Here is a 71,568-nt window from a genome sequence, read left to right as displayed (position 1 = left end):
GTGCCCTTAAAGTAATCCTATAATGATGGAAATATTCCCTTTTGTTCAATTTATAAACAAAGTAGGCTCTGTAGATATCACTTATCTGTATTGTAATACGTAGTGAAGCCTGTTTTATAATTTATAGCTCATGAATCTCTGTATATTTACTGCTTAGTCTCCTGATGACATTAAGCTACAGCTTGAATTATGATGAAGGCAGTAACTATTTATACAATGATGCTTTAGTAATTTATTTATTCAAAAATTATTTATTGAAAGCCTTCAACACGTGAGGCACTCTGTCAGTCATTTGGAATAAGAGAATTGCATGAATTAGACATGTCAGCTACTCATAGACTGTTTACTCTTTTCTCATACCAAAAACAACAGTAACAACAACAAAACATCATGATGGCTGTAAGTTCAAATGAGAACCAATAGTCAATGCCTCTTGATCACCATCTTTCAGCACCAAGATCATAGAGATCTACTTATCAATCAGTTTGGGTTTCCACACAAAGAGAGAGTCTGAAAGCCAGATAAAAGTCCAACAGCCCCACACCCAGGAACTAGACTAAACATATCAAATGCCAACTTTGCACAATCCATGTTCAAGATAACACAAAACATCTGATTCCCAGCTCTTGGTTTCTAAATACCATTCCCAACACGAAGACTACTTGGGAAATAGTTGATTTCCAGGCTGGGGCTGGGAAGTAAGCATGGACATCATGTTGGGCCAGAAAGCACAAAAATGTTCAAAGACTAAGGGGGACATGGCCACAAGACACAGGAGCCAGGCTGAAAGGGCTCCCCGTGGCCAAATGGGGACAATTTAATAAGAAGAAGAAGGACTGAAATTGATTGTAACACACTGAGTAATACTTTTTTAAAGATGTGAGTCCACAGTGATAAAGTGGAAGGAGATAAAAAGATCTTTACCGGAGAATGCCAGAAAATAAATGCAGACGAAATGATAGAACTGGAAAAGAACTCTCTTGCAATCCCCAGTGATCAATTCAGGCAAAAGTCATTAATGGACACTAAAACCATTAGAACAAAAGGTTGTTGGAGAGTAAGAAATTAGCATGATGCTAAAGAATCATGCCATAAATTACAAAGTAACTCCAGAGAGAAAAATGTACCTTTACAATAAAAAAGATCTGACAGTCACCACCCTAACCAAATGATCAAACTTAGCATCATCTTGGCATTAAGTGCCTCCTGGAACACAGTATGAAACATAATAACAACACCATGAAGTGTTTTGTTTTTGTTTTTGTTGTTGTTGTTTTAAGTAAACTCCACACCATACATGGGGCTCAAGAGTCACATGCTGAACGCAGGTGCCCAACCATGAAATGTTTTTGCCAGAAATGTTACCAGAACCTGATCAAACCTCTAGACAAACTTCCAGGATACAGGAAATACAGAGAAGGAAGGAAAAGGTTAATACCCTGGGGAAGTAACCATGCAAATCAAGACTGGGGGACATTTTACAAGACAACGTTTTTGGGAAAGGGGGATTAACTACCCTTTTCTTAGTGTAAAACAACATCATTTCACAATGTATATAAAGTCATCATGCTGTATGCCTTAAACTTATAAAGTGATATATGTCAATTTTTTCTCAAAACTGGAAAAAATTAAGAAAAAAACAAAACACTAACACAGCACCCCAGAGCCCTAGAATAAATTAAGGCACACTGCAGGCAAGGGGTGATTTTCCCAGGCCCAGGTAGCGAGTCTGGGACCTATGTGCCCCAAATTCCCTGAGCAAACCCCCAAGGGAGCTGGACATAGATGGTTCTGGAGGGGTTTTCCCTTGGGATGAAAGATATGGAGTGTGACATGTGTCCTAGGAGGGACTCCTGCAGGCACAAGCATAGGCCACGCTGTTTGAAGATGTTAATTGTAAACCACGAAGAAAATAATTCCAAAAAATATAGTTTAAAAAAACAAAGAAATGTAAACAGTACACTAAAAAATATTTATATGACATAAAAGAAGACAGTAATGAGGGAACACAGGAACAAAAAACACATATGACATATGGGAAACAAATGACAAAGTTGCAATTGTAAATCCTACCCATATCAGTAATTACACTGAATGTAAACAAACACTCTAATCATAAGGCAGAGATTAGCAGAATGGATTTTTTTTTGAGGGAGAGAGAGCACTGTGCACAAGCGGGGAGGGGCAGAGGGAGAGACAGAATCTTAAGTAGCCCTCAGGCCAGGGCTCAGTCTCACAATTGTGAGATTTTGACTTAAGCCAAAATCAAGAGTCACTTAGCTGGTTGACTGACCCACCCAGACGCCCCAACTAAATGGATTTTTTAAATGACCAAACTATGTGCTGTTTAAAAAGCACAATTTAGATTCAATGACACAAAGGGACTGAAAGCAAAATGATTGTAAGAAGATATGCCATGCAAAAAGTAACCACACAGAGTTGAAGTAGCTCTCGAATGTCAGACAGAACAGACTTCTAGACAAAAAAAAAAAGTTACTTGTGACAAAAAGATATTTTATCATGATAAAAAGCTTAATTCAGCAGAGACATAACAATTATAAATATATATGTACCTAATAACAGAGTCCCAAAACTAAAACTGACAGAACTGAAAGAAAAAGATACAATTCAACCATAACCACTGGAAACTTCAATATTCCAGTCTCAATAATTGACAAAAAAACACACAAAAAATCAGCAAAGACATACAAGAACTGAACAACACTATGAACCAACTTGATCTAAAGATGTCTATCCAACAGTCCACTCAACAAAAGCATAAATCACACTTGTTTAAACATTCTCCATGATGGACCATATGGTTGGTCACAAAATAAGTCTTAATGGATTTAATGTCACTTAAATCATACCGAGTTTGTTCCCCAACCACAGTGGAGTTAAATTAGAAATCAACAATAAGACGGAATTTTGGAAAAGCAAAAATATCTTAAAATTAATGAACACTTTTCTAAATAACCCATGGGTTAAAGAAGAAATTAGGAAGTCTTTTGATCTGAATGAAAATAAAAACACAACATATGAAAATGTATGGGATGCAGTGAAAGTGGTGCTTAAAATGAAATAGTTTTACATGCCTATATTAGAAAAGAAAAAAGAGAATATCATTTTTTGAGGGGGCCAAGATGGCAAAACAGCATGGAAGTTCTCTGCCCCTCTTGTCCCTGAAATGCAGCTAGATCAGCACCAAACCATTTTGCACAGCTAGAAAATTGATCTGAGGACTAACACAACAATCTGTATAACTTGAGCCACAGAACTCAGCAGGTTTGCAGCACGGAGAGGTGAACTGGGGGAGAGAGAAACCACGGAGGGCAGGGAGCTATTTTTGTTTTCGGAGATAGGACAGAGACAGGGGGACAATACAGGACAAGTGCTCCCTGCGAAAGCAGCTGGAGAGAGAGAGAAAGAGTGGAAACACCTATAAGGGACTGAACAAGAAAGGGAGAAAGGAGAAAGGAGAAGGTTTTAATACCATTACGACTCTATCAACAAGAGAGCGTAGAGTCCGAAACACCACAGCCCAATACCTGGTGGAGCTCTGGTGGGAAGGGCGAATCCTCAGGAGTAGACGGCAAGGTCCCAGAGGTCCTCAGGCCACAAAGGGAGAGGCCGCTCCCCTGCCAGGAGGACATTTGGTAGAGGTGTGCAGCCGCCCCACAGGCAAAGGTCCCAGTGGACCCTGGAGAACAGCCATGTTTGCCGGTGTTGGAACAAGGACGCTGGAGTGCGGTGAAGCCTGGCACCAGGTGTGTGTTGCAATTTACCACAGTCCCTGAACCGCTGCTGCTACACAATTGCACGAAATTTTTCTGGGGTGGGCTGGCACCCGGCCACAGTCTCTGGGCCTCTGCAGCAGCATCGTGGCGTGAGGGTTCCTGGGGCAGGCTGGCACCTGGCTTTTGCTGGGCAAGACCCTCCCCCAGAAGGTCAGAACAGGTTCAAGCCGCAGGCCCCACAGAAGTGAGCGGTTTGGAAACACAGCCCCGTCTGAGATAAAATTCAGGAGGGAGGTGCTGCCCGGCAGGCTGAAGGCTGGCTCACAGACAGTGCAGAAGCAGGGAGCGAACGAGGCTGGAGACAAAGGAGGGGTGCTTAATTGCCGGTTGATGAGAGCACAGAGAATGATGCCAGAGACTCGGAAGCTGGTTGATGCCATTTTCATCTCTCCTGCTCCTGTGCATACACGTGTACCCGAGCCACAAGGATGGACCCCAGTAAGCTAAGCAATGCCACCTAGTGGAAAACAGAGCCATTACACCAAGCCCTGTCCAACTGTGCCAACCAAGCCCCAGAGGAGGACCATGAGCCTCTCCACTTGCTTATTGTATGGACTATAAAGTGCTTCATAGTTTGACTTCTAGGGGAAACTGGATGTAATTTCATTCAGATTTCATTCTGCTCACTGGTCCATCTTTTTTTTTTTTCTTTTCTTATTCGTGGATACAGAAAAGAAAAAAATTATTTTTATTTTCCATTTTTATAAAAACGATTTTTCTTTAATTTTTTTCTACTATATTTTTTATTATGTTTTTGGAAATTTTCTAGTCTACTTTCTTCATTTCATTTTATTCTATTTTATTGTATACTTTTTTTAAATTTTTAAACATTTTCTTACTTTTTTTTGGTTTTCTTTTCTATCCCTTTTTTCTCTATTCTATCAAGCTTCTTTCAATAACCAGACCAAAACACACACCCATTTGATTTTGTGTGTGTTTTTAATTTTTTTAATTTATTTTAAATTTTATTAATTCCTTCCCTTCCTCCAAAATGACAAAACGGAGGAATTCATCCCAAAAGAAAGAGCAGGAAGAAACAACAGCCAGGGACTCAATCAACACAGATATAAGCAAGATGTCTGAACTAGAATTTAGACTGACAATAAAAATACTAGCTGGGATTGAAAAAAAGGATAGAGGGGCGCCTGGGTGGCGCAGTCGGTTGAGCGTCCGACTTCAGCCAGGTCATGATCTCGCGGTCCGTGAGTTCGAGCCCCGCGTCGGGCTCTGGGCTGATGGCTCAGAGCCTGGAGCCTGTTTCCGATTCTGTGTCTCCCTCTCTCTCTGCCCCTCCCCCGTTCAAGCTCTGTCTCTCTCTGTCCCAAAAATAAATAAACGTTGAAAAAAAAATTTAAAAAAAAAAAAAAAAAGAAAAAAAGGATAGAATCCCTTTCTGCAGAGATAAAAGAAGTAAAATCTTTTCAGGATGAAATTAGGAATTATATAACTGAGATGCAATTTCCAGTGAATGCCACAGTGGCAAGCAGAGCAGTGAATCAGTGATATAAATGACAAACTTATGGAGAAAAATGAAGCAGAAAAAAAGAATGAAACTAAGGCAAAAGAGCACAATTTAAGAATTAGAGAAATCAGTGACTCATTAATAAGGAGTATCATCCAAATCATAGGCATCCCGAAAGATGAAGAGAGAGAAAAAGAGGTAGAAGGTTTATGTGAGCAAATCATAGCAGAAAACTTTCCTAACCTGGGGAAAGACACAGACATCAAAATCCAGGAAGCATGGAGAACTCCCATTAGATTCAACAAAAACCAACCATCAACAAGGCATATCATAGTCAAACTCACAAAATACACAGACAAGGAAAGAATTAGGAAAGCAGCAGGGGAAAAAAAGTCCTTAACATATAAGGGAAGACAGATCAGGTTCTCAGCAGACCTATCCACAGAAACTTGGCAGGCCAGAAAGGAGTGGCAGGATATATTCAATGTGCTGAATTGGAAAAATATGCATCCAAGAATTCTTTATCCAGCAAGGCAGTCATTCAAAATAGAAGGAGATATAAAGAGTTTCCCAGACAAACAAAAACTAAAGGAGTTTGTAATCACTAAACCAGCCCTACAAGATATTTTAAGGGGGACTCTCTGAGGGGAGAAAAGATGAAACAAAACAAAAAAGATCAAAAGCAGCAAAGACTAGAAAGGACCAGAGAACACCACCAGAAACTCCAACTCTATAGGCAACACAACGGCAATAAATGCAGATCTTTCAGTACTCACTCTAAATGTCAATGGACTAAATGCTCCAAACAAAACACACAGGGTAACAGAATGGATAAGAAAACAAGATCCATCTATATGCTGTTTACAAGAGACCCACTTTAGACCTAAAGACCCCTTCAGATTGAAAGTAAAGGAATGGAGAACCATCTATCATGGTAATGATTGCTAAAAGAAAGGCAGAGCGGTGATACTTGTATCAGACAATCTAGATTTTAAAATAAAGACTGTAATAAGAGATGAGGAAGGGCATTATATCATAAATAAGGGGTCTATCTACTTAGAAGAACAATTGTAAAAATTTATGCCACCAATGTGGAAACGCCCAAGTATATAAATCAATATATATATAAATCAACTTTAAAATAAAGACTCTAATAAGAAATGAAGAAGGGGTCATAATTAAGGGGTCTATCCACCAAGAAGACCTAACAATTGTAAACATTTATGTGCCAAATGTGAGAGCACCTAAATATATAAATCAATCACAAACATAAAATACTCATTGACAATAATACCATAATAGTAAGGAACTTCAACACCCCACTTACAGCAACAGACAGATCATCTAAGCAGAAAATCAACAGGGAAACAATGGCTTTGAATGACACACTGGACTGGATGGAATTAACACATATATTCAGAACATTTCATCCTAAAGCAGTGGAATGCACATTCTTCTCAAGTACACATGGAACATTACCCAGAACAGACCACTTACTGGGACACAAATCAGCCCTGAATAAGTACAAAAAGATCGAGATCATACCATGCATATTTTCAGATCACAACACTATGAAACTCAAAATCAACCACAAGAAAAAATTTGGAAAGACAACAAATACTTGGAGACTACAGAACATTCTACTAAGGAATGAATGGGTTAACCAAGAAGTTAAAGAAGAAATTAGAAAGTACACGGAAGCCAATGAAAATGATAACACCACAGCCCAAAACCTCTGGGACACAGCAAAGGCGGCCATAAGAGGGAAGTATGTAGCAATCCATGCCTTCCTAAAGAAGGAAGAAAGGTCTCAGATACACAACCTACCCTTACACCTTAAAGAGCTGGAAAAAGATCAGCAAATGAAACCCCAAGCCAGCAGAAGATGGGAATTAATATTAGAGCAGAAATCAAAGCTATTGGAAAAAAAAAAAAAAAGTAGAACAGATCAATGAAATCAGAAGCTGGTTCTTTGAAAGGATTAACAAAATTGACAAACCACTGGCCAGTTTGATCAAAAAGAAAAAGGAAAGGACCCAAATAAATAAAGTCAAGAATGAAAGAGGAGAGATCACAACCAACACCACAGAAATACAAACAATAATAAGAGAATAAATTGGGCAATCTGGAAGAAATGGAAAAATTCCTAGAAACATATACACTACCAAAATTGAAACAGGAAGAAATAGAAAATTTGAACAGACCCATAGCCAGTAAAGAAATCGAATTAGTAATCAAAAATCTGCCAAAAAACAAGAGTCCAGGGCCAGATGGCTTTCCAGGGGAATTCTACAAAACGTTTAAGGAAATGTTAACACCTATTCTTTTGAAACTGTTCTAAAAAATGGAAATGGAAGGAAAACTTCCAAACTCATTCTATGAGGCCAGCATTACCTTGATTCCAAAACCAGACAGAGACCCCACTAAAAAGGAGAACTACAGACCTGACTACATAGTTGTAAAAAACAAAACAAAACAAAAACAAAAAAAACTTAGTTCTAATAGAGAAGACTCAGTTAAAAAAAAATTAGTCTGGACTATACTAGACTTAAATAGACCAAAATAGTATAAAATCTGTCATAAATGCATAACTCTTCTTTTGTTTTTGTTTTTAAATGAAATCTACCCCTTTTTCCTTTCAGAGGTAAGTGTCTCTCCCAGAGTACACTGTGTGGGTTTTGAAATCATGGTCCTTCTGTGCACCCTTCATAATAGGCAATATGGCAGATTATTTTCTCTCCAATTAGGCTTATGACAGAATATGTCTTTAAAGATCACAGAACACCAGAAAACAGTATGGAAGTTCCTCAAAAAATTAAAAATAGAACTACCCTATAACCCAGCAATTGTACTACTAGGCAGTTATCCAAGGGATACAGGTGTGCTGTTTCGAAGGGGCACATGCACCCCCATGTTTATGGCAGCATTATCGACAATAACCAAAGTATGGAAAGAGCCCAAATGTCCATCGAAGGATGAATGGATAAAGAAGATGTGGTATATATATACAATGTAGTATTACTTGGCAATCAAAAAGAATGAAATCTTGCCATTTGCAACTACGTGAATGGAACTGGAGGGTATTATGCTAAGCGAAATTAGTCAGAGAAAGACAAATATCGTACGTCTTCATTCACATGTGAAATTTTTTTTTTAAACGTTTATTTATTTTTGGGACAGAGAGAGACAGAGCATGAACAGGGGAGGGGCAGAGAGAGAGGGAGACACAGAATCTGAAACAGGCTCCAGGCTCTGAGCTGTCAGCACAGAGCCTGACGTGGGGCTCGAACTCACGGACCGTGAGATCATGACCTGAGCCGAAGTCGGACGCTTAGCCGACCAAGCCACCCAGGCGCCCCTATTCGCATATGAAATTTAAGGTACAAAACAGATGAACATAGAGGAAGGGAAGCAAAAATAATATAAAAACAGGTAGGGGGGCAAAACATAAGAGACTCTTAAATATAGAGAACAAACTGAGAGTTGCTGGAGCAGTTGTGAGTGGGGGATGGCTAAATGGGTAGGGGACTTAAGAAAGACACTTGGGGCGCCTGGGTGGCGCAGTCGGTTAAGCATCCGACTTCAGCCAGGTCACGATCTCGCGGTCCGTGAGTTCGAGCCCCGCATCAGGCTCTGGGCTGATGGCTCAGAGCCTGGAGCCTGTTTCCGATTCTGTGTCTCCTCTCTCTCTGCCCCTCCCCCATTCATGCTCTGTCTCTCTCTGTCCCAAAAATAAATAAAAACGTTAAAAAAAAAATAAAAAAAAAAAAAAATTTAAAGAAAGACACTTGTTGGCATGAGCACTAGGTGTTATAATAGGGCATGAATCACTGGAATCTATTCCTGAAAACATTATTGCACTATATGCTAACTAAATTGGATGTAAATTTAAAAAGAAAAAGAAAAAAAGAAAATGCCTATATTAGAGAAGAAGATCTCAAATAAATGATCTAGTCTTTCATTTTAAAAATCTAGAAAAAGAGCAAATAGAAACTGAAGGTGAGCCTAAGGAAGAAAGTAATAAATATTAGAGCAGAACTAAATAGAAAACAAAAAAACAGAGAAAATTAATGAAACCAACATTGATTCTTTGAAAAGACCAACAAAATTGACAAATCCTTACTTGTCTTAAGAAAGTGAGATGATACAGATCACAAAAATTAGTAATGAAAGAAGGGACATTACCACTGACCCCTCAGAAGTTAAAGAGAATGCACAAACAACTTAATTCTTACAAATTAGATAACTTGGGAGAAATTTATCCAAATTCCTAAGAAATAACAAAATACAAAAACTGGTTCAAGAAAAATCAGAACATCTGAATAGACCTATAACAAGTGAATTAGCCATTCAAAATCTTTCTACACACACACAAAAATCCCAGATGACTTTCACTGATGACATTCATATCGATATTCCACAAATTCAGAAAACGAAGGATAAAGGAACACTTACTAATTCATTCTGTTGAGGCTAGGATCATTCTGATACCAAAATCAGACAAAGACATCACAAGAAAACTCTAAGCCACCATCCTTCATGAATATAGATGTAAAAATTCTCAAGAAAATATTAGCAAACTGAATCTAACAATGTATATGAAATTATATACATAACCAAGTGGGATTTATCCCATGAATTCAGGGTCAGTTTAACATCCAAACATCAATATTAATAACACCATAGTATATGTTTTATATTACTATATAACATAGTATACTATATTTATATTACTATATAACATAGTATATGTTATAATTAACACCATAGTAATAAAACAAAGGACGAATAACACAGCATCTCAATGGATACAGAAAAAAATACTTGACAAAATCAAACATCTATTCTTGATAAGAACTCTTAACAAACTAAGAAGGGAAGGGAGCTTCCTCAACCTGATAAAAAGCAGCCACACAAAACCTACAATGATTTTACTCAGATTACCTAAAAATGGACCACTGACTTAAATGTAAGAGCTAAAACAGTAAAACTTGTTGAAGAAAACCTAGGAGTAAATTTTCAAGGTTAGTAAAAAAATGGTTTAGGAAAAGATTTCACGGATAGGACGCCGAAATCACAATCACATAAGAAAAAAAATGATAAATTATACCTCACCGAAATTCAAAGCACTTTAAAGGATACCATTAAGAAAGTGAAAGAGCAAGCAACAAACAGGGAGAAAAGATTTGCAAAACATGTACCCAATAATAGACTTGTATCCGGAATATACAAAGAACTCTTACAACTCAGTAAGACACACGACCCAGTCAAAAAATGGGCAAAAGATATGAACAGATACTTCACTGAAGTAGATATACAAGTGACGAATGACCTCAGGAAAAGACGTTTAACATTAGTTGTTAGAGAAATGCAAATTAAACTCACATGTGAGTTATGAAATGCTAGAAATGGCTAGAACGAAACAAATAACAAATGCTGTCGAGGATGTGGCAAAATGGGAATTTCCAGACATTAATGGTACAAATGTTAGTTGGTGCAGCCACTTTGGGAAAGAATTGGGCAGTTTCTAAACATTAAGCATAAAACTACCATAAGATGTAGCAATTCTACTCCTAAGGATTTATTCAAGAGAAAGGAAAATATACAACCACGCAGACTTACACGTGCAGTTTTATTAATAATAGCCCCAAACTGGAAACAACCCAAATGTCTGTCAACTAGTGAATGGGCAAACTTGGTATATCCACACAATGGAATATTAATTCAGCAATAAAAATAAGTGAAACTGACAGATCCTACATCATGGATAAACATTACGCTTAGTGAAAGAAGTCAGATATAAGAGATCACATACTATATTCTACTTATAGGAAGTGTTCATAAGAAGCAAATTTTATAGAGAGAGAAAGTAGATTAGTGGTTGCTTGGGCATGGGGGATCTTAATGGGAGGAGGAAAATATTGTTAAACTGATTTGTGGTCATGTTTTCACCACTCCGTAAAGTTTCTAAAAATCACTGAACTGTATAGTTGAAATGGGTGAATTATATATATGTAAAATATACCTCAATAAAGCAGTTTTTAAAAAATCAGTATTTGCTTGAGTGCCTGGGTGGCTCAGTTGGCTGAGTATCCAACTTTTGATTTTGGCTCAGGTCATGATCCCAGGATCATGGGATCGAGCACCACCTCAGGCTCTGCACTGATCATCAAGTCTGCTTAATATTCTCTCTTCCCCCCAGCCCTCTCTCCCTCTCTCCCCCTCTGCCCTTCTCCCCTGCTTGCTCTCTGAAATAAAAAATAAAATAAAAATAAAAAATAAATAAATCAGTATTTGCTGAATCACTGTATTGTACACCTAGAAATAATATAACACTGTATGTTAAATATACTGGAATTTTAAATAAAATAAAAAGTAAAAGTAAAAAAAGTTGATATTACTTTTTTTTTTTTTTAAGCAGAAGACTATTCTAAAAGAGAAATAACCACTAAATCCATGGAAAAACCTAATTAGGTCCTGGACTGGGAAAAAAAACAAAAACAAAAACAAAAACAAAAACAAAACACTTCTGGGGAAATTAGAAGATATTTTTCAATGGACATCTAATTTCACAATTGGATGACACTATCAAACTGTTGGTACATTTTCTTGGGTGTGAGAATGGTTTGTGTTTATGTAGAATGGTCTTAAATTCTCAGGGGATACAGTTGAAGAAGTTAGGGGTGAAACATGATGTCTACAACTTACTTTCAAATGATTTAAGAAGACATACATACACACATATGAAGATAGATCAATACGAATGTGAAAAAAATGTTAACAATTGTTGAATCTATGTGGAAAGTATATAGGTATTCATTGTACCATTCTTTCAACTTCTCTAGAGCTTTAACAATTTTCAAAATGAGATGTGTGGATGAAAATAGTCCAAGGACCACACTTATTTGCTTTAGGATAGACCTTTAAAAAATCTCTACTTAATAAGCAAACTGTACTAGGGATGCCTGGGTGGCTCAGTTGGTTGAGCATCTGATTTTTGATTCCAGCTCAGATCATGATCTCATGGTCTTGAGATCAAGCCCTGCTTTGGGCTCCGCGCTGAGCATGGGAGCCTGCTTAGGATTCTCTCTCTCCCTCTTCTCTATGCCATTCCTCCACTTGCTCTCTCTCAAAATAAATTTTAAAAAACATTTTTTAAATAAGCAAATTGCACTATTAAAATGACGCTATACTTTTTATTTTCTCCATCCCTCACTTATTACTCAGTCACATTAGATTTCCTTCAGTATTTCAAATGAATTTGAATTTCATGTGCCTTCCTATCTCAGGCCCTTCCCTTCCCTGGCTTCTACCTTTCCTTCAAATGCTTGCCAGGGGCACCTGGGTGGCTCAGTCGGTTAAGCGTCCAACTTCAGCTCAGGTCATGATCTCACTGTTCGTGAGTTCCAGCCCTGTGATGGGCTCTGTGCTGACAGCTCAGAGCCTGGAGCCTGCTTCCCATTCTGTGTCTCACTCTCTCTGCACCTCCCCCACTTGTGCTCCGTCTCTTTCTCTCTCTCAAAAATAAGCCTTAAAACTTTTTTTAAAGTTTTTTTTCAAATGCTTGCCAAAATTAATAATTTGTTCAATTATCTATCCCACTATCTGCCTCCCACAAAGGATTATAACATTCAGGAGGGTGAGGGTTTGTTTACCATCGTGTCTCCAGTCCCGGTGCAGGGCTTAGTACATGGTAGGCGCCCGATAAAATTTTTAAGAGAATGAAAGAATGAATTTAATAAGTCAACCAATGTGTCAACCGCTGTCACGAATGTCTCTAGTGTTAGGGAAGCACCACTGCCTCTTCGAACAGGTCGGTCTCTAAGGAACGGTTATCATTTTAGATCCAGTTCTGTTGATACTCCCTGGAGGTCTCCGCCGACCTGTTTCTCACAATCTCCATAATGGACCTCCACTCAGGAGTAGAGAGAAAATCAAACAGACCGAGCACGCAGTCATTTAGGGGGGAAAGATGTTGTAAAGAACACGGTACATCAGTCAAGGACAAGGCAGGAAGCATTGCTCAAAGGCTCCTCCAATAACATGCTAGAGCTTGCTGCCGCGTCTGGCACGTTGTGGATGTGGCGGGCTGATTAAGCAAGTGGCTTGTGATTTGCTTCCTTGGTTTTGCTGCTGTCAGTCATCAAGGAGTGAACATTTTTTTTTTCCTCTCCCAGGAGAGTAGCTAGATGTATTGAATACTAAAATCAGAATTTTTCTGTCCCTGTGGGAGCAGTTAATAAGCGCTTGTTGGGGCGCCTGGGTGGCGCAGTCGGTTAAGCATCCGACTTCAGCCAGGTCACGATCTCGCAGTCCGTGAGTTCGAGCCCCGCGTCAGGCTCTGGGCTGATGGCTCAGAGCCTGGAGCCTGTTTCTGATTCTGTGTCTCCCTCTCTCTCTGCCCCTCCCCCGTTCATGCTCTGTCTCTCTCTGTCCCAAAAATAAATAAACGTTGAAAAAAAAAAAAAAAAAAATAAGCGCTTGTTTCTTATTAAAAAAAAAAAAAAAGACACAGCAATTTGGAGTCTAGTGCCATGACAATACCTTTGTTTAGAAGCAGACATTTGCTATTAAAAGTGTAAGTTTATTGAGACGCTAACTAGACTGGGGAGAGGATGAAAGGCAGGCTTTGTGTTTTTCTGGATGGGGCAGGGGGATCCAGAAGGAAGACAGCTGCTCCCCTAGGAATAGGAAGAGAAGTGGCAGGGATGGGGACATGAGTCATGCATATTCAGAGGGTCCGAGGTGGCAGAACTCCAGGTGACTTGTCCACTAGTACTTGGGAGGACTAAGTTTTAGTCCCTGCGGTGTGCCAATCTCTGAGGATAGCACCTAGGAAATCTGTGTTTAAGTAGTCCTCCAGACCCCCAAATCAAAGAATCCAATTAAAAAATGTTAAAAAAAAAAAAAAAAAAACAGGCAGAAGACCTGAACAGACATTTCTCCAAAGAAGACATCCAGGGGCACCTGGGTGGCGCAGTCGGTTAAGCGTCCGACTTCAGCCAGGTCACGATCTCGCGGTCCGTGAGTTCGAGCCCCGCGTCAGGCTCTGGGCTAATGGCTCAGAGCCTGGAGCCTGTTTCTGATTCTGTGTCTCCCTCTCTCTCTGCCCCTCCCCCGTTCATGCTCTGTCTCTCTCTGTCCCAAAAATAAATTAAAAAAAAACGTTGGGAAAAAAAAAAATTTAAAAAAAAAAAAAAAAAAAGAAGACATCCAGATGGCCAGCAGACACAAGAAAAGATGCTCAACATCTCTCATTATCAGGGAAATGCAGATCAAGAGCACAAAGAGATGTCACTTCACTCCTGGCAGAATGGCTAAAATCAGCAACACAGGAAACAACAGGTGTGGGGATGTGGGGAAAAAGGAACCTTCATGCACTATCAGTGGGAACGCAAACTGGTGCAGCTATTGTGGAAAACAGTATGGAGATGCCTCGAAAAGTTAAAAATAGAACTACCCTATGATACGGCAATTGCACTACTAGGCATTTATCCAAAGAAAACAAAGACACTAATTCAAAGGGATACATGCACCCCGATGTTTAGAGCATCATCAACGATAGCCAAGTTATGGGAGGAGCCCAAATGTCCACTGATTGGCGAATGGATATAGATGTAGTGTACAAGGGAATATTACTCAGCCATAAAAAAAACACGGAAATGTTTCCACTTTCAATGACATGAATGGAGCCAGAGAATATAAGGCTAAATGAAATAAGTCAGTCAGAGAAAGGCAAATACCATATGAATTCACTCATATGTGGAATTTAAGAAACAAAACAAATGAGGAAAAGGAAAAAAGAATGAGAGGGAAACTAAGAAACAGACTCTTAATGATAGGGAACAAACTGATGGCTACCAGAGGGGTGGTGGGTGGGAGGATGGGTGAAATAGGGATTGAGCACCAGGTGATTAAAATAAAAACTTAAAAAAAAAACAAAGAAGTTCCTCCAGATAATTCTTAAGCACACTCCAATTTGAGAAGCATTGATCTACAGTATGATCCCATTGGGGCTTTTAAAAAATTGTATGTGTATATGTGTGTATACACATTCATGCATACATTTTAAAAAATCGTATATTGGCAAACAAATCGAACAATACATTAAAAGAATTATTCACCAGGAGCAGAGGGAGCCAAGATGACAGAACAGCATGAAAGTCTTTTTTGCGTCTCGTGTCCATGACATACAGCCAGATCAACACTAAACCATCCTGCACGCCTAGAAACTGATTTGAGGATTAACACAACAATCTGCACAACCTGAACCACAGAATTCAGCAGGTGCGTGGCGCGGACAGGTGAACTGGGGGAGAGAAGGCGCAGAGGGCAGGGAGCCGTTTTTGCTTGTGAAGAGAGGATGGAGATGGGGGGGGGGTGGAATACGGAAAAACCACTCCCCCCCCAAAAGCAGCTGGAGACAAAGTGGAAAAGTGGAAAGAGCCGCAGGGACAGAACTAAAAAGGGAGAGAGGAGAGGGCTTAAATTCCACTAAGACTCTATAAACAGGGGGAGCGCAGATGAAACTCTGCAGCTCGATACCTGGCGGTGCTCTGGTGGGAAGGGCGAGTCCGCAGGAGCAGAGTGGAGTCCAGGGGTCTTCGGCCACGCGGGAGAGGCGGTTCCCCTGGGAGAGGCGGTTCCCCTACTGGGAGGACATTAGGTAGAGGCGGTGCGGCCCCAGCGGACCCCGGAGAACAACCACACCCGCTGGTGCTGGAACAAGGCCGCTGGGGGTGAAGCCTGGCGCCAGATGTGTGTTGTGATTTTCCAGAATCCCTGAGGCGCTGCTGCTACACGATCGCGTCAACTTTTTCCGGGGAGGGCTGGCGCCCGGCTGCAGTCTCTGGGCGGCGGCGGCAGCCCGGTTGTGCGGACGTTTCTGGGTGTGGCTGGCTCGGGGCCGCCGCTCCGTGAGACCCTCCTGCAGAGGGGCGGAGCGGGTCAAAGCCGCAGCCCCTCAGAAGTAAGCGCTCAGGAAAAACGGCCACATCTGACATAAAACTCAAGATGGAAACGCCCCCTGGCAACCCGAGGGCTTGCTCACGGACGGTGTAAAAGCGGGGAGAGGGCGGAAGCCGAAGACAAAGGCCGGGTGCACGATTGCTGATCGGGAAGAACAGAGTTCTGACACTAGAGACCAGGAAGCTGGATGACGCCATTTTTAACGCTTCCGCGCATGCGCATACACACCTACAAGCGCCCAACGATCCACCCTAGTAAGCTGAGCAGTGCCATCTAGTGGAGAATGGAGCTGTTACACTAAACCCCGCCCAACTGGGCCAACCTCGCTCTTCAGGAACACAAATCTCTCCGCCTGCTTAGTTTATGGACTATAAAGCGCTTCCTAGTTTGAGTTCTAGGGGAAAATGAAGTAAATTCAATCGTATTTCAGTCCGTTTGCTGGTCCATCTACTCAATTTTCTTTTATTTTCCTTTTTTTCTCTTTTTCATTTCTTTTCTCTTTCTTGAACACAGAAAAAATTTATTTTTATTTTCAATTTTTATTACAAACATTTTTCTATAATTTTTTTCTACCATATTTTTTACCCTTGTGTCAATTTTTTTCATTCTATTTTACTTCCATCATTTCATTTAATTCTACTTCAGTGTATCCCTTCTTTCAAATTTTCAAACGATTTCTTTTTTTTCTTTCCCCTTTTATCTCTAATCTATCAAACACCTTTCAACACCCAGACCAAAACACACCTATGATCTAGCATTATTTATTTCATTTTGTCTTGTATGCATGTGTTTGTTTTTAATTTTTTAATTTTGATTTTTTAAATTTTGATTTTTAATTTTAATTTTAATTTTTTGACCTCAATAATTCCTATTCTCCCTTCAACATGACAAAACGAAGGAATTCACCCCAAAAGAAAGAGCAGGAAGAAATGACAGCCAGGGACTTAACCAACACAGATACAAGCAAGATGTCTGAACCACAATTTAGAATCATGATAATAAGAATACTAGCTAGAGTCGAACATAGATTAGAATCCCTTTCTGTGGAGATAAAGGAAGTAAAAGCTAGTCAGGATGAAATAAAAAATGCTATAACTGAGCTGCAATCTCAAATGGATGCTGCAGCAACAAGGATGGATGAGGCAGACCAGAGAATGAGCGATATAGAGGACAAACTTATGGAGAATAATGAAGCAGAAAAATAGAGGGAAACTAAGGCAAAAGAGCACAATTTAAGAATTAGAGAAATCGGTAACTCATTAAAAAGGAACATCAGAATGAAAGGGGTCCCAGAAGAGGAAGAGACAGAAAAAGGGGTGGAAGGGTTACATGAGGAAATCATAGTGGAAAACTTTCCTAACCTGGGGAAAGACACAGACATCAAAATCCAGGAAGCACGGAGAACTCCCATTAGATTCAACAAAACCCGACCATCAACAAGGCATATCGTAGTCAAATTCACAAAATACTCAGGCAAGGAAAGGATCATGAAAGCAGCAAGGGGAAAAAAGTCCTTAACATATAAGGGAAGACAGATCAGGTTCACAGCAAACCTATCCACAGAAACTTGGCAGGCCAGAAAGGCGTGGCAGGACATATTCAATGTGCTGAATTGCAAAAATAAGCAGCCAAAAATTCTTTATCCAGTAAGGCTGTCATTCAAAATAGAAGGAGAGATTAAAGGTTTCCCAGACAAACAAAAAGTAAAGGAGTTTGTGACCACTAAACCAGCCTTGCAAGAAATTTTAAAGGGGCTCTCTGAAGGGAGAAAAGATGAAAAAATAAATAAATAAATAAATAAATAAATAAATAAATAAATAAATAATAAAGACCAAAAGCAGCAAAGACTAGAAAGGACCAGAGAACATCACCAGAAACTCCAACTCCACAAGCAACATAATGGCAATAAATTCATACTTTTAAGTACTCACTAAACGTCAATGGACTAAATGCTCCAATCAAAATGCATAGAGTAGGGGCGACTGGGTGGCTCAGTCGGTTGAGCATCCAACTTCGGCTCAGGTCATGATCTCATGGTCTGTGAGTTCAAGCCCCGCTCAGGCTCCATGCTGACAGTCAGAGCCTGGAGGCTGCTTCGGATTCTGTGTCTCCCCCTCTCTCTGACCCTCCCCTGTTCATGCTCTGTCTCTCTCTGTCTCAAAAATAAATAAACGTTAAAAAAAAAACTAAAAAAAAAAACCCACAAACTGCATAGAGTAACAGAATGGATAAGAAAACAAGATCCATCTATATGCTGTTTACAAGAGACCCACTTTAGATCTAAAGACACCTTCAGATTGAAAGTAAGGGGATGGAGAACCATCTATCATGCTAACGGTCAACAAAAGAAAGCCAGAGTAGCCATACTTATATCAGACAATCTAGACTTTAAAATAAAGACTCTAATAAGAAATGAAAGGGTCATAATTAAGGGGTCTATCCACCAAGAAGACCTAACAATTGTAAACATTTATGTGCCAAATGTGAGAGCACCTAAATATATAAATCAATCACAAACATAAACTCATTGAGAATAATACCATAATAGTAGGGGACTTCAACACTCCACTTACAGCAATAGACAGATCATCTAATCAAAAAATCAACCAGGAAACAATGGCTTTGATTGACACACTGGACCAGATTGACTTAACAGATATATTCAGAACATTTCATCCTAAAGCATCAGAATACACTTTCTTCTCCAGTGCACATGGAACATTCTCCAGAATAGACCACATACTGGGACACAAATCAGCCCTAAGAAGTACAAAAAGATCGAGATCATACTTGCATATTTTCAGACCACAACACTATGAAACTCAAAATCAACCACAAGAAAAAATTTGGAAAGGTAACAAAACTTGGAGACTAAAGAACAGCCTACTAAAGAATGAATGGGCTAACCAAGAAGTTAAAGAGGAAATTAAAAAGTACATGGAAGCCAATGAAAATGGTAACTCCACAGCCCTTTTAGGCCTTCCTAAAGAAGGAAGAGAGATCTCAGATACACAACCTAACCTTACACCTTAAAGATCTGGGAACAGAACAGTAAATAAAACCCAATACCAGCAGAAGACAGGAAGCAATAAAGATTAGAGCAGAAATCAATGGTATTGAAACCAAAAAGCAGTAGAACAGATCAATAAAACCAGAAGCTGGTTCTTTGAAAGAATTAACAAAATTGATAAACCATAAGCCAGTTTGATCAAAAAGAAAAAGGAAAAGACCCAAATAAATAAAATCAAGAATGAAAGAGGAGAGATCACAACCAACACAGCAGAAATACAAACAACAAGAAGATATTATGAGCAATTATACGCCAATAAAATGGGTAATCTGGAAGAAATGGAAAAATTCCTACAAACATATACACTACCAAAACTGAAATAGGAAGAAATAGAAAATTTGAACAGACCCATAACCAGTAAAGAAATCGAATTAGTAATCAAAAATCTGCCCAAAAACAAGAGTCCAGGGCCAGATGGCTTTCCAGGGGAATTCTACCAAACATTTAAGGAAGCATTAACACCCATTCTCTTGAAGCTGTTCCAAAAAATAGCAATGGAAGGAAAACTTTGAAACTCTTTCTATGAAGCCAGCATTACCTTGATTCCAAAACCATACAGAGACCCCACTAAAAAGGAGAACTATAGGCCAATATCCCTGATGAACATGGATGCAAAAATCCTCAACGAGATATTAGCCAACCGGATCCAAAAATACATTAAAAAATTATTCACCACAACCAAGTGGGATTTATATCTGGGATGCAGGGCTGGTTCAATATCCACAAAACAATCAATGCGATTCATCACATCAATAAAATAAAGGATGAAAACCATATGATCCTCTCAATAGATGCAGAGAAAGCGTTTGACTAAATACAGCATCCTGTCTTGATAAAAACCCTCAAGAAAGTAGGGATAGAAGGATCATACCTCGAGATCATAAAAGCCATATATGAAAGACCCAATGCAAATATCATCCTCAATGGGGAAAAACTGAGAGCCCTCCCCCTAAGGTCAGGAACAAGACAGGGATATCCACTTTCACCACTGTTATTCAACATAGTATTGGAAGTCTTAGCTTCTGCAATCAAACGCAAAGAAATAAAAGGCATCCAAACCAGCCAGGAGGACATCAAACTTTCACTCTTCTCAGATGATATGATATTCTATATAGAAAGCCCAAAAGATTCCACCAAAAAACTGCTAGAACTGATTCATGCATTCAGCAAAGTCACAGGATATAAAGTCAATGCACAGAAATCGGTTGCATTCCTATACACCAACAATGAAGCAACAGAAAGAAAAATCAAGGAATCGGTCCCATTTATAATTGCACCAAAAACCATACAATGCCTAGGAATAAATGTAACCAAAGAGGTGAAAAATCTATACACTGAAGACTATAGAAAACTTAAGAAATAAAGTGAAGAAGACACCAAAAAATGGAAAAAGATTCCATGCTCCTGAATAGGAAAAACAAATGTTAAAATGTCAATACTACCCAAAGCAATCTACATGAATATTCAATGCAATCCCTATCAAAATAACACCAGCATTCTTCACAGAGCTAGAATAAACGATCCTAAAATTTGTATAGAACCAGAAAAGACCCCGAATAGCCAAAGCAATCTTGAAAAAGACAAAGCAGAAAGCATCACAATCCCTGACTTCAAGCTGTACTACAAAGCTGTAATCATCAAGACAGAATGGTACTGGCACAAAAACAGACACTCAGATCAATGGAACAGAATAGAGAACCCGGAAATGGACCCACGAACGTATGGCCAACTAATCTTTGACAAACCAGGAAAGAATATCCAATGGAATAAAGATAGTCTTTTCAGCAAGTGGTGCTGGGAAAACTGGACAGCGACATGCAGAGGAATGAACCTGGACCACTTTCTTACACCATACACAAAAATAAACTCAAAATGGATGAAAGACCTCAATGTAAGACAGGAAGCCATCAAAATCCTCGAGGAGAAAGCAGGCAAAAACCTCTTTGATCTTGGCCGCAGCAACTTCTTACTCAACACGTCTCCAGAGGCAAGGGAAACCAAAGCAAAAATGAACTACTGGGACCTCATCAAAATAAAAACCTTCTGCACAGCGAAGGAAACAATCAGCAAAACTAAAACTCAACTGAAAGAATGGGAGAGGATATTTGCAAATGACATATCAGATAAAGGGTTAGTATCCAAAATCTATAAAGAACTTATCAAACTCAACACCCAAAAAACAAATAATCCAGTGAAGAAATGGGCGAAAGACATGAATAGACACTTCTCCAAGGAAGACATCCAGATGGCCAACCAACACATGCTCAACATCACTCATCATCAGGGAAAAATGCTCATCAGGGAAAAATCACTCATCATCAGGGAAATACAAATCAAAACCACAATGAGATACCACCTCATACCTGTCAGAATGGCTAACATTAACAACTCAGGCAACAACAGATGTTGGCAAGGATGCGGAGAAAGAGGATCTCTTTTGCACTGCTGGTGGGAATGCAAACTGGTGCAGCCACTCTGGAAAACAGTATGGATGTTCCTCAAAAAACTAAAAATAGAACTACACTACGAACCAGCAATTGCACTGCTGGGTATTTATCCAAGGGATACAGGTGTGCTGTTTTGAAGGGACACATTCACCCCCATGTTTATAGCAGCACTATCAACAATAGCCAAAGTATGGAAAGAGCCCAAATGTCCATCGATGGATGAATGGATAAAGAAGATGTATATATATAGATATACACACACACAATGGAGTATTACTCAGCAATCAAAAAGAATGAAATCTTGCCATTTGCAACTACGTGGATGGAACTGGAGGGTATTATGCTAAGCAAAGTTAGAGCAAGACAAAAATCATATGACTTCACTCATATGAGAACTTTAAGACACAGAACAGATGAACATGAGGGAAGGGAAGCAAAAATAATATAAAAACAGGGAGGGGGACAAAACAGAGGAGACTCTTCAATATGGAGAACAAACAGAGGGTTACTGGAGGGGTTGTGGGAGGGGGGAATGGGCTAAATGGGTAAGGGGCACTAAGGAATCTACTCCTGAAATCATTGTTGCCCTATATGCTAACTATATGGATGTAAATTTAAAAAAATAATAAATTAAAATTAAAAAATAAATTAACTAATTTTAAAATAAAGTGGACAATCTATTCAAATGATGGAGACACCTCAGTGTTTACAAAAAAACTAGGCATCTCGTTTATGGGGAGATAAGAAGACCTGAGAAGTACAAGAAAATTGCCCGATTCCCAGAACACAGAGCCTGTAAAGAGAATCGCCCTTCTCAGAAAAAGGCACAGTGTGGCTTCATATTTCTGCTGCCTATACTGTTAAGATTCATTATTTACACTTTTACAGCCTAATGGACATCACTCCTGCCATAATTAACCAATATGCAAGTAGTCACTGAAGAATAAATTATAACAAAACTTCTAAGACTCCCTGCAAAATGAGGGCAAGTAAAAAAAAAAAAATCTCTGCCACACCAGTAATTATTTGATACACTGAAATCTGCTACACTTGCGGCTGTTTTTCTTAGAAAGTTAACGTCAAGAGCTGAAAGTGTGCATCAAAACATTTCATTTCTGTCCCCAACCACTGTGACCTTGAGAAAGGTCGTTTACCATCTCTGGAGTTTCCCGGTATACAAACCAGAGATAGGAAGTCTCTCATGCAATGTACTGTGCTTAACTATTAAGTGGCAAACCAGAAAAGTATCCATTTTTATCATTATTAACCTCCAAGGTATCCTTGTGGAGGCAGCAAAAAGAAGTAGACTGAAACTTTTAGGCCAATTAAAATTTCCTGGAGCACCATAAATTCATTGCAATTAGCAAGTGGATCAGCAGAAATAAAATTGTACCACTGATTACGGATTCCTTTAAGGGTAAGACATGAGCCAATCTTGTAATTGGGCTCCATGTAATAAAACTGGCAATGCTTTCTTTAAGCAATGCATTCAAGCACCTAGCTTTTAACATTATGATTTTTAGATTAAAGCAAGTTACGTAACTTCTGGACAGTCACGAAGACACTGGTACTGGTCTACTTGCAGGGAGATTGAGAGACCACCTTTTCTACGCTAAGGATCATTAAGTCAAGATATTTTAGAAAATATCGAACTTGTTTTGAGAAAAGAGAGAGGTGGCAACAGTGAAGGGTGGTGGGCAACTGGCGAGCAACATTTGGGATTGGGTTCCTGGCGTTTGGGACAAAACGAGAAAAGTAGTAAGAGAGAAATGAAGAAGGCAGGCGAGAGACGGAAATGTCTTGTATATTTTCTCAGCCTATGCCACTGACGCTTGCTCTCATTTCTCTATGATTTTATACTTTGCATGTGTATAATTTTGTATACGATGTGTATATTGTAAAATAGCATATTGTTGGTTTAGATTTTTAATTTATGCAAATCATATCACAGTGTATCTATTTTTATACGATTTTTTGGGTTTTGCTTTGTTCTGTTTTCAATGATCGTTATATTTAATATCTAGAACAAAATCTCCCACTTTGCTCTTCCAAGTTGTCGTAGCTATCCTTTGTTCTTTGGTCTCCTAAATATAAATTTTAGCATCAGTTTGTCAGGCACCGTACACAATCTTCCTTTGCAATTCTGGTTGAAACTGCTTTTAACTTTATAAATTCATGTGGCAAAAGTTGAAATCTTGACGGTACTGATGATCCTCCCCAGCCACGACTATGGTGACCCTTCAGTCATTTCGGCTGTCTTCTGGGCCTCTAGTGGGGGGTATCTGATATTTTATGGCTGCCCCAAAATATTTTGAAAACCCTTTCCCCATTTTAGGACTTCTCCCCCTTGTAAACCTCACTTTCCCAGGTAGAATCCAAAAGGTATTTCCTGGAAGCCCTTGCTCCTCCGATGTACACACATAATCGACTTCAGTGGCAGGTACGTCCTTGAAGACAGAAGATCACAGTGCCCTGCAGTCTCCTACCAAAACGGTCGTGCGGGTACTTGCGTTTCTCCACCTCCTGGTGGTCCCGCTCTCCAGTGGGGTTAGGTGACATCCAGTCACAGACACCAGCAGCGGCTGGGTTCCCGCTGAACCACTGGGTGCTGCCATTGTCAGTTACTCTTCTCGGCTTCTGCCACTGTGGCATCCTCCCTTGGCTCCCTCTTGGAAATCCTGCGCGTTAACCACTAATAGGTTAACACATCTCTTTTCGCTTAACGCTAGTTAAGGGGGATCTGCAGTCAGCACCTGAACACAAGAGTTAGGAACCAGAAGCGGACTGCTTGTGCGGGTGAACCTTAGAGGTGGACGTGCCTTAGCGGAAGTGATCGCGAATACAGTGGTGGAAGACCAGATACCCCAAGCTGGAAAGGTGGCGCGCCAAGGTGGCCCCACGTGTCCTCGCGGGTCACCCAGGCTCCCTGGAGCTCACTGTTCTCCCGGCGGAGGGCAGAGATGACCAGCGGCTGGGCCCAAGGACGGAGAGGGACACACTGCAGAATCCAGAAGACAGAAGCTCCAGAATAGTGGTCGAGGGAAGTGGGGGAGGGACGTGGACCCCAGAAATACCGTATGACGGTCGGGAAGCATCAAGGGCCTACTTGCGGTTACTGGCCACGAACTTTCGCGAAAACGATTGAGCATGGCAGTTTGCCCCGCTCACTTTTGGGAGTGTAGGTGCAGGCACCAGGAAGGCAAACAAGCTGCGTTTGGTCACAGGTGGGGTTTTACCAAGTGCACACGGCTAAGCAAGAGGACGGGGAGTTCAGGGAGACTGTGAAGGAATGTCCCAACAGGTGAGCATGGAATTCAAGCTGGGCGAAGGAGAAAGGACAGGCACGAAGGAAGTGAAGGACAGTCCGCACCGGGATTCTTAAGGGAATACACCGGAAGGAGGTGGCACCGGCAGGGTATTTAAAGTGCTGAGGGCACCGTAAGATGTGCGTGTTCGGTAGCAACAAGGTCTAGAATCTGATCAGGGGAGTGGCTGAGGTTAAATGGAGGACCAGAAAGGAAAGGAGAGGGTGAGGTACTGGAAAGATCAGCTATTACAATCACCAGGAATTAAGAATAATGTTGAACGGGGGCGCCTGGGTGGCTCAGTCAGTTAAGCGTCTGCCTCTTGATTTCGGCTCAGGCCGTGGTCTCACAGTTCATGGGATTGAGCCCCACACCCCACACCACGCTCCAAGCTGAGAACGAGGAGCCTGCTTGGGATTCTCTGCCTCTCCCTCCCTCTCTCAAAATAAACTTGAAGAAAAAAAAAAGAAGAACATTGAAGAGAACGACAGCAGGCCAGCAGCTAAAAGCTTCCAGGAATAATGGCATGGGACCCAGAAGCCCAGCAGTACAGCCTGATGACATGAGATTCAAAGGTGGTTTTTAGGAGAGCAGAGGGGCGAAGAATGGTCTGGAACGGGCAAAGAGAAACAAAGAGGATCCAGGGTATCCGGTATCAGCAGCGTCAAAGAAAAGGGGCCACCCTGTCGGGTTGGGGAAGCAGAATCCTCAAGGAACAGGCAGGTTTGGACCAGGGCACAAAGATACAAACAATGTTCTGAGAGGCTGAGCGTACGGGACATTTTGCTACCAGTGGATGGGCCGTTTCAGGGAACAGAGCAAAGGAAGGTTTTCAGGAGTTGAAGTAAGAGATGAAGACAACAGGGGGAATGCACAGAGGCCTAGAGGACTAAATTTGCAAGACGCTGCGCTATCCTGGGAGTTCAGGGCTCCTAGCGGCGACTGAGGGAAGCCTGTGGTGCGTGCGGAGACGGCCCCCCGGCTCAGGACTAGAAGGCTGGGGAACCGGAGGTTGGGGTATGGGTCTGGAGTCCTTCCTCGTTCCTGCCAGGAGAGGCATGGAGGCCTGAGGCTGGGTAACCTTACTCCAAGTACCTGGTGCTCCCCCTTAACATGTGCCGATGAAGGCATGGAACCCTAGGCTTCAGTTCTGGGAAATCTTCCGGAAGCATTTCTTGCAGCATTTGTTTCTCTCTTCCTCTCTCTCTTAGCGCCTGTCAGGTCACCTACACTGCACCCCTCTTTGTGCTGCGTTCACCTCTTTTTTGCTATGCTTCCCTGGGTGATTTCCTTGACTGTATTTTCCAGTGCTTATTCTCAGTCTCATTTCTGGTATCAACGGTTAGTTTTCAAGAGGTCTTTTTCGGTTCTCTGAATTTCCCTTTTTTGGAGCAAAAAGGTTTGCATCTGTTTCATAGATGCAAACCTCTTCTCCAAGCTTAGAATAAATTTGCTTCTTCCCACACAGTCTGTTCCAAGTGGGCTTTCTTTTTCCTTGCCCCGGCCTCTTTCACATCCTTGGCTATTTGTTTATATCTAAGAACGGAGCAATAAAAAGCTGGCTGGGGGGGCTGGGCACGGGGAACCTGGCTAAGAAGCTGTATGTGCACAGCTGGAATGTCTAAAGAGCCATTTCACTGAGGAATCAGATATGTCAGGATCATCGCTCTTTCCTCTCCCAAAGAAAGTTCTTCTGATTTCCAGCTGAGAAGGTACACAAGTCCAGTGGGCAGCATTCTGGATGGAAATGGGGGCAGAAGGCTAGAAGGGAGGGAGAAGCATTTGACATTCGGCATCGTACCCATGACCTCCAAAACTGTTTTACTGCTCCAGAGAATAGAGGGATGGGGCGACCTGAGAATCTTAGTGCTTTGCAAAGACTTAGCAAATTCTCCTGTTCTTGTAGCTCCACCTCCACCGAAACGTGAATCTTCAATTCCCAAGTCGCTGTGGGAAATCTTCCACATAGGACGGCTGCTCGGCATCCCCCAGGGCGGCTGTTCAAAGTCACAACTCTTCACCCGCCTTCCAGCCTCCAAACCATTGGCATCATATTTTCAACATCCTTGTAAGTTTGTGCCTTTTCATTGTTAACCATTTACCGTTTTACTGGGGTTTCAGGAGGCCATGGATGCTAACATGTCCAGCTACCGTTTTCACTAAAAACTCTGCTGTGGATTTGATCTTGGCCAACTTTGATTTGGGTTTTCTGGGTCTGTTTTTCTTGTCTTTAGTTTTTGCTCGATTTGTTTCCCACCACCAAACACCATCCCCAGCTTTCTGAATCCAAGGCCTCAAACTCGTTTGCTAAAGAACGCATCCAAGCCTGCAAACACTGCTCTGAGCACCACCTTTTGTCACATCCCAGACCCTGTTGTATACTGTTCTTAGCATTGTTCAGTTCCTGATCGTTCCCAGCAGCCAGTCTGTGCTACCTTGAACCCAAGAGTTCCTTGGAGGGGAATTAACTCATAATACGAACATATTTCTTCATTACTTCAGCCAAGAAGCAAACAGCAAAAGGTAGCCAATGTCAACCCCTGCAAGCCTTTGGCAGGGGAGACTTCTAGAACGCCTCAGAGCCACCTCAGACATCTTTGCCTCTTTCTTTCTTTCTTTCTTTCTTTCTTTCTCTCTCTCTCTCTCTCTCTCTTTCTCTCTTTCTTTCTCTCCCTCTTTCTCTATTTCTCTTTCTTTCTTTCCCTCTTTCTCTCTCTCTCTCTCTTTCTTTCTTTCCCTCCCTACTGGCCATATTTCAGTTGCTTTTCTCTCTTCTTCTAAACCAACACCACCTGCCCTGCTTTTAGAGGTCTCTCTGTCTCTCTCTCGAAGATCCACTGTGAAATCAGGCAGTCTCCCTCAAACCCTGTATCAACATATCAACCTCCAAACAGCCCACAGCCATTTTCTGCTTAGAGCATCTCTCTCAATGTATGTCTAGGCATCAGCTCAGATATCCAAAATTAGAACTTCTGGGAGTTAGGCTAGAAAATTCCTCTTTTTACACCAGGTTATTCAGACACACGGTGAAGTTCAAGAGCCACTAATTTAAAGGTTTTTCTGTTAACTTCTGTGGAGAAACATCTAGGTAGCAAGAGCAACAGAAAAGAATAAAATGTATGACTGCTTCCATCAGTGTTTAAGGAGTTACTTTAAATTAATGCTGATAATGCAGGACTCAAATTCTTTCTCCAGAAATTGCTTCGTACAGGCCTTTGCATCGTTGTAAAAGATCCCCATCAAGGCCCAAACTAAGAGCAGTCCAAAATCCTGCTTCGCTGACCTATCACATAAGCCTAGCCACTGACGCATCACACAGCTCCCTCTATGTCTAAAAAATAACTTTAGAGGCTTATTCAGATTTCCCCCAAGTTGGCTTTACACTGATGCTACTGCTTTCATAATTCGCCAAATTCATATTTACAATTCATGCTATCTGGAGCACACAGAACGCAGGAGCCAAAGCTTGCAAACAGAAAACCAGAATGCCCACCGGGAAAAATGGACACAACACATGGAACGAAGACGAATACCTTGGTGTATATTTACTTAGGAAAAGTTAAAAAGAAACAGCTAGATCTCCAGAGCAAAACTACAGGGGAAAAAAAAAAAGTTTTGTGTTTAAAGACATGATTGCTCTCAGTCACATAAATGATCGCTATTACTGCATACACACTGTTGTTTTCCACTGGTTATTTCACATGACCTTTTGCACAGACACAGGAGACACTCAATGACCGGCGCGGAGGGCAACATAACCTCAGTTCTGTTAATGGACCACCTTAGCCCGCTGAGCAATCTGCATTCATTTCTGAGTCCGCTGCTGGAAGCAGATCCCAGCGCTCTTCCCAGCCTGCCCCAAGTTCCTGGCAGCCTCCTGGCTTCCCCGGGGGCTGCCTGGCTCCAATCACAATGACCTAGCGGGGGTGGGATCAGGGGCGGGGGGGGGGGGGGCGGGGGGGGAGGGGGGGCGGAGGCGGGGGGGGGGAGGGGGCGGGGGCTGGGGGGACGGGGGGGAGGGGGGGCGGGGGCTGGGGGGACGGGGGGGGAGGGGGGACGGGGGGGAGGGGGGGCGGGGGCTGGGGGGACGGGGGGGCGGGGGGGGCGGGGGCTGGGGGGGCGGGAGGGGGGCGGGGGCTGGGGGGGCGGGAGGGGGGCGGGGGCGGGGCTCTCTCCCAGACACTCCAATGCAACAAAGTGTCCTACCAGCACTTCCAACATCAGCACCCCCACAGTGCAGATCCAGCCATTACTGTGAAAGCCTGAGAGACCAGTGCAAAAGCCAAGTGGTTACACTCTCTACCGGAGGAAAAATCTACAAACATAGCCTTTCAATATATATAGATTATAATGGAGTTTATGCCAAAACAACTGTAATGCATGTAAACGGAGAAAAAAAAAAAAAAACAAACAAAACAAGCGAGGCTGAAGATGTGCTGGGCCTAAGAGCCTCAAGGATGCCGAGATAAAGCTCACGAGGAGTGTGGGGAAGGGGTCAGAATAACTGGGGAAGGCTTCACAGGGGGAGAAAGGCCCTGGAAGACACGCACTATTTGGACAGGTGAGGAAGGCATTCCGGACGCGGGCAGTAGCATGAACAAAGGCCCAGAGGTAGGGACGAGCACAGCATGTGGAAAGGTCAGTGAAGGCACGGCCACGGCTGGAGCAGAGCATGGGCCCTGGAGAGGAACAGCAGATAGGGCTGGAGAGGGGCGCTGGGGACTCCTCAGGGGTGGCCCAAGAACCTTGACGGCCTTCTTCTCCACCGGGTGCAATTTCTGGTGCTGGACAAAACTGCCATACCATTTGAACGCTTTCCCGCACACCTTGCACTCGTAGGGCTTCTCCCCAGTGTGGACCCTCTGATGCTGGATCGAAGCTATCTTCTGAGTGAAGGCCTTGCCACACTCCTTACACTGGTAGGGCTTCTCCCCTGTGTGAATCCTCTGGTGGACGATAAAGAGTGACCTGCAGCCGAAAGCTTTCCAACACACTTTGCATTTATAGAGTTTCTCCCCAGTGTGCAATCTCTGATGCTGGAGATAGGCTGCGCTCCTGCGGAAGGCCTTTCCACACTCCTTGCACTCGTACGGCTTCTCCCCAGTGTGGATCCTCTGATGCTGCGTCAAGGCCGTGTTGGAACTCAAACCTTTGCCGCACTGCTTGCACTCGTAGGGCCCCTCTCCGACGTGGTTTTTCTCATGGACAGTACAGTCATAGCTGGACTTGAAGGCTTTGCCGCATTCCCTACATTTGAAGGGCTTCTCCCCGGTGTGACTCATCTGGTGCCGAACCAGCTTTGAGTTGTACCTGAAGATTTTCCCACATTCTTTACACTCATAGAACTTCATTCCCCCCCGAAGTATCAGATTCGGATTCAGGCTGAAAGTCTGCCACGTCGCCTTGCTTCTAAAGTCAAAGTGCTGGGAAACGTTTCTGAGAAGCCCTCCTCCTGGCATTCTGTGCCACTCTGCCTCTTCGGAGGCTTCCCGCTTTCCAGCCGGCTCTTCGTTCTTGATCCGGGACTCACCACCTGCCCAAAGAAACCACAGGTGTTCCTGGTTACCACACCGGAAGGGGAAGAGGATCCAGGGCTCCCCGTGTTCCCTTGTGGAATGGGATTTTAAAAAATATTCTCGCGAAATGGCTACAAGCACCCACACGGGAGGACAAGAGAGAAAAAGGAAAACAACGATGTATGGCTGGAGGAGCGATGACCCTGGAAAAGGACCAGGAAGTGTCTCCTGTGAGGACGGCTGGGAAGTGGACTGAGGCAGGTGAAAGGGGCGCGATGAGGGCTTCCAGAATGGACAGGGTGAAGGCAGCAGGTGGGAACAGAGCGGAAACAGAATGGGAGACGTAAGAGAGATCAGCAAGAAATGGAAATGTTTCAAAAGAGAAGGGGAGAGAGGGAGAGATGCCGAAGAGAGAAGGAAGTCAGGGCTCCCAGGGAGACACGACCAGAGGGCCAGCAGGCTGCAAACCAAACTCAAAAACACGAGCTCAACGTCCCACCTGGAAGCCAGGAAGCCACCCTAAATTCCAAATACTGGCCCAGTGACTTTTAAATATTCCACATAATATTCTGGGACAAAAGACTCTTTCAGAAAGTGCACGGGGACACAAACTGAACTGGAGAGCTGTAGGCCACAGGGGCATTTCTGCTAGAAGAACCACTGTTTACAAAATCACAGCATAGATGAGAGAAGCGAGGCCTGGAAGCTTCCTTCCAAAACAAAGAAAATCCACGTAATCGAGAACTCCCAGGACCAGCGAGCGGTCTCAGGTAAATTTTAGTCTGTATGTGTTGGGTGGGGGTGTGTGGGTGTGGGTGTGTGTGTGTTGGTGTGTTTGTGTTGGGTGCAGTGGTCGGGAGCAGTCCTTGCCTTTCCCTCTACAGCTGTATGTGAGACAAATATAATGCAGACCTAACGATCATGACCTACACAAATTACAGGTGATTTAAATACTAAAAAGGAATGTTAAGGCATTTTTTTTTTCATTGCTGAAGGCCTAAAAACAGAAGTCACAGCCGTGGCACAAATAATTCAGTTTGACCCACAGAATCATACTTTCCTTAAAGTATGGCTGAAATCTACTTCTTGGCATAAAATTGGCATACAATTAAGTATTTCCATTGGTAAGTGAGAGAAGAAGTGGTTTAGGAGCTACTGGGTCACGGATTTTCTGTGGGAGGTCAGTGGCCATGCATTCCCAGGGACTGGTTTTCCCAGGTTGGGGCTGGAAACTGGGCAGAGGTCAGAGAGTGCGTGGAGTAGGGCCTTATAAAGAACAGGGAGCCATGTTCTCTGATGCAGAAGAACCATTTCCAATAAACTGGGAAGGCAGGGGTGCCTGGTTGGCTCAGTCCGTGGAGCCTCTGACTCTTGATCCTAGGGTCATGAGTTTAAGTCCCACGTTGGGTGTGGAGCCTACTTAAAACAAATAAAAAATGTAAAATAAACTGGGAAGGCAAAACAGAAACTGCTAGGTCCTCTTACTCACCTGGACAGGTGCCTCTCAAAACCTCTGCTTCCCAGGGATCTGGGCCCCATGGCGCTTCCCCTCTCTCCAGGTGGGAGACCAGAACAGGTTTGGGGAATGGAAATGCTACTCCAGCAAGAAAAAGGACAAACAAGTTGAGAGTCGAAGGGAGACTTCCAGAGTTTTCCTGAGATCTCTCTTGGCCCACCCTACAACAGGTTGGGGGGGGTAGGGGCAGGGGGAGGAAGAACGAAATGCCCAGTGAGCTACCCGGGGGTTCTGCGGAAGGGCTCCACACTGTGCTCCAAGGTAAGGCCAAGGAGACAGCGATTCTCCTCAGGGAGAAACTGCAGTCTTGCCCTGACCTAAACAAAGAGATGCCTTCAGGAAGAACACAGGTGCTGATATCCTGGGAGACTCCCCCATAGGCAGAAAACCAACATCCCCAGAACACTGGCAGCATAGAGGAACCAAGGGCTCACCTAGGACACAAGAGTCCCTTCGCTCAGGGCCCAGAACCACACCCTGCCCTGGGACATATAGGGAAGTCTGATTTCAACACGTGAGGGGACCAGGGATTTCTTCACCCGACATCTGCAGAAGCTCGTGACTGCAGAATTAACCTCAGGAGTTCAAAGCCCCAAAACATCGGAGGAAGATGTTGAAATATCACAAAGGACCACGGAGAGGGGCCTTACCCAGGGAAGCCATGTTCGTATAATTCTCCAGCATCACCTCGCGGTACAGGGCCCTCTGCATGGGGTCCAGGCTGGCCCACTGATTCTGGGTGAAGTACACGGCCACGTCCTCAAAGGTCACCGGCTCCTGAAACAACGTGTCCCCGGTCAAGCTCTAAGTGGGGGCAGAAGAGGGACCTGGGCTGCAGGGAGGCGGTGGACCTCCCAGGATCTGCAACTCTGAGCCGCATGGAAGGTCTGCTCTACCGAGAACAGCACCCGGCACCCCACAGGGGCAAGCCCTCAGCCACCGCTCCACTTCCAAAGGGAGCACCCCAACACTCTCCCCTCCACACGGCTCTGGGGGCCCAAACTGTCCTCCCAATCTCGCAGCCTGGCAGTGGGGGCTCCCCGCCTGCTTACGGCATCAACCCCCACGTTCCTGACTCCGTCCCTCTGTACCTCCCACCCTCTTGTATCCACAATCCTGCCACCCGCTTCTGTACACACCGGCCCCTGCCGGCCGCTGCCACTCACCCTGTCTCCACCCACCCAAACAAGCTCAGCCCACTTTTGTTCCCTGCACACAGCGTCTCCTCAGCCTTCCCTGCCATCCCGACTAGTGCCGAGAGGAGGCACACCTTAAAGCTATTTCCAGCATGTTATATACCCCCTTGGCTGGTCAGAAAGCTCTCTCCAAGGCAACCTGCAGCCTGCCTGTTGCGGCCTCTTCTCTGAACCCCCCGTCTCCAGAGAAGGTCAGCACTAACCCTAACCCTAACCCGCTGAGAAAGATTCATCCCCCAGTCTCGAGCTCCATCCCCATCTGCCAAGACGGCTGCTCTCTGCCTCCCCCTGCAGCCCCCACCATCTCCCCAAGGATGAGGGCATCAATTCTTGTTGATGAAGACCCTAGGCACCAGGCTCTTAGGTGGGTATTTTCAAAACATGTATTTCACTTCATCTGAAAACATCTATGTGAGGCAGGATTTATTAAGCCCATTTTCACATGATGAGACGAAGGCTGAGAAAGATTAATGACTCTGCCCAACACCACACAGCCAGGAAGTGGTTGAGCTGGGATTTCAGCCCAGATCGGACGGTCAAACAGCAAACCTGGGCTCTTCCCACACACCGAGCTGCCTCCCGTACTGGGCTCACGAGCCTCCCCTAAAACACGGCTCACCCCTGCTCCTCAGCATTACTGGGTGCTGCCCCATCTTTGGAGAACAGCTTCTCAAACTCCTCACTCCCAACAGCGCCTGTCTACCCATCTCTACCATGCTCCCACCAAGCCACGGGGCCTCCCTCCCCCAGTGTGGACGGAGGGGTCGGCTATTTCCAAACCCCGCATGCCACCCTGCGAGCCAGAGCCTCTGAATCTCCCAGAGAGCCCGAGGGCCGTCCCTGATGGTGGCCACTGGCTCCTTTCTCTGCTTCCACAGTCGGGGTGTAGGGACCACAGAAACCAGACTCCCACGTTGGAGGAGGTTTCGTGACTTCTGTGCCCTCTCGCCTCGAATCCGCCTCCAGGGAGACATGCGGGACCCTGTGCAGTCAGCTTTGCTCTTTCAGCCACCAAAAACAGGAACGCCTCCCCCGGGCGGCTCAGCGAAGCCCCTCTCTGTGCACCACCGTCTCTCCGGGCAGCAGCCTTGCACTGGCATCAGGGCCAGGGCCAGGGAGAAGGGAAGGAGCCCTAACTGCTCTTGGAGGAAGCGGGAGGAAACGCATCCCAAGGATGAATGCTGGCCCTCTTGCTTTGGTGGCCACTCTACGCTGGGTCCTTATGAGGGTGTCCTTTTAAAACAACCAGAAGGAGGGAACCTGGTTCAAAAGGAGACACTGAAAGAACAACAAATGTGGACCTTCTTCAAAGCAAGAGCTGGCCTTTAAACTGGACGAGGACGAGGTCCGAAGGGCCCCCCAAATCCAAGCCCCAAATCCCCCCACTAGGCAGAACCATGATGGCCTGAAGTAGTCACACTCACCGAGGCGGGAAGGCCTCTGAGGACAGCAAGCACAGGCTCGCAGGTGAACCGAAGTTCACCTCCACTTACGGCAAGTCAAACCTCACCTCCTAATGCCTCCAGGGCTCGTCCCACAACTTCCTCCTCCCAGCCTGGCACCACCAATCTCTTCCTCCCCCCTGTCCTCTCCAGCTCCTACCACATAATCCCAGGGTTCCAGAATATGGGGGGGGGGGGGGGGGGTGGAACCTGCCTAGAATTAGAGGAAAACATACTGCTTTAAGGTAGTTGGGTTACATATACGTTTTTTCTTCCTCCTGTGGATGGCCCCTATGTACCTCACCTTATTTTTCTCCACAGCCTTTCTCATCACCCAACAAACTATATTGTTCATGATCGATCCCTCTCCAGCAGAACGGAGGTCCATGAGGCAAGGACTCTGTTTTGCTCATCACCGGCTCGCTAATACACAGCACAGTGCCTGCCTGGCAGATACTGGATGCTTAATATGAATTTGCTAAAAGAATTTCAAAAATGGTTTGACCGTAAATAAAATTTTTTAAACTTATGAAGAGGGTCAGGAAACAGCAGCAAATACCACCATAAGTAAAATGCCAGAGCATTTCCTGTAAAGTGGACGGATACCTTACCACGAGCTGCCCGCAAACTGCGAGATCGTGACCTGAGCCAAAGTTGGAGGCTTAAGCGACTGAGCCAACCAGGTGCCCCACAAATGGTAAATATTTAGAACTGACAAAATAACTCATTAAGTTATCTAGGGATAGGATAAGTAAACCAGAATCACTGGTTTTCCTAAATACCTTAGCAATTAGAAGATAAAATGGTGGGCAGCTGGCTGGCTCAGTCAGCGGAGCATGCGACTCTTGATCTCAGGGCTGTGAGTTCAAGCCCCGTGATGGATATACAGATTATTTAAAAATAAAATCCTTAGAAAAAGAAGAAGAAGAAGATAAAATGGAAGAACATAAGATGCCACTCATATACAAATGGCTAAGATTAGACCTAACAAAAATGTGCAAGACCAAGATAAAGAGAACTGAAAGTAAGTAAAGGAGAAACAGTGTTTCCAAAGGGGAAGAATCAAATTTATGAACAAGTCAATTATGTCCAATAATTAATTAATTGGACAATTATGTCCAATTGTGCCTAGGAATTCAATAACATCCACTCCCCCACCAAAAAAAATCAATGACATCTGTGCAGAGAAAAGAGGTCATTTAAAGTCATCTGAGGGACACCTATGTGGCACAGTTCACAGAGCGTGTGACTCTTGACCTCAGGGCTGTGAGTTCAAGCCCCATGCTGGGCGTAGAGCCTAATTTTAAAAATAATAAGAATAGGGGCACCTGGGTGGCTCGGTGAGTTGGGCATCCAACTTCGGCTCAGGTCATGATCTCCCGGTCCGTGGGTTCGGGCCCCGCACTGGGCTCTGTGCTGACAGCACGGAGCCCGGAGCCTGCTTCGGATTCTGGGTCTCTCTGTCTCTCTGCCCCTCCTCCTGTTCATTCTCTGTCTCTCTCTGTCTCTCAAAAATAAATAAATGTTAAAAAAAAAAAATTTTTTTTTAATAATAATAAGAATAAGGTCATCTGGAAAAGTAAATGCAGAAGACTACCCAAAACATTTTGAAGAAAAGAAGTTTCAAAAGAAAAGATGAGCAGAAATTAAACCTTACGTTAAAAAGCCAATACCTCAGATTTATGCTTCCTCTTTCGAAGCCAAACATTCATCCAAGAACAATTGAGTTAAACTATCACTGGTAAACAATTTTCAGCTTTTCCCAGTTGCACTGTAGGATGTACATCAGCAGTAAGTGTACTTAGGTTGATACAGTCAAATTCTATTCAATGTTGCTTTTTTACCACATTACACTGAGCCCTGGATACACATTTAAAGACGTGGTTTTTTCGGTAAAACTCAATATGGGAGCTGTGTCTACAGCTAAAAGGGAAGCATTTGGCATGTTTGTTAATTCTAGTTTCATTTAATGACTTCTTAGGCTTGTAAATTTAAGTTTTTAAATTAATGGGGAAAATCTGAGATGCAATACCGATACTTTTGGATTTCTGTCTTAGTGTTTATACGAAATTCTGAGACCTTGATTTAGATCTTTTATTGTACTGTGATTTCCTTTTCTTTTTTTTCAAGTTTGTTTATTTATTTTGAGAGAGACAGCACGAGCGGGGGAGCGGGGGCGGGGGGGGGGGGGGCGCAGAGAGAGAGAGAGAGAGAGAGAGAGAGAGAGAGAGAATCCCAAGCAGGCTCCACACTGTTAGTGCAGAGCCTGACACGGGGCTTGAACTCACAAAACTTTAAGATCATGACCTGAGCCCAAACCGAGAGTCGGACGTTTAACCAACTGAGCCACCCAGGCACCCAAATCTTCCTTTTAAACACTGAAAGAAAGGGGAACCTGAGTGGCTCAGTCAGTTAAGCGTACGACTCTTGATTTCAGCTCAGGTCATGATCTCATGGTTCTTGGATTGAGCAGCGTGTCAGGCTCTGCCTTGACAATGTGAGCCTACTTGGGATTCTCTTGCTCTCCCTCTGCCCCTCCCCAACTCACACTCTCCTTCTCCCTCCCAAAATAGATAAACTTTAGAAAGATAAAAAAAAAAAAAAAAAGAAAGAAAAAATAGGGTAATGCTATAAGAAAGTGAGAAAATAGTCCGACAGGGAGAAAATAGTTGAAAAGGCCAAAAGTATACAAACAACTCTTAAATCTCAAAGGTTAACAAACAACCCCATTACAAAATGTGCAAGAGACCAGAAGAGACACCTCGCAGAGATATACAGATGGCACAGAGGTATATGAAGAGATGTTCTACCTCATATGTCAACAGGAAAATGTGCATTAAAACACTGAGATACCATTAGACACCTACAGCAACGGCCAAAATCTAGAACACTGAAAACACCAAATGCTGGAGAGGACGGGGAGCAAAAGGAACTCTCATTCACGGCTGGTGGGAGTGCAAAATGGTACAGACGCTTTGGAAGGCAGTTTGGCAGTTTCTTACAAAACTAAACATGCTCTTGCCATATGATCCAGCAATCATGCTCCTGGGGATCTTCCCAAATGAGTTGAAAACTTCTATCTGCACACAGACGTTTACAGCAGCTTTAGTCACAACTGTCAAAACTTGGAGGCAATCAAGATGTCCTTCAGTAGGCAAATGGATAAAACGTAGTACATCCAGGCTATGGGATGTTATTCAGCACTAAAAAGAATAATGCCATCAAGCCCTGAAAAGTCATAGAAGAAACTTAAATGCATATAACAAAGTGAAAGAAACCAATCTGTGAAAGCTACATACTGTAGGATTCCAACTACATAACATTCTGGCAAAGACAAAACTATGGAGACAGTAAAAAGATCAATGGTTGCCAGGGAGATAGGGATGAACAGGTACAGCACAGAGGATTCTTAGAACCTTGAAACTACCCTGTATGATACTATAATGATGGATACATGTCACACATTTTTAACCCATGGAATGTTCTGCACCAAGAGTGAACCCTAATGTAAACTGTGGACTTTGGGTGACTGTGATGTGTCAAGGTATGTTCATCATTGTAACAGAAGTACCACTCTGGTGGGGCAATGTTGATTATGAGGAGGCTAAGAATAGCCAAAGCAATCCTGAGAAAGAAAAACAAAGCTGAAGGTATCACAATTCCAGATTTCAAGATACACTACAAAGTTGTAGTAATCAAAACAGTATGGTACTGGTACAAAACAGACACATAGACCAATGGAGAATAGAGTCCAGAAATAAATCCACAGTTATATTAATTAATCTGTAACAAAGGAGGCAAGAGTATACAATGGTGAAAAGATAGTATCTTCAATGAATTCAGGCTGGATTAAAGACCTAAATGAGAGACCTGAAACCATAAAAGCCCTTGAAGAGAACACAGGCAGTAATTTCTCTGACATCAGCCACAGCAACATTTTTCTAGATGTGTCTTCTAAGGGAAACAAAAACAAAAATAAACTACTGGGACTACACCAAAATAAAAAGCTTTTGCACAGCAAAGAAAACCATCAACAAAACAAAAAGACGACCTATTGAACGGGAGAAGATATTTACAAATGATATATCCATTGAAAGGTTAATATCCAAAATATATAAAGAACTTATACAACTCAACACCAAAAAAGAAAAAAAAAAAAAATCTGATTAAAAAATGGGCAGAGGACCGGGGCGCCTGGGTGGCGCCGTCGGTTAAGCATCCGACTTCAGCCAGGTCACGATCTCGCGGTCCGTGAGTTCGAGCCCCGCGTCAGGCTCTGGGCTGATGGCTCAGAGCCTGGAGCCTGTTTCCGATTCTGTGTCTCCCTCTCTCTCTGCCCCTCCCCCGTTCATGCTCTGTCTCTCTCTGTCCCAAAAATAAATAAAAACGTTGAAAAAAAAATTAAAAAAAAAAAATGGGCAGAGGACCTGAATAGACATTTCTCCAAAGACCACCTACAGAGAGCCAACAGACACATGAAAAGATGCTCAACATTACTCATCAGGGGCGCCTGGGTGGCTCCCTCGGTTGAGCGTCCAACTTCAGCTCAGGCCATGATCTCATGGTTCATGGGTTCAAGCCCTGCGTTGGGCTCTGTGCTGACAGCTCAGAGCCTGGAGCCTGCTTCGGATTCTGTGTCTCCCTCTCTCTCTGCCCCTCCCCTGTTCGTGCTTTGTCTCTCTCTCTCAAAAATAAATAAAAATTAAAAATTAAAAAACAAAAAACAAAAAACAAAAACATTACTCATCATCAGGATCTGCAAATCGAAACCACAATGAGATATCACCTTACATATGTGAGAATGGCTAAAACCAAAAGGATAAGAGGGGCGCCTGGGTGGTGCAGTCGGTTAAGCGTCCGACTTCAGCCAGGTCACGATCTCGCGGTCCGGGAGTTCGAGCCCCGCGTCGGGCTCTGGGCTGATGGCTCAGAGCCTGGAGCCTGTTTCCGATTCTGTGTCTCCCTCTCTCTCTGCCCCTCCCCTGTTCATGCTCTGTCTCTCTCTGTCCCAAAAAATAAATAAACGTTGAAAAAAAAAATTAAAAAAAAAAAAAACCAAAAGGATAAGAAATAACAAGTGTTGGCGAGGATATGGAGAAAAAGGAACTCTTGTGCACTGGGTGCAGCCACTGTGGAAAACAATATGGAAGTTCCTCAAAAAATAAAAATAGAATACCATATGATCCAATAATTTCAGTACTGGGTATTTACCCAAAGGAAACAGTAACACTAATTCAAAAAAAAATTGGGGAACCCCTATGTTACGGCAGCATTATTTAAATAGCCACAATATGGAAGCAACCTAAGTGTCCATCAATAGACAAACAGATAAGGAAGATGTGAGATACACACACACACATGTACGCACACTGAAATATTATGCAGACATAAAAACAGATGAGATGGTGCCATCTGAAACAACATGAATGGAGACAGAGGGTATTATGCTAAGTGAAATAAATCAGACTGAGAAAGACAAATGCTATATGATTTCACTCATATGTGGAATCTAAAAAAATGATAAAAAGAATCAGATCTATAAATACAGAGAACTAATGGTTGCAGAGATGGGGAGTTGGACAAAATGGGTGAGGGGAGAGTGGGAGACACAGTCTTGCATTTATGGAATGAATAAGTCACAGGAATAAGAGATACAGCATAATGAATATAGTGAATGACACTGTAACAATGTTACATGGTGACAGATGGTAATTATGCTTGTGGTGGGGATAGCATAATGTATCAACTTGTCAAATCACTATGTTGTACACTTCAATTAAGGTGACACTGTGTGTCAATTTACACTCAAAAAAATTTCTTAAGGGAGCGTGGCTGGCTCAGTCAGTAGAGCATGCAACTCTTGATCTTGAGGTCATGAGTTTGAGCCCCACATTGGGGGCAGAGTTTACTTAAGCAATCAATCGATCTATCTATCGATCTATATACATATTTAAAGATAACGAGCTATCCTATGCATCTATGGAGGCAAGGGGTATATAGAAACTCTCTGTGCTTTCCAGTCCATTTTACTATAAACCCAAAACTTCTCTAAAAATAAAGTCTATTTAAAAAAAAAAAAGACAATATTTATCTCTTATCTGGAATACAATATGCTTTTTTTTTTTTTTTTTTTTTTTTTAATTTTGAAAGAGAGAGAGACAGAGCATGAGCAGGGGAGGGGCAGAGAGAGAAAGGGAGAGAGAGAATCCCAAGCAGGCTCTGCACTATCAGGGCAGAGCCCGGTGCAGGCTTGATCTCACAAACCAGGGGATCATGAGCTAAGCAGAAAACAAGAGTCGGATGCTTAACTGACCGAGCCACCCAGGCATCCCAGACTACAGTATGCTTCTAACTGATTCATACCCTTCTACAACCAACTCACCAAGAGTACTGGGAAAAAAAGAAAAAAATTTTTTAAGTAATCAACATCGGGTTTTGAACTCACAACCCTGAAAATCAAGGGTTGCATGCTCAACCGACTGAGCCAGCCAACTGCCCCTGGAAAATCTTTTTAATAAATAAATCCAACCATCTCACCTACCCTGCTTAAAATCCTTTAGTGCCTTCCCACTGAACTCAGAATAAAAACCAAAGTCTTTACAGATGAGCCTACCTCTCCAGCCTCAGTGAACTACTTTCTCTGATCTCTCCCTGTTTCTAGAGTACACCCAGCTTTCTCCCTGACTTCAGGGCTTTTGCCATTCTTTTCTCCAGAAAGCTCCTCTTCAGCTGTCTCCTCAGTAGTTTCCAAAACCGTTTCCATCTCATCCTTGAGATCTCAACCTCATGTTACCTCCTCCATGAGGGCTTCCCTGACTATTACCTTGAGAGGGAGCTTCTTTGGGGTTCCTCAAATTAGAAAAGGTAAGTGCATAGGAATCACCTGAAGAGCTTGTTACAACAGATTCCTGGCCCCACTCACCCTCCTCTGCAGTCTGATCCTGGGTCTAGGGCAGGGGCGTGAGAATTTGCGATTCTAATGACTTCCCAGGTGATGTAGACTACACTTTCGAAGCACCGTACTTTAGTGACATGTAATTACTGATTTAAAGACGGTCTATTTTGCCAGCAATATCTTCTGAGAAAAGGAAACTTGTCTGTGTTATCCAATATTGTGCCCCTAGCATTTATAAAGTGCCTATGGAAGGAACAATGCTGGTTTCTCTGGGATACCTCTACGGTCTGTGGGACAATCTTTTCAATAGAGAATTTCTTGGATGTCAGCAGGCAAGCTTTATGTGCACCACATGACCTGGATTTCCACCTTCAGAGAGAACTTCTTCGCTTGGGTGCCTCTTTTCCCACTTAACCCTACACAATCCAAACTCATCACTCATACACAAAACTCTGATTTCCTCCACCACTATTTACAGCCAGAGCGGTGGAGATAAATTTAAGGAGGAAATCATAGCGTGGCCAAGTCGGACCTTCTCGGTCCCTTCCTGATTACCGGACAGCTAATGTGATTTTAAAAGACTGAAAGAAGCTCAGCTCACCTGAGGCCAAGTTGTTTGGTGCATGGCTGATGTCCCCTGGTTTCGAGCACTGTCTTCTTGATTTGGAAAAGCAAGAACCTTAGGAGCTAAGAGAAGAAGAGCCATGAGTGCAATGGACCCTGTCCTGCAACACCCACAGCGGCCTACAGCCTTCCCAGTCTCATTTCCAGCACTGGTAGGAGACTCTATCAGACCCCCTTGTGGCCGATGGCCTCAACAACCTCATGAATTGCTCTGGTCCTCAGGACAATTCTCCATCTGCCTGCTCAGTCCATGAACGTTCCTGAGACCATTCACACGAAATGGACTGAGGGATCCAAGACGAATCCTATCCCTACGGTGTTCGGTCTAAACAAACCTAAAAGCGCGCTTACAGGAACCATGGCGTTGCCCCTAAAGCGGAGCCGATGGAGAGGAGAAGGGACAGAGATGGCAAGATGCGGATTAACAGTAAAATAAATACTCGGTGTTCCAGTGGCTGATGCTGACCGGAGACCCGACCGGGATCTCCGCCCAGGGAATCAGAGACCCCCCAAACAGAAACGTCAGTAGAGGGCGCGGGAGGCTGTTGGGCCAAATTCTTTGGGACAGAAAAGAGGATCACGCTTCGGTGGGCAGGGGGCTGGACCAGGGCTCTAGAAGGCCGCGCAGCCACCTCGGGCGGCTTCTGCGAGGCCCGGACGCCGGAGTTCCGCATCAGGGAGCGGGGTGAGCCGACACCAGGCCCGACTTTAGGGGAGGGGGACGCTGACGAGCCGCCAGGAAAAGCGATTAAGCCGGGGCCGGGCGGACCTGGCACGTAGAACTCGCCGGAGCCCACGCTCTCCCCCTCGGAACACGGAAAAGCTGGCAGCTGCAAGCCGACGCGGAAGTGGGCGCGAGCGCCCAGGGCCGCTCTAGGCCTCGCGGAGGCAGCCCATCTCGGTGGTCTCCGCGGCCCGGCCCACGTGACTCGCCCCGCCCCGCCCCGCCCCGCCCCGCGGAAGAGGCGGGGCTGCGGGCTGGCCGCGGCCGGAGCGTTCTTTGCCTGGGTCTTACTCCCGCCGCAACCGCATTAACGTCCTCCTCGCTCGTGGGCCGCGCGGCTCCGGTGCTGCCTCTAGGTCCACGTGGGGTCCCAGTTAACGGAATGCCCGGCAGTTGTCGGCCGGCTTTACTCCGAGGCTCACCTGGGCTGTGATGGTATGGGGAGGCTGGCTCCGGGTGTCCCCTCTTAAAGGCCCAAGCTGGGCCGCCCTTAGGAAGACTGTGGTTTCCATCCTCCCGTTTAAAGCCCTCTCTCTTCCTGCGCCTGCACGTGTGGGGGTGCCTTTTAGGACAGACTCATTTAACTACCAAAATAATGGTGACTAAGGTTGCCAGGCATCCTCTGTATACAGGGCATGTCCGATATTAAATGATGTTCTTCTGTGTTGGCTTAAATGCCTTCTGCTTAGCTTCTCCAAATTTACCAACAAATCTGGAGTTTAGAGCTATTTTTATCACCCAGTAACTGGCACTTACATAATTTCAATGTAAACATTGGCTGGAAAAAAAAAAAATCATACCTTCCACAAATAGTCTCTCCTGCAGGTTTGGCTTAGTGAAGTTAAAAGAATTGAGAATTAACAGATTAAAATTACGTTTTTCATATCCAAGTAATTACCGTTAATCTGCATAATTTTGGTTCAGTGCACATGCTCTGCAAATCATCCAATGACCGCCTCGCTTGGGTGGTTCCCCGTTGCTGCTGAAAGTTAGCAAATCAATGGCAGCCCAAGCTTCTAACCATGAGCCAATCGGTGGCAAACACCCGTGAACGTCGGCCAATCAGTGCCCTTAATACAATGACCAAGCTTTTGAAATCACTGGGTAGCCTTACGCCAGTGACCACTAAGGTTCCCAAAGTCAACAGACCTTTACTTTGATGTTTGTGTTGAGCACATTTTCTGACACGCGCCGCCTCCCACTGGCGGGAGTTGGCCTCCCACTGCTAGGAAATAGAAGGATCCTGGATGTCTGGCTCTATCACAGGACTTTCCGCTCCTTTTGTTACCAAACCCAAGTTGGGCTGCCTGTTGTCTGGAGGAAAGGAATGTGAGCTTTTTTTCAGAAGGCCCGCAATCTGGGAAGAAGGCAGGCTTTTGTCCCCAAACCCAGGTTTCTGCCTGGCCCAGGGGGTCTTTACGAGGTTTGGGGTAATCAGCGAAGGGAGTGCAGTGGCCTCTAGCATTTCTTGATCACGTGCTGACTTGGAGATGCCTGCTACAAACATTTTCAGTGCTCAAGGGTTGCGCGTGGGGGTCTGGTTCTTGTCTCACGATGCGCTGGAGTGCTCTATTCTTTCCGCAAAGGAGGGCAAGGTCTACAGATACAAAGGGAGGTTGGTAAAATCATTTGTGTGACCTAAAAAAAAATTGCTGGACTCCTCAGAAAGCCGAGGTGGCTTCAAACAGAGTTGCTGGCCTCTGGGGCCTGGGCAGGTTTGGTTCTTCAGTCCTCAGGGCCAGTGGTCAGCAAATCTCAAAGTAAATTAGCTCTGTTACAGACCAAGGGCCTGAGGTCAGCAAGGAAGGAGTGTTAACTTGAAGCAAGTTAACCCTTAAGGCCGGCTGAGTGCTGTCACACTTCCACAGGAATTAGGCTGTTACTGACCAACTATAGCATCAGGAAGTGCCATCCCGGAGAGTACAATAGGTATCTACCCCCCAAAACTCTGTGGCTGGAAGCCATACACAGTATTTCTCAAAGTGTCTGTGCACCAGGAATTCAGGAGTGGTTTGGCTGGAAGGTAACAGCTTGGGATCTCTCATAAAGTTCCATTCGGGGGTCACTTGGGGCTGCACTCACCTGAAAGCTTGACTGAGCCTGGAGGCTCTGCCTCCGTGATGGCTCCCTTACATGACTGGCAGATTCATACCGGCTCTTGGTATGAAGCTTCAGTCCCTTCCCATATAGGCTTCTGCACTCAGCTGGGTGTCCTCACCACATGGCTACAAGGTTCCACCTAAGGTACACAGTCCAAAAGGCCAAGGCCACAGGCACCTGGCCGGCTCAGTCGGTGGATGGAGCATGCAACTCTTGATCTCAGGGTCGTAAGTTTGAGCCCCAACACTAGGTGTAGTGTTTACTTAAAAAAATATATATATATATATATTTTTTTTTTTTAATAAAATTAAAAATAAACAAGGCCAAGGCCAGCTAGTGTTATGACCTCACTTTGGAAGTCATCACCTCAATATGCTACCAATACAGGCCAGTCATAATACATTATTAGATGAGATGCACAAGGGCATGGATGCAAGGATTAGAATCACTGGGGACCACATGGAGGCTGCTTAACCCTGAGATTTGGCCCATCAAAGAAACCATGTATTTTACAAAACTTATGGTATTTTTATTGTAAATCTTATGTAGAACTGTTTTAAATTAATTAGGTTTCCAGGAACAATAGCACGAAGACTTCTATTTTCACACTGTCCCTTCTCTAAACCTACCAAAATGAACATCGACCATGAATCTAGAGATGGGTACACATATATAGGTGCATACACACACACACACACACACACACACACACACACACACACACCCTACATCACAGACCCTTAAAAAGTATTAGCCAGTTACTACAATTGGATCTAGCTTGGGGCACTTGGGTGGCTCAGCCAGTTAGGCATCCAACTTCGGCTCAGGTCATGATCTCATGGTTCATGGGTTCGAGCCCTGTGTCGGGTTCTTTGCTGACAGCTCAGAGCCTGGATCCTGCTTTGGATTCTGTGTCTCCCTCTCTCAAAAATAAACATTAAGGGGCGCCTGGGTGGTGCAGTCGGCTAAGCGTCCGACTTCAGCCAGGTCACGATCTCGCGGTCTGGGAGTTCGAGCCCCGCGTCAGGCTCTGGGCTGATGGCTCAGAGCCTGGAGCCTGTTTCCAATTCTGTGTCTCCCTCTCTCTCTGCCCCTCCCCCATTCATACTCTGTCTCTCTCTGTCCCAAAAATAAATAAACGTTGAAAAAAAATTAAAAAAAAACAAAAAACAAAAAAAAAAACCATTAAAACATTTTTTTAAAAAATTAGATCTAGCTTGAACGGGGACAATATTGGACATGGAGTTCCTCTATCTGGTATTACAGTGTAGGGAGAATAATGAGGAAGCTTCAGTAGACCCAAATAAAAATCCCCAAGTTATGAGAATAACTGGAATCCTGGGCAACCAGAGAAGAAAACTGGGAGCGAGCAACAGGGGTCCCATTCTTTCCCAGAACAGCCTTACCAGAGGGGCGGAATACAGGCAGTGCTGACATGCCGGCAGCTAGGCAGCAAGGTGAACCCGGAGAGATGGGACACTTGGGCCCTTACAGCTATCAGGGAGTCTGCTCATGCCTCAGCAAAGTTAAAAGTCTGGAACTGGATGTCCCTCACCTGGCCAATGCCACAGGGACTGGTTCTACCTACACACACCATCCCCAGCCACTAGCCAGAGCAATAAGGCAAGAATAAAAAGAAACCCAGAATTGGAAAAAAGTAAAATGGTTATTTATGAACATGATTTTCAATGTTAGAAAATCCTACAGAATTTTTTAAAAAATGTTATCAGAATAACTGAGTCATGCAGGGTGGCATGATACAAGGTCAAAACACAAAAATCAGTTACATCTCTCTATATCATCAATGAACATTTGGAAATTTACTATCGTAATAGCATCAAAAAATGATAGACAAATCTGAAAAAGGTGTGAAAACCTATATAGTAAAAATTACAAAACACTGCTGAAATAAAGATCCAAATAAATGGAGAGATTTACCATGTTTTTGAGTCAAAAGACTATATAAAGATGAGAATTCTCCCCCACAATTGATTTATAGACTCCATACAATCTCAATCAAAATCCCAGGATATGTTTTGTAGAAACTGACAAACATTCTAAAATCCACGAAATGCAAAGGACCTAGAATGGCCAAAACAACTTTGGCAAAATACAAATAGGACGACTGACACTGTATGACTTTGACACTTAGAAAACCTACAGTAATAGGGGCACTTGGGTGGCTCAGTTAAGCATCCAACTCTTGATTTTGGTTTAGATTGTGATCCCAGGGTCATGAGATTGAGCCCCACTTAAGTTTCTCTCCCTCTGCTCTCTCTCCCCTGCTCGTGCCACTGTCTTTCTAGAAAAAAAAATTTCTTTTTAATAAAAAAATGTTTGAAGATAGAACTAAACATAAAACCTATGATGTTTCTATAAGGAAGGGCACCTGGGTGGCTCAGTTAAGCATCCAACTCTGGATTTCAGCTCATGTCAGGATCGCAGTTTGCGGGATCAAGCCCTGCCCTGCACCATTCTCCATGACGACAGGAAGGAGCCTGCTTGGGATTATCTCTCTGTCTCTCTCTGCCCTTCACATACACACACACACAGACACACACACACACACACACACACACACACACACACGCTCTTTCTAAATAAATATATAAAACTTCTAGAAGGAAAATGGGGGGGGGGAATCTTTGTAAACTTGGGTAAGGCAAAGATTTCTTAAATATGACACTAAAAGCATAATCCATAAAAGAACAAACTAATATATTGGACCTCATCAATATTAAACTCTTCTGCTCTTCAAAAGATTTAAGAGAATCAAAAGATAAGCCACATGCTGGGAGAAAATGTTTAGAAATCACATATCTGAAAAAGGACTTGTATCCACAATCTATAAAGACCTTTCCTCTCCAAAAAAGATCTCCCAAAAATCAATAAAAACAACCCAGGGGTGCGTGGGTGGCTCAGTCAGTTAAGCCTCTGACTCTTGATTTTGACTCAGGTCATGATCTCACATTCATGGGATTGAGCTCCAAGGCAGGCTCTGCACTGAGTGAGGAACCTGCCTGGGATTCTCTCTCCCTTTCTCTGCCCTTCCCCTGCTAACACTTTTTCTCTCCATCAAAATAAACAAACAAAAAAAACAAAGAATTTTTGAGGGGCATCTGGATTAAGCAATTAAGCATCCGACTCTTGATTTCAGCTCAGGTCATGATCTCAGGATTCGTGAGATTGAGCTCCATGTCAGGGTCTGTGTTGATAGCACGGAGCCTGCTTGGGATTCTCTCTCTTCCTCTCTGCTCCTCCCCTGCTTGGGTGCTCATTCTCTCTCAAAATAAATGTAAAAAAGAAAGAAAGAAAGAAAAGAAAAGAAAAGAAAAGAAAAGAAAAGAAAAGAAAAGAAAAGAAAAGAAAGAAGGAAGGAAGGAAGGAAGGAAGGAAGGAAAGAAAGAAAGAAAGAAAGAAAGAAAGAAAGAAAGAAAGAAAAGAAAAGAAAGAAAGAAAGAAAGAAAGAGAAAGAAAGAGGAAGGAAAGAAAAGAAAAGAAAAGAGAAAAGAAAAGAAAGAAAACAACCCAATAATAAAAACACAAGCAAAAGATATGGACACTGGACCTAAGACATAATGGAAGGCAAAGAAGCACATGTAAATATTAGAATAGCTAAATTATAGTTATATTAGAATAGCTAAAATTAAAAAAAAAAAGGCACTACTGAGCATAGCCAAAGATGGACTGGAAATATAAGTCTCATACAATGCTGGCAGGGATATAAAATGATACATCTTCTTTGCACAACAGTTTTGAAGATGCTTAAAATGTAAATATATACTTACCTTATGACCCAGGCATTCCACTACTCTTACTTACCCAAGAGAAATAAAAGCATATGTCATTACAAAGACTTAAAACACAAATGTTCATAGCAGCTTTATTTATAATAACCCAAAACTGGAAACAGCCCAAATGGTCATCAAGAGATAAATGGACAAATTTTTGTATATCTATAGTGTAATACTGCCAAGAAGGAAGGAAGGAAGGAAGGAAGGAAGGAAGGAAGGAAGGAAGGCAGGCAGGAAGGGGGAGGGAGGGAGGGAGAAGGGGAGAGATAAAGAGGGAAAGAGAGAGGGAAAGAGAGACAGAAAAAGAAAGAGAGAAAGAGAGAAAGAGAGAAAGAAAGAAAGAAAGAAAGAAAGAAAGAAAGAAAGAAAGAAAGAAAGAAAGAAAATAACCACTGATATAACACATATGCAACATGGGTGACTCTCAAAATAATTATGCTGAGTGAAAGACACCAGGCCAAAAGTAAGAGTACATACAATATGTTGTTTATATAAAATCCTAGAGAAGCAAAACTCATCCAAAGTGACAGCGGATCAGCAACTGCTGTGGAAGCTAGGAGAGGGGCATCAGCAATGTTTGGGAGGTTATGGCTGTTTATTATCCTGACTATGGTGACGGCTCCACTGGTGCACACGGACGGCAAAGCTCGGCAATGATATCATGATAATAAATAACACTTTTGTTCATTACGTTCGAGTCCTTGTTCTAAGCACTCCGACATGTATTAATGCAGTGAATCCTCAACACAAACCTCTGAGGTAGACTGTCAGCAGATTTTACTAAGGAAACTAGTTGGGTCTGTAACTTCACCAAGACTCCGAACAAAGCCGGCCCGTCTCGGTGTTGTTACCCACTGCTCTGCTTCCCGCATCGGGTAAAGTCAAGCGGCTTGCAAAAGAGGGATGCTACAACAGAACACATGGACACCTCACCTTGTTTCCACTCGTAACACAAAAACAATGGTCACTTTTTCCATGATACAGAACAGCAATGAGATAGATGAGTTTATGATAAATAGGGCCTTGCATCTGACTCAAAGGGTACATACACCCCAACTTTTGCAAAGGCACGGGCTGCAACTGAGTAGTGACAAGTAACTGACGAGTAAGCAGTGTGGGTGGGCCTGCACCCGAGGTAGGTCTCTGAAAATGTGCACCCTACTAGGAATGTCCTCCACCGTGCACATGGGTCCACAGGGACAAGGGCCCTCTGTTTCTGAGTTTAGGGGACTCCTAATATAAAGACACTGACAGGGTGTCCATTTCTTTTCTGAGTGACCCCTTGTTTGCTGTCGCACACCTGAGAAGGGATGCATGGGACATAAACGTTCCAAATCTAAAAGGTCTGAAATACCTTATACCAAACTCACACTTGGGGATACTGAATTCTGGGTGGAAGTTATTTTCCCTTTGAATTTTGAAGGCCTATACACCGTGGTCCTCTAACTTTCAAGGCTGCTGTTAGGAAATCCAATGCATTCACATTCCCGGTCTTTTGTTTTCTCTAGAAACTTTTTGCCGTCTCCTCTTGAAGCCGGGACTCTTGATAATTCACAGTGGTGTTCTCTGACGGAGGTCCTCCCACACCTCCCTCATCCATCTCACGGGACACTCAGTGACACCACTAACCCCGCGAGGTATCAGCCAGTTACCCGTCCTCGTACACTCGTGACTTAGCGGTTTGTTTCTTTTCTCGCTGTCAAGAGCGTACTGACGAAGAGCATGAGAGTGGGGAGAAACAAGGAGGCACGGCGCCCACAGCTGCGGACAGCCCTACTCTTGCACGGGTACCTTCTGCGTGTGTAGTTTCCGATGCAGGGTGAATCGCCCGCACCAGCTGAAGGTTTTCCCACACACCTCGCACTCGTACGGTTTCTCACCAGTGTGAACCCGCTCGTGCTGGACCAGGGTGATTTTCTGACTGAAGGCCTTCCCACACTCCTTACATTCGAAAGGTTTCTCCCCGGTGTGAATGCGCTGATGCTGAGTCAAGGCTGTGGGGGAACTCAATCGTTTCCCACACTCTTTACACTCGTAGTGTCTCTCCCCGGTGTGCACTCGCTGGTGGACAATAAAGCTGGAGCTACAACTGAAAGTCTTCCAACATTCATGACATTCATAGAGCTTCTCCCCCGTGTGGAACCTCTGGTGCTGGAGGAAGACGGAGCTGCTGATGAAGGCCTTGCCGCACTCCTTACATTCATAGGGCTTTTCTCCAGTGTGGATTCTCTGATGCTGAATCAAGGCCGTGTCCGAACTTAAGCCCTTCCCACATTCTTTACATTTAAATGGTTTCTTTCCAGTGTGAATTACCTGATGCCGAATAAGTAATGAGTTGTATCTGAAGGCTTTTCCACATTCTTTGCATTTAAAAGACCTTTCGTCGGCGTGACATCCCTGAAAATCCGCCACTCGACTGAAATATCTGCCACATCTTCTACATTCGTATGATAGCTGACCACCGGGCACAGTCTGATCTGTAGAGACTCGTGTGCTGACACTAACGTTTTCCCCAGACTTCTCACACTGCTCCCCACTCTCCACGGCGTAGGCCTCGCGACAGCTGGTTGGCCCATCTGTGAAAGCTCTCCTCTTGGACTTTGTCTTCTTGGCTATGCAGTGACCAGGCTGCTGCTCCAGGCTGCTCCCCAAGTCCAGGTGCTGGGGAACGTTCCCTGGTAGCCCTCCTAACGTCGGTCTGTGGGACTCCGTTTCTTCGGGAATGTGTTCCTTTGGGCTCGACTCTTCCTTCTCAGCTCTGGTCTCAGAGCTACAGAGCTCTGTATCACAAAACAAAAACAAACACAAAAACACACAAGTGTCAGCCTCTGATATCGCAGAAAGAAAGTACTTGTGCCGAAGGGGAAACGGGGCCAGGTGGTTCTAATCTACCCTGGGTGGCCATTTTCTAACATGCACACAAAATGGCTACCGAACATCAGCACACAGCAGAGCGCCACAGGCGAAACGAAGACTCCACGGGTGGAGGCAAGCGAGGCCGGGCGGCACTCCCATAAAGAGGACAAAGGCTAGAGAACGGCAAAGACTGTGACCTAGCGGGGCAGGAAGACCAACGGTGTTCTCCCAAGTGAACAGGTTAGGTCAGAGGGCAGACACAGAGAAGGGATGACTAGAGACCCCGAGGTCAGAGGAAATCCAGCAGATCAAAGAAAGGACAGGCCAAGCACCTCAAACTGCAAAGGGTCCCACAACTGAAATTCCTGAAGGGCTGCTCATCTTTTACAACACTGTCCATGTCCTAATCTTTGAGAAGAGAGTGGTCTCTGTCACCAAGTTGGCTCTAGCAAAGCAGCAGGGTCCCACGGTGCGACTAAGGGGACCAGGTCCGGCTAACCCCACGGCAGCTGGGAGGACGGGAGAGGTGGAGCCTTGCCTCTAAAACGGGCAAGTGCTGCGCATGTGAAGAACCCTTCTAAGGATGGACAGGACCTGGTGATGACTTTTGTGCTCTCCCTACAATGCTGCATGGGCCGTATGTAGGGTTTAATACGACAGCAGGAACGTGAAATCCTAAAACCAACCAGACGGAGAAAACCAAAGGCTACTTTTCCTCTGCCGCTAAGGCCTTCTGCAGGCTAACATGGCCTTCAGCACTGGGCCAGGGCAAACTCGCGCGTCAAGAAGCCAACAGTTTAGAAAACACTGTTTACCCAGAGAGCCTGAAGTCCTGGGATCACACCCAAAGGGCACAACCTTAACACAAGGCTGAGGGCAGCTGGGGAGCTGGGCATTGTGAACGGTCACTCCCTGTGAAGTCTGAAGAGCCCCCCAATGTTAATAGGCGGAGGAGGGGTGAAACGGAGTATCAGAGGCAAAAATATACGGTGTGTTGTTACTTTTAATTCCTGGGTCAACACCTTTCGAAATGAGGAAGTCGTCCACCGTTCTTCTGTAACAAGTTTTGCTTCGAGAGTTCAGCTATTAAAATAAAAGTCTTTCTAAGTGTAGGGAAGGTGACGTACTTCGGGTGGCCGCTGACGCAAGGGAAACGGGGGGGGGGGGGGGGGGAGTGTCGTGCTGATGTCCGCGTTCTTCCATTAGGAAAACGAATTCCCATTCCCATTAGGAAAACGAATTTTTCTTTATCTTCCAATAACTTTTTCAATTATACAATTTTGTTTTTTCTTTTTACTTACGTCAGTGTTTGGGAACCCGTAATTTCATTTTCCACAGAGGAGTGCCTGGTTGGCTGTGTTGGCGGAGCACGCAACCGTTGCTCTCGGGGTCGCGAGTTTGAGCCCCAAGCTGGGTGCGGAGTTTACTTTAAAAACATGTGGCGCGCCTGGGTGGCTCAGTCCATTGAGCGCCTACCTCTTGGTTTCGGCTCAGGTCATGATCTCGTGGTTCGTGGCTTCAAGCCCCACACTGGGCTCTGTGCTGACAGTGCAAAGCCTGCTTGAGATTCTCTCTCCCTCTCTTCCGCCCCTCCCCTGCTCGCTCCTCTCTCTCTCTCTCTCCTCTCTTGCAAAAATAAACATTAAAAAAAAACTTTCCCCATAGAAATAATATATTCTGAAGCTGCGGACGGCCAGATAGGCCGCAGAAGCCTATTTTCCCTCCAAGGTGGTTGACATTCTCGTCTCCGCAAAAACAAACTGGTGGAAAAGTTAACTGTTTCCATGAGACAGGACCCCAAAGGGCTGTCATGGTTCAACAGCTGCTGAGCCAGATGCTATCCCCTGGCAGGCGGTGAGGCGGAGAGGCAAAGACAAACACGCAAAGGCATCCGGCAGCCATACCTTCCTTGGAAGAGACTGGCCCTTCGTCTGGCGGGGGCCGGCTACCACTATGAACACAGAATCCCACGTAATGATTCCAGAGGAAAGAAAACAGTCACGCAAGAGAAGAAACACTCTGCACACACTGAAATGGGAAAATAAGCAAGCAGCCTAAGCAAAATGGGCAGCTGGTAGGTTCTCAGGCTCACCTGGACAGATGCCTCCGAGGACTTCCCTGCCCGCAGGTTCCCAGGGTTCCGGGCCCCATGGCAGTTCCCCTCGCTCTAGCTGGGAGACCAGAACAGGTCTGGTGAATAGAAAAGCTGCCCGGGAGAAAGAAACAGGAACAAAAGGTGAAGGGAATCAGAGAGCAGCATCCCCTCCCGGCTGTCTTTACCTTTCTTCGTTCGCCGAGCCAGGGAGGGAAACGAAGAGAAGTCAGTCTACACCATCTTAGAGGACAGAAAATTCCCACAAAGGGGGGCAGAGTCCTGGAATAACTCTGTGCTGTGCTGACAGTGCAAAGCCTGCTTGGGATTCTCTCTCCCTCTCTTCCGCCCCTCCCCTGCTGGCTCGCTCTCTCTCTCTCTCTCTCTCTCTCTCTCTCTCTCTCTCCTCTCTCGCAAAAATAAACATTAAAAAAAACTTTTCTCCCCACTCACATGAAGGAGTCCCAGATCTTCGTCAGAGAACTTGGAAGACAGAGGCCCAGGGGCCCTGCTGAGCTCTCCCTTCCCTCCATGCATGGGACAGAGCCCCTTCCCAGGGTCAGAGGGACAGTGGATTCCAAAACCTGAGAATCCAAAACTCTCCTCACCCACGAGCCTCCGGGAAAGCTCAGCCTTCGTAGCAAACTGCCCGTGAGGGTCAGAGAGGCCGTGATGTCTAAGGAGGAAAGAAAGCAGACGCACAAAGGGCAGAGGACGAAAACAGCAAGGAGAAGAGATGCCTTACCCAGGGAAGCCACATTTGCATAATTCTCCAGCATCACCTCCCGGTACAGAGCCCTCTGTGAAGGGTCCAGGATGACCCATTCGTTCTGCGTGAAGTACACGGCCACGTCCTCAAAGGTCACTGGCTCCTGAGACAGCAGGTTCCTGCTGAAGCCCTGTGTGAGGGCCGAGGAGCCTAAGTATCAGGGCAGAGACCCACGGGGTAGGTGGCATTGCCAAGGACAGCTCTCGGGGGCCCCCTCCCCGCCGCGGGGGGCAGCCGGCGGCCAGCACTGCCCTCAGCCGCAGGCCAGCCCAGGACTCCCTGCAGTCCTCCCCACCAACAGCCCTTCCTTCTCCTGCTCACCTCTGTGCTGACTCTGCCGGGCCAGGGTCTACGTGCCTGTCGGCCCCTGCGGTTCCCTTCCAGGGGTTTTGCGTGTCCGTGCACAGGGGACAGCGGTATAAACACAGCCCATAGCACTTCACTCCCTCCCGAATCTCACTGAAGTGACAATAACACAACGGCCCAGCAGGAGAAGAGTCAGACAGACTAGGCGCATGAACGGAATTTCAGAAGGATGAATAGCAGCTAAATTAGAGGAGCAGAGAAAGCTGAACCTTAACCGCCAGCAGAGGGGGAAGCAAACAAAACCAAAGATGACCTCAGGATTTTTAAAGTGTGCTCTGCTTTTTAAGACTTGATAAAATATTCTATCCGTTTAAAAACACCAGGGAGGAGTGAGGAGCCACAGAGTACTTAAGGCAGTAAATGAAAAATACCTACCCAGAGGCGTATCACTGAGCAGTCGCGGAAAAATGAGACCATTAAAGCAAAACAAAACAAAACAAAACAAAACAAAACAAAACAACCTAGGGGTGCCTGGGCGGTTCAGTCGGTTAAGCGTCCCACTTACAATTTCAGCTCAGGTCCTGATCTCGCGGTTCAGGAGTTTGAGCCCCGCACTGGGCTCCATGCGGACAGTGCAAAACCTGCCTGGGATTCTGTCTCCCTCTCTCTCTGCCCCTCCCCCGCTCGCTCTGTACCTCTCTCTTTCTCTCAAAATAAATAAACATTAAAAAACAAACAAACAGGGGCGCCTGGGTGGCGCAGTCGGTTAAGCGTCCGACTTCAGCCAGGTCACGATCTCGCGGTCCGTGAGTTCGAGCCCCGCGTCAGGCTCTGGGCTGATGGCTCGGAGCCTGGAGCCTGTTTCCGATTCTGTGTCTCCCTCTCTCTCTGCCCCTCCCCCGTTCATGCTCTGTCTCTCTCTGTCCCCAAAATAAATAAACGTTGAAAAAAAAATTTTTAAAAACAAACAAACAAACAAACAAACACACACAAAAAAACTAAAGGCTTCCAGAGCAGGAAAAACAACACACACAAGAGGACTGGGGAGTCAAGATGGCAACAGACTACTCGGCGAAAACAAACAGGGAAACGTTTTCTTTTGTTTTAAGTCTTTGTTTATTTTTTAAATACATATATTTTTTAAGTAATCCCTACACCCAACGTGGGGCTTGAACTGACAACCCCAAGATCAAGTCACACGCTCTACTGAGCCAGCCGGGTGCCCCAAATGGGAAAACGCTTTTAAAAATGCTGAGTGAAAACTTCTGCTTCCCGTCCAGATGGAGTCAAAGGGATCGGGTTCATCCTGCCTAAACGGAGACAAGACAAATTACGTCAAACAGGTTCCCAGGTTAGCGACATCTGATGGCAATGAAGGACAACATTCCCCAAGAGATGGGAGATAAAGAGGTGAGCCCTCAGATTCCTCAAGCTTGTCTTGGAAGGGTTTCCAGGCTGCATCACAGGGAGGGGAAACGGGGCAAAGCCCGGAAGCTTCCCTGGTAGATTCTGAGGAGACCAAGACTGTGGGAGTTTAGAGACAGGACACCACGGAGAGAGCTGCACAGAGAAGCAAACCCAGGGGGGTTATGGGCAGGGGTTCCCCAGAGTACTCAACAGAACAATGACCAGGGCCCTTTTCATCTGAAAAGACTGAAGGGCACAAAGCCTGGTGTTCACACAGGGCCAGTAAAAGTACCTATTTCCACTGGAAAAAATCCATAATTCATGGGCTATTGAATAGAGCTCTCAGGAAACTCAGTCGTGGAGAACAATTATTTCTAGGCCATGCACCGCTCCAGATCCTAGTACCAAATCATAAAAATCAAGACCAAAAAGGATCAAATGTATTCCTAAGTAATTGAACTCTATTCCAGAAAACACTCAAGGGTATTTTGTGGGGGGGAGCACCTGGCAGGCTCAGTCAGCAGAGCATGTGACTCTTGATCTCAGGGTTGTAAGTTCGAGTGCCACATTGGGTGTAGAGATTACTTAAAAATAAAATCTTAAAAAAAATTTGTTTTTAAAGAATATTTTAGGGAAGTAAGGGCACCTGGGTGGTTCGGTCAGTTGAGCGTCCAACTTCAGCTCAGGTCATGGTCTCACAGTTTGTGGGTTCAAGCCCTGCATCGGGCTCTGTGCTGACAGCTCAGAGCCTGGAACCTGCTTCAGATTCTGTCTCTCGTTCTCTCTCTGTCCTTCCCCCATTTGTGCTCTGTCTCTCTGTGTCTCTCAAAAATAAATAAAAGTAAAAAATAAATAAATAAATAAAAAAGAAGGTGGGAAAAGAGGAGTAAAGGGAACAAAGAACAGATGGGACAATTAGAAAACAAATACGAAGGTGACAGACTCAAATCCAACCACATCATAAATAATCTAAGCATCCCAACAGGCAAACATTACAAAGTCAGCCTACTATACGCTGACTTTAAGAAATGCATATTACATATAAAGACAGGAATAAGTTAAAAGCAAAAAGATGGGAAAAAATACACTAGCCAAAAAAAGCTGAAGTGGCTATATTAATTTAAGGTAATGTAGATTTCAGAGCAAAGGATATTAAGAGAGAAAGATAGTCGTTCATAACCATAAAGGAATCAGGGCATCTAACAATCCTACATGCCGGGGCTCCTGGCTCGCTCAGTCCCGAGAGCATGCGACTCTTGATCTCGGGGTTGTGACTTCAAGCCCCATGTTGGCTATAGAGACTACCTAAATAAATAAAACTTAAAAAACAAAAGCATAAACAAAACCCCCCACCATCCTACATGTTTATACAGTTAGCAACAGAGCGTCGAAATACATGAAGCAAAAAACTGATGACACTGCAAGAGAAATAGACAAATCCATAATTGCAACTGGAAATTTCAATAACCCCTCTCAACGAGGATATAGCAAACATAAACAATACTATTATCCAACTTGACTTAACGGACATTTACAGAACGCCCCACCCACAACAGCAGAATACACATTCTTTCCAGGTGTCCAAGGAACCTTTTGTAAGGTAGACCATACTCTGGGCTATAAAGAAGAAATCAGAAGGATCAAGTCATACAAAGAGTGTTCACTAACCACAACAGAATTAAATTAGAAATAACAGAGGGGCGCCTGGGTGCCTCAGTCAGTTGAGCGTCCAACTTCAGCTCGGGTCATGATCTCACAGTTCAGTTTGTGAGTCCAAGCCCGTCCTAGGCTCTGTGCTGACAGCTCAGACCCTGGAGCCTGCTCTGGATCCTGTGTGTGCCTCTCTCTCTGCCCCTCCCCTGCTCACCTCTGTCTCTCTCTCAAATATAAACATTAAAAATTTTTTAAAGAAATAAATAAACTAGAAATAGCAGAGACGCAAGGAAAATTGCCAAATATTTATGAACTACATAACACACGTCTAAATAACACATAGATCGAAGAATAAAACAAAGAACTCAGAAAGTATTCTGAGCTGAATGAAAATGAAAACACAATGTACCGAAATGAAGGATGGTGCTAACACAGTACTTAGGAAGAAATTTATAGTATTAAATGCCTGTGTTACAAAATTTAAAAAGAAAAAATGTCTTGAGCCAGTGACCTTTAGAATCTAGAGAAAGGTGACCTTCACCTTTTGGAATCTAGAGAAAGGTGACCTTCACCTTTAGAATCGAGAGAAAAAACAAATTTAACACAAACTTAGCAGAACAAACAAAATAAAGATCCAAGTGGAAATCAGTGACATAAAAGAGAAAAATAGAGAAAATCAGCAAAACCAAAAGTAGTTCTTTGTGAAGATCAATGCAACTTCTAAATCTCTGGTCGGATGAATCAGAAAAAAAAGAGAAGAAATAAATTAGCAATATTAGTTATAAAAAAGGTGACCACTACAGATAATAAAAGGATAGTAATTATTATGAACAACTTTATGCCATTAATGTCCACAACGTAAAACGGACAAATTCCTTGAAAGACACAAATTACCAACACTCATTCAAGGAGAAACAGAATAGCCCTATACCTACAAAGGAACTGAAACTGTATTTTAAATTTTTTGTAACATTTTATTTATTTTTAAGAGAGACAGAGACAGAATGCGAGCGGGTTAGGGGCAGAAAGAGAGGGAGACACAGAATCCGAAGCAGGCTCCAGGCTCCGAGCTGTCAGCACAGAGCCCGACGCGGGGCTCAAACTCATAAGCTGTGAGATCATGACCTGAGCTGAAGTCGGACGCTCAACCAACGGAGCTACCCAGGCGCCCCCTGAAACTGTATTTTAAAACTTATCAGAAAGAAAACTCCACATATAGATGATTTCACTGGTTACCAAACACATAAGGAAGAAATGTAATCAGTTCTATGCAAATTCTTCCAAAATATTGACAAGGATGAAATACTTCCCATTCTATGGGACAAGGACATTACAAGAAAAGAAAACTGAAGATCAATACCTCTTACAAACATAGAGGCAAAAATTCTACACAAAAATTTAACAAAATAGAATCCAAAATATAGTCAAAGAATAATACATCAAGACCAAGTAGTTTTTATCCAAGGACTACGAGGTTGGTTGAATATTTGAAAAAAAAAAAAAATCAATGTAATTTGCCACATTAAGAAACTAAAACAGGAAAATCATATAATCCTCTAAACCAACATAGGAAAAGCATGGGTCAAAATTCAACATCCATTCCTGCAGCAAGCTAGGCATAGAAGAGAACTTTCTCAATCTGATAAAGGGCATTTACAGAAAACAAAACAAAACAAACCCTATGGTGAGGATCATTCTTTTTTTTTTTTTAATTTTTTTTTTCAACGTTTATTTATTTTTGGGACAGAGAGAGACAGAGCATGAACGGGGGAGGGGCAGAGAGAGAGGGAGACACAGAATCGGAAACAGGCTCCAGGTTCTGAGCCATCAGCCCAGAGCCTGACGCGGGGCTCGAACTCACGGACCGCGAGATCGTGACCTGGCTGAAGTCGGACGCTTAACCGACTGCGCCACCCAGGCGCCCCGAGGATCATTCTTAATAGTGAAATACTGAATGCTTTCACCCTAAGGTCAAGAATAAGACAAAGATGCCTGTTCTCACCACCTCTACTCAACATTGAAATGGAGGTTCTAGCTAGTGCAGTTAGGCAAGAAAAAGGAATAAAAGGTATCCAGACAGGAAAGAAAGAAAGACAACTGTCTTCATTTGTAGATGGCATGTCTATGTAAACATCCAGCGGAATCTACCAAAAAGTAATGACGATACTAGAATTACTTTATCCATGGAAGGACTTCAATTTGTGGACAGAGGTGAAAAGGGTCCTCACTGTATGCAATGATGCAAATTTCCCGTTTAATGAATTTCTACTTTTCAGCCTCGATTGCCAAACCTATCCCAATCAATCCCCTACACTTGTTTTTCCATCCTGATCGTGTCTTCGTTTGGGCCTTCTCATCTGTCTGTCCCTCTCAACTCATCCTCCCCTGTCCAAACACACCCGATGGTGACAGATGCAAATGAAAGATACAAGCCTGCGAAACAGTAAGGAACCTTGGGAACAAGCCCCATGTGCACCTGTGAAACTCCCCGCCGCCTGCCGGCTGTTAGCGCTTTTCTTGCAGAACTCCCTACCGGATATTTTTACTTTGCTCGCAGAGCAAAGCACCAGCTAAGGAGCAAACCCAGCCAGGTCCACCCCCACCCCTCACCCCCCCACCCCCAGTGCCGAACTTCCACGATTTTCCCCCCATTATAATACTAAAAATCATGCCCAGGGGCCCAGATTCAACACGATCATTACGCACGCGATGCATGAAGAAACATGACCTTGAAGTGCGCAGGTGCTAATAAATCCCTGCCTCTACATGCGTAGACAGCCCCCTCTTCCCACCGAAGTACCTTTAAAAAACTCTCCCAGACCTCTCCTCGGAGAGTCAGCCTGAGGATTCTTCCCTTTGTGCTGCTCTTCTGCGCTCGAGCATAAGCCCCAATAAAGCCTTTCTTGGGACTTTACATTTTGGGTCCCGTCTCGTTTCTACCAACGCTGGGTCCAAGGACCCCAGTCCCGGAACACCTGCACAACTCAGGCTCCGGATGCAGGCTGACAGCTGCTCTCTTGACATCAGAGGGTGGGAGGGCCGGTTACGGGAGGGGAGAGGGGGGGAGCGACAGAGGCGGAGAGGAGGCTCGCTCACCTGGTGCCACGTGATCTGGAGCATGGCTGGGGTCCCCGTTTCACACGCCCTCGGGGTTCGAGGGGAGACAGAAGAGAAAATAAAGGACGGGCAGGACAGCTGCTGCCGGGCACCCCGCAAACGCCGTCTGTCCGCCGGGGGCCCCCTGCGTCCTGGAACCCCCCTCACCACAGAGGCACAGGGATCGGAGAACCGAGCATTGAAGAACTCCGCGGGGATGCGACCCCGTTAGCCCGTTCCCGGGACGCGGAGCCCAGGCGACCGCGGACGCCGCGCGCCCCGGGCGCAGGGAACGCGCGAGAAGGCGGTCGGCCAGGGCTCCCGGGAAAGCTTAGGACCCGCGCCGCCGGAAGCGCGTAGGGCCGTTTCCCCTCCTCTCTAGGAAGCTGCAAACTTCCCGGTCTCCGTGGTTCCCCAGCCCGGCGGCCACCGCCACGGTCTCTACTCCGGGAAACGTCGAGCCAGAGTTACCGGCTCCAGGCTCGGGTCCTGCAGCGCCCCCTCGCGGCAGCTCCTCCGGAAGATGTCGTCTAGCCAGCTCGGGCCACAGACCAGTTGCACAGGCCACAGACGGGGAATCACCCAGGGTTCCTTGGCGTTTGCCACTTCTGGCAGCCCTTCGGCTATTGAAGGGACCATTGCTCCACCTGTGCCAAAGCCTGCCTGGGTTCTGTGGCTGCGCTGCAGTGGGGGGAAGAGTGGGACCCATCACTTCCAACAGCCAACTGGGTGTTGGTTGAGAGCATTGACTACCTAGGTCCACGAACCTGGCTGTACCACTTCTTAGCTGTGAGAGGAGCAGCAAATTTCCTTACCTGTTTCCTTATCTGCGAAATGGGTATAATAGTGATACCGACTTCAAAGGGCTTTTGAGGTTTAATAATTGAGTTAGTGAGTTGGCAAAGTATTTATAGTAGTTCCTGGCACATGGTAAGTGCTTGCGAGTTGTTTGGTTTTCTAATTGTGTTTTTGCTTTTGAAGATACAAGTGCTGCTGGGACTGCCACTATGTGGCACCGTTTAGGGAAACACCTATTAAACATTTAGCCTTAGACCCCTTTCCCACCCTATCCCTGGATGTATGTTCCAGGCCCCGCCTGGAAACAGATTTCAGTTGATGGCTCAGCAGCCTTCCCTGTGAATACTGTGTCCCTCATATTAAGTTAAATGTTTTATATAGCTCGTCCCCTGCCAGTCTTCAAAGACTTGTCAGGGTACCCCCCTGCACAGATAGACCTGCCAATAGGAGAGCCTCCGTGATGGGTCTTCATTACATATTTGCAATCCAAGCAGGTGTCTCCACCCTATCTCAAGAAGCTCTTCTTGGAGGCTGTCCGTGGGTTTTGTCAGTGATTGAGTGGCCGAACCTGGTCTGTTTGGGACCCCAGGAGCCAGGTGATCTTCAGCCTTGGCTTCATTCCCTGTTTTCCAAGATTAGAAGGAATGATTTGAGCATTCTGGAAGCTGAGCAAGCAGAGGAGCCTAGAGATTCAGTATGCATCCTTTGACAATCCCGTTTTCTAGAAATGGGTGGATCATTCCTGCCCCTTCAGCTTTGCATGGTGTCCCTGAAAGAAGGACATCTATGGTTCACCAGTTTGAGAAAACGCACTTCCAGATTTCTGCCTGGGGCGGGGGGGGGGGGGGGGGGAAGGAGAATCACATGGCTACATGGAATCAGGGAAAGGATCTGGGATCAGGCTGAGACAGGGAAACTAAAGAGACCCCGTGAAAGCTGCTTTTTCACTCCTTTTCCTGCTTCTATTCTTGTTAGAACCTACATCTCTCCCTTATTGCAGGCATTATAGAACAATGTACATCCTCCTTGTAAAGGTCAAGGATTTAATTTCTCTGGCGTCTTCCAACACAACAGATGACATCTAAGAACCAAGTGGAGTCATGTGAAAGTTTTCCAGGACCAATGACTCACCAAGACCCCTGGTTCCAGGGTGTAAGTGAATTAGGGAGGACACGTCAATACTCGTCTTTGTTCCTGGATTACTAAGAAGACAGGTATACGAGACAACTGTCTTCGATAAAAACGCCAGGCTCCAAGCAAAGCCAAGACTCATTTTCCTTCCCTTTCCTTTTGGAGTCACCCAGACACTCTCTATGTATCTATACTCTGTCTCTGTGGTCTTCAATAAACTCTGCTCTCATCTTCTCTTGGCTCACATTTGATTTCCATTCTGGGTGAAGCCAAGGACCCTCTTGGCTGGTCCCGTGGGACCCCTGCTGGGTCCTTGGACCCAGCCAGGCTGCATTAAGGACTTTTAAACAAGAGCAGGGACAGCTGGGTGGCTCTGTCGGTTAACCATCTGGCTTGATGTCGGTTAAGCATTCGGCTCAGGTCATAATCCCACGGTTCGTGAGTTCGAGCGCTGCATCAGGCTCTGAGCTGACAGCACGGAGGCTGCTTGGGAATTTGGTCTCCCTCTTTCTGCCCCTCCCCTGCTCGCTCGCTCGCTCTCTCTCTCTCTCTCTCAAAATAAATAAAAATAAACTTAAAAAAAAAACACAAGAGCATCTTCCCTATGAGGGCAATGTGTTTAAAAACAAAAAGACAAGGCACTTATTGTAAGTCAAACTATCATACTATTAATCTCCGTGGGAAAGATTTTATACATTTCTAAGCTCTATTATAAATTATGCCAGAACACAAATTTTATTGAGATAAACAAAATTATTTCAACATTTGATGTAACACAAAAAGTCATTTTTTTCATTAATAACTCTGCAAAATGGCTGTGTGAACATCTTCATTTAGCATTTTCTTAGGAAAGCGTTACATACAACACACTTAAGACTTTACAAGGAGCACCTGGGTGGCTCAGTCGGTTAAGTGTCTGACTTAGGCTCAGGTCATGATCTCACAGTTCGTGAGATGGAGCCCTGCGTTGGGCTCTCTGGAGTCTGCTTCACATTCTGTGTGTGTGTGTGTGTGTGTGTGTGTGTGTGTGTGTCTTTCTCTCTCTGCCCCTCCCCTACTTGTGGACCAGTCCTCCCTCTTTCTTTCAAAAATGAATAAACATAAAAAATTATTTTAAAAAAGATTTTACAAAGCGTATGTAGAATATTTAATGTCCATTTATCTGAACATTTATACCAAAAAAAGTAAAGACAAAGAAATCTGAAACTGATGGAAACGATGTCAAATTATCACTGCTATAAGCTAGCAAATGACAAATGCCCTGAGAAAGCTTCATGCAACATTTACATATGGTTAGGGAAGATTTAACTAGCGAAGTTTTACAAAATCCAATTGGAAATAAGGTAACCACAGAAAGCAGAAGGTGCAGCACAGCTCAGCAGAGCCTTACCGGGTCCTGGCATACCAGGTGAACTTGGTATATACCCAGTGTATCAGACAGATGCAGCTCAAGTTACACATAGAGGATCCTCAAGTGGGTCCTTCTGTGTTGGAGGAACTCATCTTTTGTGAGCCATGCTTTTATACTCAAGGTAAGCTAATCAGAATTTACACACAAATGTGTGCACTTCTATGTCAAGGAACGTTTACACATTCTGGGCCCTTTTGGTCCCTGCAACACAGCCAGAATCTGTCAGGTGGCAATAATGATTGCAGTGCCCAGATGTCACCCAACAATCTCTCTCTCTCATTCCAGCAACTCAGAAAGACTTTTTCCCTATGCCATGTAAACAGTGCTCGCTACAGAGCCAAATGTATACAAAGATTATATTTCTTATATTGCATAACTTTTTCAAAATTCCTAGTTGCTTTTCTATTTTTCACTGCTTTGACTTTATGATAGCCTAGGTTTTCCACAAACCCTCCTTGGTATTGTTGCCTGGTGAACTGGGGAGACCCCAGGCCCTGGGGCCTTGACCCAGCCAGACCTGAAGGAGTTGCTGACAGTTCTTGGTCTTGTCATGAGAATGAATTCAAAGACAGACACACAGCACAGTAGACAAGTGACACAAGTGGAAAAGTTTATTAAAGCGAAAAGTACACTCAAGATGTGAGAGTGGGCGAGAGAAAGAGAGAGAGGGAGAGTTGCATGCCCAGGGGATTCAGTTTCTATCTTTGATTGACAGTTGTTAATTAGGGGTGTAATATTCATTACCTGGGGAAGGAAGCAGTGTTTAGAGCTTTTTCTTCTAATTTGATCAGGAGTTTCCTGTCATGGCATCCGCCATCTTGGGTCTGTCTGGTTTGATCTGGCTTGTGGTGGAGTGGTGCCAGGACAGGCCTCTGACCTTCCCAATAGCTGGCCATGACTTCCTTGGAGCTGGCCTCCAAGTATCCTGTTAGAACCTAACTAACTGCCCACTCTAACAGTATGAGAGGACACAAGTTTCCAGTCCTGCTGCACAACTGTCATAGTGAGTCTTCACAATTTCAACACAGTGGACCCATGCTTTTCTGGACACTATGTCCTCCTCATTCTTCCTTCTGTCGCTGAGCACATGCTCCAATAATGATGTTTAGTCACATCTTCAGGGCCAGTTTATATACATGTATATTATACATTACATACATTATACATATATATACACACACATTTTATATACACACATTTTATATATATGTATGAATTCCCTGCTCCCTTTTATATCTGCCTGGCCTGGCTTTTATGGACTTGAACTTTCTTCTAAGGAAATTCCTTTTCTTCCTGCTCAGTTAGCTTATCTTCTTTCATTTTGCTACCATTTACCCAATGTTCCTGTTCTGACTATAAGCTTAAATCCTATTTCCAAAATTAATTCCATTAGTCCTTGAGTACCTGAAAAAAATCGTTTTCGGTCAAGTGCTGAAGAGGCAATCATTTACATTTTTTTTTCTTATCTGTACAGTTTTTCTGTACAGTTTTTCTCTCCATCAAAGATGTTATCTTTCCCGTATAATATCTAACGCATTATTCTAGATGGGCTCTTATTCTGTTTTATCTTGTCATTGATAAAGAACCACTAACTCACTGCAGAATAGGTTTCTGAAATTTACTCCCACAATCAAGTTCTTTATAAATAAACCATCGGCCCACGAAGGACTAGTACAAACAATTCAAGGCACAGAGTCTCAGCCTTCCCAGTATTCCTGTCCCCATATGATGGGCCATGAGCAGGGCAAATTCCTGTCCACCAAACAGGACCCCAGAGATCCCATATTTTTCTCTCCTGCTCTAAATGGCTACAACACAATGGTTTTTCAGGGGTTCCTCTCTCCTACAGACTGTGAAAAAACATGGTGCGTCCCTAGCTTCCCTGGACCCCTACTTGCTGCACCAAAGATCCTCTCTACTTAAAAGTCTTCTTCCTGGGGCACCTGGGTGGCACAGTCAAGTGACCACCAACTCTTGGTCTCAGCTCAGGTCACAACCTCACAGTTTGAGTTTGAGCCCTGCATGGGGCTCTGCGCTGACGGTGTAGAGCCTGCTTGGGATTCTGTCTCTCCTCTCTCTGAGCCTCCCCTGCCTGTGCTCTCTCTCTCTCTCTCTCAAAATAAATAAATAAATAAACTTAAAAAAAAAAAACTTTTTTTCCTAATCACTACAGGAAAACACAGCTAATAAATATAATTTCCAGAAATCAAAATCATTGTCTTTTTTCCTACAGTTTAATGGTTTTTCTTAGAGATGATCTGGGATTGACTCAAACTACATCTGGATGCACTAAGCTTGAATTTTGATTTTTCTCTTGAATCCTACCTATTGCATACCCATTATAAACAAATGGAAGAAAAGCCCCCTGAATCCCCCTGTGAAGGTCATTAACAGGCTACATAGAAACCCAAAAGAGAATTCACAGTAGATGGAGGGAAGTTTTCTCACCAAAATAGTCTTAAGTCCTTCCTAGAATGGGGTTCTTCCTGAGAAGGGACTGCTTCAAGGTAATAGTAGGGCTGAATTAGAAGGAGAAATGCTATATGAAAACTCTGTATAATTTGAGAAATTGGAATAGACTGACAAGAATAGGAAAGGCCACAAAATACTCTCTGGATTTTTAAAAAATCTTTCTTAATGGACTTCTTTCAAATGAAGAAAGCTAATTTCCATCCCAGTTATGACCATGAATGCCTCAAAACGTTCAACGTTTAGTGACCTTACATGTTCTCATAGAAACAATGAATGATAATGTTACGTATGTTCCCCCAGGCTAGTTCATGAAGACTATATTCCTCTAATTGCAATTAAAATACACCTTTGTGTTGAAAAGAGTAGAACATTAACATATCCCATTACATGAGAAAAACGTATGGGGGGGCAGAGGGGGGGAGGGTAACACAAATATGTGGCAGAATGTGCAGAACTCTCGCACGCATGCATCCCTGGGGACTGTCCTTTCCAGTTCAGGGCTGGTGCTCCAGTGAGCCTTCGCCAAATGTTCTACAACACTTCTGTTTGTTTGTTTTTTTAATTGTTTTTATTTATTTTTGAGACAGAGACAGACAGAGCATGAGCAGGGGAGGGGCAGAGAGAGAGGGAGACGCAGAATCCGAAGCAGGCTCCAGGCTCTGAGCTGTCAGCACAGAGCCCGACGCGGGGCTCGAACTCACGGACCGCGAGATCATGACCTGAGCTGAAGTCAGACGCTCAACTGACTGAGCCACCCAGGAGCCCCACTACAACACTTCTGTTTAAGAGTGACTATTGTCAGGGCGCCTGGATGGCTCAGCTGGTTAAGCGTCTGGCTTCGGCTCAGGTCATGATCTCATAGTTTGTGAGTTCGAGCCCCGCGTCGAGCTCTGCACTAACAGTAGAGATCCTACTTGGGATTCTCCCTCTCCCTCTTTCTCTGCCCCTCCCCGCTCATACTCTTTCTCTGTCTCGAAATAAATAAACTTAAAAAAAAAAAAAAGAGTAACCGTTTTCATCCCCCACAGCAGCCATTTGAGAAAGAAAACCCCTTTGGGTGATAAATGATTAAAACAAAGGGAGAGACTGAGTAGGGAGGGCAGCTCACAGGTCCTCCTACTCACCTGCACTGACATCTCTCAGGACCCTTCTGCCAGCCTGTGCCCAGGGGTCCGGGCCCGTGGTACCTCTCCGTGCCCCCGCAGGGCTATCAGAACAGGAGGGGGCTGGGAATCAGACCTGACTCTGGAACTCCTTCTGGCCCCTCCTCTGCTTTCCCAAGTGGAAAGGGAACTGACCACCCAGGAGAACAAGGTAGGTGGGCCTTAGGGAAAGAGGAGCCTTCTAAAGAAGGAGCCCAACAGGGGCACCTGGGTGGCTCAGTCAGTCGAGCACCCGACTTCAGCTCAGGTCATGATCTCGCAGTTTGCAAGTTCAAGTCTCACATCAGGCTCTCTGCTGTCGGCGTGGAACCCACTTTGGATCCTGTCCCCCTGTCTCTGCTCCTCCCCTGCTCACTTTCTCTGTCTCTCTCAAAATAAATAAACTTTTAAAACAAGCAAGAGCCCAACTGTCTTACTAAGGAAGAAACTGAACTTATGGGGCCCTATCTGAGTGTGTGCTAAAACAGAGGAGTGGCAGTGGAGGACCAAGATGGTCCTCTCAAGAAAACAAGGATGAGGTTTAAGGAGGGCATCAGGAAACTTTTCACTTCCCATTTTTCCCAGAGCAGAGCCTCTAACTAGGGAGTTGGGGACGTCTGTTTTAATACTAAAGAGAACCAATGCGCCTAGGTGGCTCAGTCGGTTGGGCATCCGACTTCTGTTCAAGTCATGATCTCATGGTTTGTGGGTTTAAGCCCCATGTTGGGCTCTGTGCTGACAGCTCAGGGCCTGGAGCCTGCTTTGAATTCTGTGTCTCCCTCTCTCTCTGGCCCTCTTTGCTTGCACTCTGTCTCTCTCTCTCAAAAATAAAGAAACATTAAAACAACAGTAACAACTGAGGAGAGACACCTCAGCACACAAGAGGAATGGAACCAGGAAACTCCAAAGTACAGAGACTGAGTCCTAGAGGAAAGAGAGGCCTTACCTAGAGAGGCTACAGTCCCATAAATCTCCAACATCAAATCTCAGGCAGGGGCTTCGGAGCAGGCATCAGGCTGGCCCATCGCTTCTGGATGAAGTACACAACCTTGTCCTTCAAGGTCACTGGTTCCTGAAACAAAAGCTTCCTACTCAAGCTCTGAGCTAGGCACAGAGGGAGGAATGAGCTGTCAAAATTGGATGGCCAGGGGCGCCTGGGTGGCTCAGTCAGTTGGGCGTCTGACTTCGGCTCAGGTCATGATCTCACAGTTCGTGAGTTCGAGCCCCGTGTCGGGCTCTGTGCTGACAGCTCAGAGCCTGGAGCTGCTTTGGATTCTGTGTCTCCCTCTCTCTCTTCCCCTCCCCTGCTCACACTCTGTCTCTCTCTCTCTCTCTCTCTCTCTCAAAAATAAACATTAAAAAATTTTTTTTAAAAAGAGAACAATCAATACTATATTGGGGCACCTGGGTGGCTCAGTCAGTTGAGTGACTTTAGCTCAGGTCACGATCTCATGGTTCGTGAGTATGAGCCCTGCATTGTGCCCTCTGTTGCACAGGGCCCACTTCGGGTCCTCTGTCCCTCTTTTTCTCTGCCCCTCCCCCACCCATGCTCTGTCCCTCAAAAATAAACAAAACATTAAAAAAAAAAAAAAGGAATACTATATCCCCCAAATCAATTAGAAACTGGACAAGAGGTATAGTTTACACACACACATACCCCTTCACTGAAGAACATAAAAGACCTGAACAAATGATTAAAAAAAAAATGTTCCTGAATTAGAAGCATTAATTTTATGAAACTGTCATTTCTCAAATTGATCCATAAATCAGGGCAATCCCAATGGAAATCATTTTTATTCCAAAGTCCTAAAGAATCTGGATTTTGATATATGAGACTCTTAAATATAGAGAACAAACAGAGGGCTGCTGGAGGGGCAGACTAAATGGGTAGTCTGGGGGGATGGGCTACATGGATAAGGGGCATTACGAAATCTACTCCTGAAATCATTGTTACACTATGTGCTAACTAACTTGGATGTAAATTAAACAATAAATAAATTAATTACTTTTAAAAAAAGAATCTGGGGGCGCCTGGGTGGCGCAGTCGGTTAAGCGTCCGACTTCAGCCAGGTCACGATCTCGCGGTCCGTGAGTTCGAGCCCCGCGTCAGGCTCTGGGCTGATGGCTCGGAGCCTGGATCCTGTTTCCAATTCTGTGTCTCCCTCTCTCTCTGCCCCTCCCCCGTTCATGCTCTGTCTCTCTCTGTCCCAAAAATAAATAAATGTTGAAAAAAAAAAATTAAAAAAAGAATCTGGATTTTGAAATTTATATGGAGGAATAGATGAAAAGACCAGCTAAAAATATTCTGAGAAAATAAGAAAGGGAATTTGCTGGACCCAGATAGCAAAACATCCTATAACAAGGGAGCAACCATTTCCTGAAGAGTCTCCTGCAATAGCCTAACTAGCCTCTTAAACCTCAACGGACTTTTTTTTTTTTTTTTTTTTTTTTTAGGTTTTATTTATTTTTAAGAGTCAGCATGAGCTGGGGAGGGGCAGAGAGAGAATCCCAAGCAGGCACCACACTGTCAGTGCAGAGCCTGATGCGGGGCTCAAACTCAGAAACCGTGAGATCATGACCTGAAGTCAAAGTGAAGAGTTGGAGGCTTAACTGACTGAGCCACGCAGGTGCCCCCAGGAGCCCAAGCAATCTCATAAAGTCTTCAGGAAACACTCAAAAACCTTTCAGTGGCCAACCGTTGCTCGTATGATGAAATCCCAAGTCTTTCCCATGAGCTAAGGTCCTACAGATCTGGCCTCTGCATTTCTACAACTTCAGCCAGCGCGACGCTCTTCCTGGGCTCTGTGTCTGGTCACCTGCTTCCTTTCTCTCCTCCACACAAATCCAACTCTCTCCCACCTCACGGCTTCTGTGTCTGCTCTCCTACCAGCCTGGCGGTCTCTCCCCTGGTCCTTCCTTTTCCATAGATCTCTGAGCAGACGTCACCTGTTCAGTGAGACCTTCCTTTACAACTCTGGGTGCAGGAGGCCATGCCCAAGGACACAACATCGAAGCCACACAAGAAGTGGCTCGCCTCTCTCCCTCTGTCCCTTTCCCTCTCTGTCCTTCTCTTTTTCTCACCTCATCTCTAGCTACCCTGCCTCGCTCACTGCACTTAGGAAATACTCGCCTTCTTTCTGTTGCTTAAAAACTCAAATAGTTTGAGAGGTCACACCTTTGGACCCTGATGTTCCCTCTGCCTGGTTTGCTCCCTCACGCTATTCTGCTCAAATAGCATGGCCCTTCACTCAATGCACTACTGTCACTTCCTTACCGTTCCATTTTAATGTGGATCGCTCCCTGATAGCATATTATACGCTCACAGATACGTTGTCTGTGTCCCCCAGTAGAACCTAGAGCTCCAAGAAGGCAGTTTTGGGGACCATTGGCACAAAGTAGGAACTCCATAAATGTTGGTTAAATGAATGAATCTATCAAAGTAAGAGCTCAGTCAGTACGTTATGTAACTATTAGTATTGTTCTCCTGGTACTCCCAAAGCCTAGTTCATGGCACTGCACACAGGGTGCTCAGTATATATCTGGTGGATGAACAAAGAGGTCTTAACTTATGCTATTCTA

At 44.6% G+C, this 71,568-nt stretch overlaps 2 protein-coding genes across 14 annotated transcripts; both read right to left on the bottom strand.

Moving 5' to 3' along the window:
* Positions 1-29,390: 29,390 nt before the first annotated feature.
* ZNF621 (zinc finger protein 621) lies at positions 29,391-43,402 on the bottom strand. 10 transcript variants are annotated; one of them, XM_047876317.1, is made up of 5 exons: positions 43,385-43,402; positions 42,216-42,301; positions 32,732-32,885; positions 32,055-32,159; positions 29,391-30,582 (listed from the first exon to the last, which is right to left on the bottom strand). In XM_047876317.1, exons 2-5 carry the CDS (start codon positions 42,237-42,239, stop codon positions 29,522-29,524), a joined length of 1,344 nt encoding a protein of 447 aa, XP_047732273.1. In that variant the 5' UTR covers positions 42,240-42,301; positions 43,385-43,402; the 3' UTR covers positions 29,391-29,521. The 10 variants fall into 10 exon arrangements, with proteins under 10 accessions (XP_047732273.1, XP_047732272.1, XP_047732275.1 ...); XM_047876316.1 differs by lacking the exon at positions 43,385-43,402 and adding an exon at positions 43,008-43,089; XM_047876319.1 differs by lacking the exon at positions 43,385-43,402 and adding an exon at positions 43,008-43,089 and having other exon boundaries at positions 32,732-32,858.
* Positions 43,403-48,919: 5,517 nt separating this feature from the next.
* ZNF620 (zinc finger protein 620) lies at positions 48,920-61,477 on the bottom strand. 4 transcript variants are annotated; one of them, XM_047876276.1, is made up of 4 exons: positions 61,036-61,477; positions 54,550-55,032; positions 53,805-53,918; positions 48,920-51,636 (listed from the first exon to the last, which is right to left on the bottom strand). In XM_047876276.1, exons 2-4 carry the CDS (start codon positions 54,581-54,583, stop codon positions 50,630-50,632), a joined length of 1,155 nt encoding a protein of 384 aa, XP_047732232.1. In that variant the 5' UTR covers positions 54,584-55,032; positions 61,036-61,477; the 3' UTR covers positions 48,920-50,629. The 4 variants fall into 4 exon arrangements, with proteins under 4 accessions (XP_047732232.1, XP_047732233.1, XP_047732231.1 ...); XM_047876277.1 differs by having other exon boundaries at positions 54,550-54,723; XM_047876275.1 differs by having other exon boundaries at positions 54,550-54,703.
* Between the last annotated feature and the right edge of the window lie 10,091 nt (positions 61,478-71,568).

The sequence above is a fragment of the Prionailurus viverrinus genome, chromosome C2, assembly GCF_022837055.1.
Source record: "Prionailurus viverrinus isolate Anna chromosome C2, UM_Priviv_1.0, whole genome shotgun sequence".
In the NCBI taxonomy this organism is placed as follows: domain Eukaryota; kingdom Metazoa; phylum Chordata; class Mammalia; order Carnivora; family Felidae; genus Prionailurus; species Prionailurus viverrinus.
The sequence above is the reverse complement of the archived record's forward strand: the minus strand, read 5'-3'. Positions and strand labels throughout refer to the sequence as shown.

What these genes read in the sequence shown, in the direction of transcription:
- ZNF621 (XM_047876311.1), bottom strand. Translation starts at nt 32,496, where the DNA reads ATGCTGCCAGTGTTCTGGGGATGTTGGTTTTCTGCCTATGGGGGAGTC. An exon ending in TTTGAGAGGCACCTGTCCAG is followed by an intron (nt 30,583 to 32,054) that starts GTGAGTAAGAGG and finishes TTCTTTGGGCAG; the next exon opens with GTGGTGAGTCCCGGATCAAG.
- ZNF620 (XM_047876275.1), bottom strand. Translation starts at nt 61,059, where the DNA reads ATGCTCCAGATCACGTGGCACCAG. An exon ending in TCCAGATCACGTGGCACCAG is followed by an intron (nt 54,704 to 61,035) that starts GTGAGCGAGCCT and finishes GCCCTCACACAG; the next exon opens with GGCTTCAGCAGGAACCTGCT. An exon ending in CCTCGGAGGCATCTGTCCAG is followed by an intron (nt 51,637 to 53,804) that starts GTGAGCCTGAGA and finishes TTTGTGATACAG; the next exon opens with AGCTCTGTAGCTCTGAGACC.